A 72089-nucleotide genomic window follows, 5' to 3' on the forward strand; every position below is an offset into this window, starting at 1 on the left:
AGATTGGTTTTGCGGCCAGTTTAGGGGCATGGAACTCTGAAGATGATAGACATTTGACCATGTCGTTAATATATAGGTCAGGCATGTCTAACATGCGGCCCTCCAGATGTTTTGGACTACAATTCCCATCTTCCCCAACCACTGGTCCTGCTAGCTAGGGATCATGGGAGTTGTAGGCCAAAACATCTGGAGGGCTGCATGTTTGACATGCCTGGTATAGGTTAAATAAAGCTGGGGCTAGGATGCAACCTTGCTTTAACCGCCTTGGTGATTGGAACAGGTCCTATAAGTTGTCAATTTAGGGAGTATCTTACATGCAGCATGGTGTCTTTGTATAAACAGTTAATCAAAAGTAATAATCTTTTATCTTTACTTGATGTATTCAATTTGGCCCAAAGTCTTACTCGTGAAATTGAATCAAAGGCAGCCTTCAAATCAATGAAGGCTGCATACAGCACCCCACGGGGTTGCTTTGCATATTTGTCAATAAGATGTTCTAGGACAAAACCGTGATCTATGGTAGATCTTGCCTTGCCTGAATCCAGCTTGCTCCTTTGCCAAGATGGCCTCTGCGTCCATCCAGTTGGTTAATTTGATGTAGAGATGTTTTGCATATAATTTACTGGGTATGGGTAGAAGTGGGGCCCTTTTTGTAGATTGGAATAATTATCGCCTCGGCCCAGCCTGTCGGGAAGTAAACCCATTGAATCAATGCAAGAAAATATTGTCGCCAGCAGGGGGCCCCACCAACCAATGTTGGTCTTCAGAAGTTCTGCAGGGATGTAGTCTATGCCTGGGGCTTTGTTGTTCTTTAGCTATTAATTTCTCAACCTCCTCTGTGGCTACTAGGGACCAGTTCAGTAGGTCATCTGGTTGAACACTTGGGTTATTATGCTAAACTACCTTACCGTGAAACAGTGATTGAAAATATCATATCCACTCTCTGGGTTCAACGGTACAGATGAGTCCATTACGCTCCTGGTCCAATAACCCATCTTTCTCATGCGATGCCTTGACTGCACTATGCCAGGCAATTCTCTTGGCTTTTTGTTTTTTCTTCTTTAGTAGTTGTTTATAATTCCGTCTTATAGAGGCGTATGCGGTAAATAAAGGGAGTGCCCCAGTATTCCTGTAATTACGGTAAACTGTTCTCAAATGCTTCCTTGTTTGTCTGCACTCAAGAGTCATAGAATCATAGAGTTGGAAGAGACCACGAGGGCCATCCAGTCCAACCCCCTGCCAAGCAGGAAACTCCATCAAAGCATTCTTGACATGTGGCTGTCAAGCCTCTGCTTAAAGACCTCCAAAGAAGGAGACTCCACCACACTCCTTGGTAGCAAATTCCACTGCCGAACAGCTCTTACTGTCAGGAAGTTCTTCCTAATGTTTAGGTGGAATCTTCTTTCTTGAAGTTTTAATCCATTGCTCCGTGTCCGCTTCTCTGGAGCAACAGAAAACAATCCTTCGCCTTCCTCCATATGACATCCTTTCATATATTTGAACATGGCTATCATATCACCCCTTAACCTTCTCTTCTCCAGGCTAAACATACCCAGCTCCCTAAGCCGTTCCTCATAAGGCATCGTTTCCAGGCCTTTGACCATTTTGGTTGCCCTCTTCTGGACACGTTCCAGCTTGTCAGTATCCTCCTTGAACTGTGGTGCCCAGAACTGGACACAGTACTCCAGGTGAGGTCTGACCAGAGCAGAATACAGTGGTACTATTCCTTCCCTAGATCTAGATGCTATACTCCTATTGATGCAGCCCAGAATTGTCAAACCAGCTTGCTAATTCTGTTACCCTCTTAGTCGTGGTATTACGTATCGCAGATGTTAAGTGCATTTTCAGCCTTTCTTAAGGTGTCTTGAAAAGCTCCAAGGCCACAGCCTCGGAGTTAGCCAAGGTGATGGCAGAATGAATATTCTTTAGCTCCGCTGATTGAAGGAGGAGGGTTTGGTCTGCATTAAGTATGGGGGACTATTTAATTCTTTTGGGTGCAGGTATACCCAGATTTGTAGTGGGAATATATTGCAGATGCAGGCTATAGGTGTAGGCTAGGATACAGTTCCTGATAGGTACAGGGGTGTGTGTGTAGAAAATGTGCCAGGGGCAATAGGAGACAGGTAGACTACATGTTCCCCCCATTTCTCCTCGTTTACTTTGTGTTTCTTGGCACACTTTTACATCTGGGGATCTTGGATTCTGTTGGGTGGGCGGCATGGGGAGAGTCTCTGGCGAGTTCTCAGTCCGCCATTTCCCCCAGAAGTGGGTCCATAACTCAGCTCCCCTTTCCTGAACGGTCTGAATTCAACATACGAACCAGAACCCCTCCCTCCCTGACTGTTCGAGTGAATCTGGATATTATCAGGGTAGGTCGCAAGTGCTGGGATCTTTCCCCTCAAACTCCCACCCTCTACTGCCTGGACAATTTCTACAGATCTGCCCCTTACCTATAAGATACATATGTGATCCTCTTCTGATTGGTGGCTTTTTTGTAACATTTGCAAGGAAAACCCTGACTGGGTTTCAGGGACCAGGCCCGGCTCTAGGGGTATAGTCTTGGTGGCGTGGGGTGCCAGGCCGGCAGGGGGGCAGCCGGAGCGATCTCCGTGCCACGTCGCCCGGGCGCCCGACCTGCTTGAGACGGCCCTGTCGGGGACCACCCCCTAAGATGTGTTATGTCTGCTTGGATTTCTGCCTCAGCTAGCAGAATACCACTAGGCATCATTACTGGCCAGTTACGAATAACATACTCGCGGAGTGACCTGAGACCTCATGTTAGAAGAAGTTCCTTTAGCATTTTGACCCAGCCACCCATGAGATTAGCAGCACCATTATTAGCTGCAAAGTCCTCAGTCCAGCATTGAGGTGTGGACCCGACTGCCTCTGGACCACCAAGTGCCAATAGCTCCTAGTGCTTCCCGCTGCTGCAGGCAATTTACATGAAGACAGTTTTGTTTTCAATAAAAATGGTTATATGGAATGCTAGCTGTACTAAGCATATACTCGTTGAAATAAACGGAGACTACACACTAGGGTTCATGAATTTTAGTGGGTCTACTCTGAGTAGAACTTCATTGTGTGCAGAACAAAGCAATTTTTCAACGACTGCATGAAAAAGGTTTGGTAATAGTAACTTGCATGTATATTATCATTTATTTTTGTTATTCCAGAGCATCAAGAACAATCATTTTTCCATCAGTTTATGAGGTATGATTAGTTTGCATTCTCTTATAAGAGTTGTAACCAGATACCAAATCTTTAAAAACACACACACACAAAGGCATGGAGAATAGGACGATCAGTGGCTACTAGCTATGGTCCATGACGTTAATGTTTCTGAATACCAGTTGCTAGGAATCACAAGTGGAGAGAGTGCTGTTGCATTCTCGGGTCCTGCTTGAACAGAGAATAATGGCTAAATGGGAGAAGAAAGCATTCTGAATACATTCATTGACCACTGTCAACATGGATTACAGTTCTATAGCGGGGGCTTATATTGGTTGACTGTTTGCGAGTATTTTCTATTCAGCACAATTTCAATCTGTTAGTTTCCCTTCCTTAGGAAGATTCATGCTCCTTCATTGGATCCTCTGTCCACGGGGGAAAGGATGTGGCCAGCTCCTGAGTGAGATTATCCTCAAGTGGCCACCCCCAAGCTTTAAAGAAAGGACCCAGATTTTTGTTCACTTGTTGAGAGAAATGGCGTGCCCACAGGTTCATCTTGGAGCTGTTGTCAGTTGGGATGTGGGTCATTGCTTGGTACTCTGTGAAGATGTGGATGTAGGGATCCCAGCCAAAGGCCTCCTGCAACTGGAAAATAATAATTATTCAGTCCCTTTCCTAAGGACTTGAAAAATACATCACTGTTGCTTTTCCTTTCTCTCTGGGTGCATATTTATGCTATTGAAGCATTATCAGTTTTACACCATTTATGACTTACATGGCTCCGCACTCCCCAGCCCTTGAGAATTCTGGGAACAAATGAGAGCAGCAACAAAATGTTGCAGTATGAAGTGCTGCTCTTCAGGATTCCAGCTACTTCACTGCATGGCATTCCCCTTTGATCCTCCACTCCCCACCACTGACCATGCTTAGTCCTCCTTGGGCTGGTTTTAGAATAGGCCTCATAGACTTATTTCTGCGGCCTTTCGAATTTCCCCAGTCCTGCCATTTTCTCTGTTTCCCATCTATAAAGTCATTCCAGTAACAGAAGCAACACACACACTCGCAAAACTACAGTTCCCAGAAGTCCCTGGGAACAAGGAACATTCTGCATGCCTACTTGGTCCGAAGTTTTGTCATGTTCAATAAGACACCCTTCCTAGGGTTTGCAGCACCGCAGCGTAAACCAGTTTAATTCTGACAATTCAGACTGTCTTGGCATTGGATAGCCGAGTCACACCTGTTTGACATCCCATTTCTCTAAAGCACAGGCTTTTATAATGAAGGGGATATTTGTTAAGCAGTTTGTGATAAGTTGGAGGTGGAGAGAAGGGTCTGCATTGGAAAGGTGCGCAGACATCAAAACAATCCCCCTGGGTATTGCTCCTGAATGCCACCCCGGGATTTTTAGTTAGAAGTCCCAATCACACATTCAGTGGCAATGGCTGAATCCAAGGTTTAGGCCAGGCATCCCCAAACTTCGGCCCTCCAGATGTTTTGGACTACAATTCCCATCATCCCTGACCTCTGGTCCTCTTAGCTAGGGATCATGGGAGTTGTAGGACAAAACATCTGGAGGGCCGCAGTTTGGGGATGCCTGGTTTAGGCCTACAGAAGTTCAATGGATGGGGCGAAAGTCGATTGATTTCAATGACTCGACCCTGAATATTGCAGAGTTGAGATACAACCCATGAAGGAATGGAAGACCTGAGCAATTCATTCTCCCTGGCTTACAGCAATAGGGTCAGTAGGAGCAGCTTCTGCCACTGGCCAGTGAAGATACCATGGCTCTAAATGGTCCCGTAGTCTTGACTCCGCATAGAGAATCTTCTTTATGTACCTGCAAGTAAGGTTCCAGTGCAGTCCACTTTTTGAAGTCCTTCAGCTGAGCTCTTCCTTCAATATAGTTCTTCACCCTCTCCTTTCTGCTGTCTGGTTTAAGCTTTGGGTGGGCTCTTTCTCTGGGGATGTTCAGCACAGTTTCATTGACGTAAACAGACCAGATATTGCAGCTGGCCTCCGTGGTATGTGGGGGGAATCCCCACCCCTTCTTCTGCTGATTGTGACCCAGCTCATGGATCGCGCCCCAAGCGCCTTTGGTGTACATGTGTTGTACATCCGTGAGCGACACTGATGCCCCCATTTTAGCCATAATCGGGTAGCCAGAGTGCATCGAACCTAACAAGAGAGTTGGTACAGGGGAACTTGTAAGACAGGCACATGCTTCTCCATGAAAGCTGAATAAATCATTTGCAGATAAATCATTTGCATCTTTCCCCTCAGCTTTAAAATGAATCGGGTACTGTGGTTTGTGTATGTATTGTACTGTATTGTTATTTACCCCTAAAAAATTTTTTTATTGGAATTTTAACATACAGAAAACTCTTGATTTGCATGGGGGTTGCTTTCCGTGTCACTGTGTGTATAAGGCAGTGTTTTTGCATTCTAGTTTTCTGTACAATTCTACATTTATCTTTGATTTTTCTCCGAATTACCATCTATACCTTCATATCTCTCAATCTAAGCATAATAGCACAGCATCTTTTGAGCAATGTTTCACCATATATTCCTCGTAACATTTCCATTCATTTTTTTAATTTTTGATCATTGCTGCCGTTAATTTTGCCATTAACAAATACTAATCTAATTTACAAATCCTATTTTCCTTTGGTGGAACTTTTGATGCTTTCCACTTGGCTGCTATAACTACCCTGGCGGCTGTACTAGCATACAGAAAAACATTTCTTCCCACTAGGTATCTCTTCATCTAGTAATCCCAGCAGGTATGCCACAGGCTTTTTTGTTACTGATTTTTTCAACATTTTCCTCATTTCTCCGTGGACCATTATCCAAAACTTTTTAATTTCCTCACATAGCCACCACTAATTTCTTATTACTTTGAATCACTACATTATCAAATTTAGAATTTTCTTTTGAGAAACTTTTTCATCTGCCTTAAAACTGCTTATAAGCTGCATATATTACGATCAGTCTATTTCATATATTCTTATTTCTTCAAATGTATTTAATCTATATTCACCTTGCTGTTTTACTAACTGTCTATATGTTGGCCAATTTTTCCTTGTATTTAATTTCTTTGTGGCAAGGGCTTCTATCGGTGAGATCCACCATGGTGTTTGTGGTTCTGCATATCTTCTATATTTACTTCAAACTTTATATAGCGCTCCTCTTAAAATATGACTTGTAAATTCCTTATTTACTTTAACTTTATCATAATTAAGATACACATACCTTCCAAATCTACAATTGAAGCTTTCAAAATTTAAAATTCTAGTTTTTTTCCAACCTTGGCCAATCTCTCACCCAATTCAGGCATTCCGCCTCGTAATACAATTTTAAATTTGGTAGCGATAATCATCCCCTTTCCTTCCTATCTGTTAACAGCTTATATTTTATTTGAGGTTTCTTTCCGTGCCAAATAAATTTTGTAATATCTCTTCTCCATTCCTCAAAACAATTTTCTTTAATTATAATTGGTATAGTTTGAAATAGGTAAGGTATTTTTGGTAAAACATTCATTTTGACTACCAACACTCTCCCCCACAATTATAATTGTAATCTATTCCATCTTTCAAAATCCTTCTTTATATCTCTCCACTTTTTCTCATAATTATTCTTAAATATATTAATAACTTTCATGGTTATATCTATGCCCAAATATTTAGCTTTTTAAACAATTTGTAATCCCACTTTTTCTTCTAATTCTTTTTGTTTTATTTCCTGCATATTTTTTGTCAAGAGTTTAGTTTTTTCCATATTCAATTTAAATCCAGATACTCTCCCCAAATCCTTTATTAATTCTATTACTTTAGCAATGCTTGTCTGGTTTTTCTGTTGTTATTAATACATCGTCTGCAAAAGCTCAGACTTTAAATTTCTCCCTTCCTAATGTTATTCCTGTACAGTAGACACAGTGTTCCAACGATGCTGAAGTGGTTAATAAACTGTCATGATGTACAGTGTTTCCGGATATTGTCCACTGTTTCGTAATTACTTCTTAAGCACGGTAATGGGTAGTAGAAGTGTTTTCATAGACCCATCTATTATAAGGATAGATATAACACCAGGCCAACATATTCATGGAAGGGACGGGAAGTCTAATGTTCAGGAAGAAACTTATTGTTTGAAAGTTGTTATATTGTCATTTGTTGAGAGCTGGCTTGATGTGATGGATTTCAAATTTTCAAATACGTTTAAAATATGTTTGCATTGTTTTAAGGTCTCCCTTATCAAAGCAAAGGATTAAGGTGTTAGGAGAACCTTAGAATGTGAGGAAAAGTTATACCATACAATGTACTGTATCAAACTATTTTACATGAATAACGCAGGTATTCTCCCCCAAAAAAGGGCAACAACTCTGGGGAACCTTTCCTAAAAAAAGGTCAACCACTTTGGGGGTTCCCACCTCCTAAAAAAGGTTGACAACTCTGGGGAATGGGGGGGGGCAGAGGGATCTTTGCTTAAGACAGCCCTGGCCATAATAGTTTAAACCAATACAAGCTTTCAGCTCAGATGCATCTCTGAGGATATTTTTATAGATCCCGGTGGCTGCTTATTGAAAGACAGGAGGGTTGTGCAAAATGTTTTGGAGAATATACTGTTTTCACCCAACTGTATATGAACAAGTTTGTACTTACCGTGAGATATTTGGACATCTACTACTATCCTTTCTGGTCTGGGGAGACGAAGAGGGATGGCTGCTAACTTGGCCACTGCTCTCATCATCTGAGCCCAGGTGTTCAGAAGGATCTCTGGACTGTCCATTCCACGCACGTCACCTGAAGGCACTGTCAATATGATGTTTTCTGTTTCTAACTCAGCCCAGGGAGCAGGGTAGTAGCGGATAGTGTCCTTCCAGGCAGATAGGCAGGTTTCACCTAAATGCATTTATTTATTTTGTTGCAAAAAGAAGTAATAACAATTAACTGCATATTCTAGTGTGGAGAAAGGAAAAGAGAGGGAAAAAGGAATGGATGGGTTTTGGTCAGTGTATTTTCCCCCAATAAGAACGCTCTCTTGACGATATTGTTTGTGAGGAGCCTCAGGTTCGGATGATCCCTCCAGAGAAAGGGCAGATGGATTCAGGAAGAAGAAGAAGAGGAGGTTTGGATTTGATATCCCGCTTTATCACTACCCGAAGGAGTCTCAAAGTGGCTAACAATCTCCTTACCCTTCCTCCCCCACAACAGACACCCTGTGAGGTGAATGGGGCTGAGAGACTTCAGAGAAGTGTGACTAGCCCAAGGTCACCCAGCAGCTGCATGTGGAGGAGCAGAGACGCGAACCCGGTTCCCCAGATTACAAGTCTACCACTCTTAACCACTACACCACACTGGCTCTTAACCACTACACCACACTGGAAGGTTTGCCCTTGCTCTGAATGGGCTTTATTTTTCATTATATAGTTGCGTGTGATGCGGCATAATCTGGAAAATGCCTGAACCTCCAAGTGTCTGTTTTCCAAGGATGTCCCCAGATTTACAGAAGCCATCCTGGTTTCTGATTTGGTCACAGAAGGTCCTCCTTTTCCTTAGGACCATCCCTATTTCCATCAGAGAAATGTTGGAGGGTATGGAGTTACGTGACCCGCAAGTCAAGGAGATAAGCAACTATAAAACCTTAAGAAGACATCTGAAGGCAGCCCTGTTTAGCGAGAACATAATGAGGCACTTCTTAATTAAAATAGATTTCTGACCTCACGAAATATCTCCCCCGCTTCTTTCAAAGGGAGCCCCCTTACCAAGCTTGAAATAAGGAGCCAGGGAAGCCCCTTCGACAGTGACTGATACGGTGCCCACTGAAGATTTATTTGGCAGCACAATGTACAAGAGGCCGCCCCACAAGCTGGAGACTTCCATCCTCTGACTCGTAACTTTAAACCGCCTGATGGCTACCGGAGGACGCTGAAGCTCCTCAGCATTGCTCAGGTCATCGGAATGACAGCCAATCTGGACCTGGAGGAAAGGACGCTGGATTCAACAAGCAGGCGGTGCAAAATATTAACCCCAAGGAGCAGTTGATAAGGTCTCCTGTTGTTGAAGGCACAGGATACTTTTGAAGACTCAAGGAACAATTGCATGTCTTTTGACTCTTTATCTAAGCGACTCTGCATGATAGAATTCGGTTATAATCACACGCAATCTTCACAACAATATTGTGAGGTGGGATAAGGCCATAGGTGGCAGAGAAGATCTTTCTGTGAGTGAGGAAGTGGAGATTGGTTAGTTGGGGGGGGGACTGGCATATTGGGAGGTGCAGCCTGGTGCTCAAAGGTGTGAAAGAAAGGTAAAAGTTGTAGGTCCCATAACAAGTGGATAATAAAAACAATCCCGTCAAAATTAAATCAATCAATCAAGTTAAATCAATCAATAAAATACTAGGGTTGTGTTCAACTAACTTTTGCTCAGAGTAGCCACATTGAAATTAATGGAGCCTGGTGAGTTGGGAGGCAGAGACTAGCATGCTAGGAGGTGGAGCCTGGTGGTCAAAGGGGTTGACCTCGTAATGCCCTTCAGCTGGGCAATGGGGCCTGGATGTGCTACGCTTGGCTCCCAAACGTGCATTTTTCTGCACCTGTCCTTGTAAATCACCTCATCCTCTGCTGTATTATTCTTGTAAAATACAATGTTATAAAGCAGGCATCCCCAAACTGCGGCCCTCCAGATGTTTTGGCCTACAACTCCCATGATCCCTACCTAAGAGGACCAGAGGTCAGGGATGATGGGAATTGTAGCCCAAAACATCTGGAGGGCCGAAGTTTGGGGATGCCTGTTATAAAGGTTTGTATTCAACAAACGTTTCTTCAGATTAGCCCCATTGGAAATAATGAACCTCAGTCATGGCCATTGATTTCAGTGGCTATACCCTGAGTAGTAAGTGTTAGTGGAATATAACCCATCAATCACAAATACCGGCTAGGGGGGAGGGGAGGGGGTCAAGTCTCTCCCCAAGGGAGTGTTTCCAGGCACCTATTCTGATGGGGAAATCTACTGGGAGGAAGAAGGGTTACCAAGAAAACAGCACAGGGGGAAATCATCAGCCACCCTCATCCTCCCAGCAGCCTGGTCCCGATCCTCTTGACAGAGTTAAGGAGATGGAGGAGCTAATTGTTTCAACCCAGTTGTCCGGACCCTCAAGGCTGTAGTCACAGCCCTGACTGAGGTTTAAAGAGCATCACCTGCAGCTGAGCACCGACAGCGTTGGGCGGAAAGAGCAAAGTGACGGTCTTGGCCGGAGGAACATAAAGGCCGGTGCTTCTCCAAGCTTCGTTTCCTGCAAGGCCAAACCAAGACATGGAGGTGAATCGTAGGCTCTGCAGTGTATTGCTTTTATATCCCTTCATTGAAAAAAAACTTGAAATTACAATACATTTCTATAGAGGTCCCTGGTATTCAGAGGACTCACTTTGCTATCAGTTTCTATTTTATTCAATACATAACAATTAACTCATCCTCACCTGAACAACCTCCTAGTGGACTGTTTGGGTTAATGGTAAGCACCGAGTTCCATTTAATATTCCCTTTCAGAGGGTGAGGCTTTTTCAAATGTTGCCTACTGAAAAAAGGTTCTATAGCAGGCTTCCTCAACCTTGGCCCTCCAGATGTTTTTGGCCTACAACTCCCATGATCCCTAGCTAGCAGGACCAGTGGTCAGGGATGGTGGGAATTGTAGACTCAAAAAATCTGGAGGGCTGAGGTTGAGGAAGCCTGTCCTATAGAACTCTCTCACAGGTTTTTTCTTTAATATTTTCATTTATCTGGGTTAAATCATCGGGATTGCTTCTTGAGTGAATGCCCTGCATGCACACAATTCAGCCAAATGTGGGCACACATCCATGTTTGCCCAATGTGGCTTTGTGTCACAGCCAGGAACAGCCAATGTCAAGAGGCCCTGCCACATACCAGGCCTCCAAGCAGCAGGTTGGGGCTGTGCAGGCGCTCCAGTGTGGCCAACCCATTGCTCCTGCTGGTGTCGGAATGGTGTGAGGCAAGGACGGGGGGATGCATTCTATGGCAGACCAGCTTCTCTCTGATGGAGAGCTGGAGGGGGAAGAGTCACCCCCCCTTGTCCACAGCATGTTCAGAAGCAGAGAGAGAGAAGCTGAACGACTTAGGGAGGAGTTGCCCAGTTCCGAGATAATGACAAGAACCAGAAGGGAGGGGGCAGCTAGTTGAGATGTCTCTTGAGAGCATGGGGGACCGCCCTTCACCACGGACTTGGAGGCCCAAATGTATCGGAGAACAAAGGAGTCAGGGAGGGAGGGCCTTCCTGTTGGCACCCAAAATAAGTCGGGAAGTCGGATTAGACTAGCCAACTGCCCTCGTGCAGAGCTGTGTGATTGTGCTCGCAACGTGATGCTGCAATAAAAGGACTATAAATCTTACCAACTGCTTGTTAATTCTTACATGTGAAGTTACGGAAGGGGGGAAGGACTCTGCATGCCTGACAGCTGGTGAGCCCACACAGCCCCAGCCTCTCCCCACTACCTTGCCCCCTCCCACCTGGCAAGTGGAGATTCTGCTGCTGGGAGATGAGGAGGAGCAAGGTCGCCCCCTCTTCTTCACTGGCTGCTCCTGGGAATGGCAGGGCGGGGAGGACAATGTGTGCAACCCCCTCACTTTAAATGTGCAAGTAGCTCCTATGACACTCCTTGTTAACGCTGCAAAAACTCTTAACAAATGGGAGAGAGACTTTGGACTGCAACTTGGAACATGACCCGAAATGAGATCTGAACCAAGTTCGCAAAATGACCCATTTTCAGATAAGGAGGCAATCAGACACTCCGAAAGGAACAGATTCACCTGAGGGTAATAAACTGGTTTAAAGGAACAAAATCTCTCACCATCATTTGTTCCATAGATCCGAATGACTTGAGGAGGTGCTGTGGGATAGTTTGGAAGGTTTGGAATCAGAAGGGGCACTAGTTCTTGGAAATGTGGTAAATTGTTGTAGAGCAGAAATGTCATTTGAATTAAAATGGCTTCATCCGAGTTGCTTTTAATTGGGTCGCTTGCTCTGGCATCGGGAATCCCGCAGAGAAGTGCTATTTTTCTAGAAAAAGAGGTGCCGGAGCTCAACATGGATGCCTCCTCCGTTCTCCGAGTTCTGGTGCGTTCCGGCTGCAAAAACTTGAGCTCGATCAGCTGCAGCATATCCTCATGGACCGAGGAGAGAGGTGGAGAGTTGGTAGCTGAGATGCTCAGGAATGTGGCACAGTCTTTCCCCAGCTTCTTGAGCCATGAGGAGTATGGAGGCTGCAGGTCTTGCTTGCTCTGAATGTGTTCCTTGAATTGGAAGAGTGCTTTGCGGAAGTGATAGCTCGAAGCAACAGCGCTGGCTTGTCTCGCTGGGTAGCTTTCATCAGGTAGCTTGATACCCTCCCCAGTGATCCCAATTCCAAATTTCTTCAGTATCTTGTTTCCTGGATATTGCGTGATGGCACAGGCGGTGGGATTTTGATAAGTCCAGTACCAAGCTTGTCCACCGATTAGGAGACCACCTCCTTCAGAGACAAATTCGTGGATTCTTTCCTTCTCTGTGTCACTGTAAGTTGTGCAGCAGTATACGCTCAAGCCAGGCTTGAGATCGGTTAGCTCGCAAGGGATCCCAGCCTGATTTAGCATGGAGTAAAGCTCCTTCAAATGGTCTCCGACGCCAACCTTCCCTTCTTTTCCAGCAGCAACCCAGTTGATGGCATTGAGGAAGAATGTTTTCATGGATGGTTTGCTAAGAATTTTTTCGTGGGCAGAGACCACAACACGTCCTCTGCCGTAGTAGGCGGCTCCAACAAAGCACTGGAAAGAATCAGTTATGCCCACTGGAAATGCCAGATTCCCGTGGATAAGCAGGTCAGAAGGCATAATGCCCTTAAAACAGAAGGTCGTCACACCATTCAGAAGAGTCTTTAAGTCACCCTCAATGTCTAATCCATGCCTATATAAAAAAATAATAGTCCATCCTTAAAGCAAGGCTATAACTTCCTGTGGGATGATCTGAATCATTCTTGCCTAACTTGGTCCTTTCCAAATGTTCTGGATTCTCTCAAGGCCTCTCAGTTAAGCCAATGATCTGGGCTGAGGAGAGTTGGGAGTCCAACACTTGGAGGCTCATTGCATTGGAACCAAAGCCCTTCCTTTGGCAATTCCATGTGCGGCTAATAATAATAATTGTTTTTAGCCCCTGTCCATATGGCTCGGTTGCCCCAGCCACTCTGGGCTGCTTCCAAAACATACTAAAACATCAAACATAGATAGCAACAATCTGATTCAATATAAAAAAAGCACAATAACTTTGAAATAAATAATCAATAATCAATTAGGTCCAGTTGTGACCGACTGGGGTTGCGGTGCTCATCTCGCGTTATTGGCCGAGGGGGCCGGCGTACAGCTTCCAGGTCATGTGGCCAGCATGACTAAGCTGCTTTCTGGCAAACCAGAGCAGCACATGGATACGCCATTTACCTTCCCGCTAGAGCAGTACCTATTTATCTACAGTGGTACCTCTATTTACGAATTTAATGCGTTCCGAACACACATTTGTAAGTCAAAAAAAATTGTAAGTCGAATCCCATAGGAATGCATTGGGAGAAAAAATGCGCAAGTCGAAGCAACCCTATCTAAAATTTCGTAAGTAGAAAAAATCCTATCTAAGCCGCATCCAAGATGGCGGACGGAGCTCCGTTCGTAAGTAGAAACATTCGTAAGTGGAGTTATTCGTAAGTAGAGGTACCACTGTACTTGCACTTTGACGTGCTTTCAAACTGCTAGGTTGGCAGGAGGTGGGACCGAGCAATGGGAGCTCACCCCATCGCGGGGATTCAAACTGCCAACCTTCTGATTGGCAAGCCCTAGGCTCTGTGGTTTAACCCACAGCACCACCCGCGTCCCTAGAATCTAATAGTAAACAGTAAAATTAAGCATCTGCTCAGTGGGCTTTTGTTTTCCTACCCTTGTCTGCTAAGTTTTCTGAAGCCCTGGTCCTGAATGGGGTAACTGTGCCCCTGAAGGACCAGGTGCGCAGCCTGGGGGTTATTTTGGACTCACAGCTGTCCATGGAGGCGCAGGTCAATTCTGTGTCCAGGGCAGCTGTTTATCAGCTCCATCTGGTATGCAGGCTGAGACCCTACCTGCCCACGGACTGTCTCACCAGAGTAGTGCATGCTCTGGTTATCTCCCGCTTGGACTACTGTAATGCGCTCTACGTGGGGCTACCTTTGAAGGTGACCCGGAAACTGCAATTAATCCAGACTGGTGACCGGGAGTGGCCGCCGAGACCACATAACACCGGTCCTGAAAGACCTACATTGGCTCCCAGTATGTTTCCGAGCACAATTCAAAGTGTTGGTGCTGACCTTTAAAGCCCTAAACGGCCTCGGTCCAGTATACCTGAAGGAGCGTCTCCTCCCCCATCGTTCTGCCCGGATACTGAGATCCAGCGCCGAGGGCCTTCTGGCGGTTCCCTCACTACGAGAAGCCAAGTTACAGGGAACCAGGCAGAGGGCCTTCTCAGTAGTGGCGCCCACCCTGTGGAATGCCCTCCCACCAGAGGTCAAAGAGAATAACAATTACCAGACCTTTAGAAGGCATCTTAAGGCAGCCCTGTTTAGGGAAGCTTTTAATGTTTGATTGATTTCTGTATTTTAATATTTTGTTGGAAGCCGCCCAGAGTGGCTGGGGGAACCCGGCCAGATGGGCGGGGTATAAATAATATATTATTATTATTATTATTATTATTATTATTATTATTATTATTATTATTCCAGTGATCACTTCCGGCGATCCCACACACTTCTGAGGTCCAGTCGACCTTCACTAGTGTCTGAGCCTTTAAGGTGGCAGGCCCTGCCCTGTGGAACTCCCTGCCAGTAGACATTTAAAAGACCTCTGTAAACAGTTAAAATCATTGGCAGGGATATAATGACATTTGTAATGTGGAATTAACTATGGTAACTCTAGAGATATAATAGATGGATAAGGGTAAAAGATGCAGAATACAGTGGTACCTCGGGTTACAGACGCTTCAGGTTGCAGACTCCGCTAACACAGAAATAATACCTCGGGTTAAGAACTTTGCTTCAGGATGAGAACAGAAATCGCACAACACTGGCGCGGCAGCGGGAGGCCCCATTAGCTAAAGTGGTACCTCAGGTTAAGAACGGACTTCCAGAACGAATTAAGTTCTTAACCCGAGGTACCACTGTATGTTATTTTAAATATGGAACCGATGTAGGGAGGGAAGGAGGTCCGAAGGTTTGAATGAACCTTTTGTTTTAATGTTTGAAATGGTTAAAATGTGTAGAATTATATAAAACCGAGAAAAAAGTATGCATTAGACATAATGTAAATAAAACAGGCAATAAATAGTGTGCTTACTGGGTGATAAGGGGAACCGTGGGCATTTTATCTTGGACTGGGAAGATCCCATTCTCTCCCACGTTGCTAGTGAAGTATACCCCGGACACGCTGGTCACCTGGTTGCCAGGAAATTCAGCCAGCACTTTCTCCTTTCCGTGTTGACTTGACCAGTCCCAGGCCTGTCCTCCAATGAGCAGACCCCCGCCTCTCTTTACGAACTGCACAAGGCCATCAGCTTGCGTGGCATCGTAAGCATCGATGCAGTAGACCCCAAGAGTGTCTCCAGGCCTTGCATCTGGGTGCACCTTCTCACCGTTACCGAGGAGCAAATCGGAGAGGGCATTCAAACTTTTGTGGACGCCGATCTGCGCCGTCGAGGATGGCTTGAGCCACTCTAAGCTACTTCTAATGAATGGCAGGAACTGGGGCATTTGCAGCATGGCTTCGCGCGCCGTCACCACCATCCGGCCTGCCCCATACCAGGATGCGGCTATTAGTACTTGCCCGTTGGTACTGACAAGGACAGGGAAAGCTCGGTCTCCGGTGAGAAGCAGCTCGCAAGGATTTATCTCCCCAGTGATAGCCAAAGACTCAATACATTTCACCAAAAATTCGTAAGATTTTCCGGAGTCCCTCTGGACTGTTTGGAATGCTGGTCTACAGGTGTATCTGAGAGGACAAAAGAGCATTAGCGTTGCACCTGCAATATCCACCTGTAATTCCCCAAGAAACCTTCCTGAAAATGTACAAAGTATTAATCTTACCAGACTTCAGTCCCATTGGCTCTTCCCTGTACAGTCGCACCTTGGAAGTAAAACGGAATCTGTTCTGGAAGTCCGTTCAAGTTCCAAAGCATTTGAAAACCAAATCACTGCTTCTGATTGGCTGCAGGAAGCTCCTACAGCCAATCAGAAGCCGAGGAAGACCCGTCGGACTTTCAGGTTCCAAAAGAACCTTCGCAGACCGAAACAATCACTTCCGTGTTTGCAGCATTTGGGAGCCAAAACGTCCTGAGTTCCAGGGTGTTCAGGATCCAAGGTACAGTAGTATATACTTGTAAAGCTGTCCTACATTAATACCCAGGCAGCAGTTAGCTTGAGAAAAAATTCAATGGGTGTAAAACGTAGCTTGTCCAGCCCTTGGTCTTCGGACCATCCCTCCTGTCTCCTTTCTGCCCCCATAACAACTAATGGAGCTGCTCTGTCCTATTTGGTCTGTCCTTAATGGATTTGTCCTTTTTTTTTTTAACATACTTTTTATTAATTTTACAAAAAACAAAAAAAAACAAAAAAAACGGTACATACTTAAACCCCTTTTCCACCTCCTTCCTACCCACCCACATGGGTCCTCCCCTGCCACAGAAGTATCCCATGTATGTGAACAGTCAGAGATGGTCCATCTTATGCTTGGATTTCTGTCCTCCCCCCCCTCCCCTGACCCCAAAGCCCCCCCCTGCCACCAGGGAGCTCCAGCAAACCAGGGCAGTACGCAGGAGGACATCTATCCAACCATCTATTATCATACCAAAAAAGAGAGAAAAATAGATATAAGAAAAAAGGGAAAAAAGAAAGAGCGAAAAAAGAAAGAAAGAAAAAATACAAAACAGAAAAATTTTCTTGCATTCATAGTTGTAAAACCATATTTTGTGGGCTTCCCCTCCCCCCCCTTCCCCGGTTTTCATCCCTTTTTTATCATCTGCAACAGTTTCTTACTTTATAAAAATACACCTTTGTATCTTATACGACTTATAAATCAATTGTTAGCATTTTCATCTAATATTCAAATCACTGAAAAATCAAACTCCCATTTTCTCTTCCCGTGCCTAATTTTTTTTCCCTCCCTCTATAAGCCTCCATATTTTCACATTTTCCAAAATCCATTCACTTTTAAAACTATAACTATTCTCAATTTAACCTTACATCCCCGGTTACCGGCTCCACCCCCCCAATCCAGCAAATTCCAAAGTCAGCAGACCAGTTATAAACCTGTTAATCCATCCTTATAATCAACAACATCACTTTCCCTTCACCCCACCCCCTGTTTACAGTCTTTTGCCATCCAGGCCACCATACAGGACCCCTGGATTTCTTCTCTTCTCTGCATATTTTTTCCTTCTTCCCTGTGGGTGTTCTGGAATTCCAATAATACCAATCGTGCCCCCCTCAAAAGCAGGGCACTCCATCCAACTTTTTGTAGAGTAGAGTCATCATTTTTTCCGTGGTGTGCTTCATTTGGTGTTAAATCGTCACAGTCCTCATCCTCATCTTTTCCTTCTCCATCATTGTCATTCTCACATTCATCTTTTTCAGTGTCAAAAGCTTCATCTCCTAAAAAATCATATTCCGCCATCACCTCCTGGAATTTTTGCTGTAACACTTGCCGTCGTGTCTCCTCTTGACATAGCTCTATTCTTGTTTCCCACATTAAGGTCAAAACAGACCACTGGAACTCAGGGGAACACTTTTTTGTTGACATATTTCAGTCCTGCCAAGGTCAAAACTTGTCACGTGGGGTGGAATATGATCACAGTTTATTTTCTCGACTCCATTTTAACAAGCTGGCTGCATTCTTCAAGTCTTATTAACAATAAAGTTCGAACTCACATTTCACAAGCACTTAAGTCAAAAAAGAAATTCCACAAAGTCCAGAAATACAAAGTGAAGTAAAGATTGACTTATAAATCCTGATCAACTCACTGGGTTGTCTGGGCTGCCGGCTCCCAAGGGAAAGAGAGGTTTTTCTTAGGCTTACCTCTTGCTGCAGGGCAGTCATAAACCACAGTCTCTCTCCCCTTTTCACCCTGCATCAAAGGGGAGATTCTCTTTGATGCCTTTGAGGGATCCTTTTGAATTACAAATCTTCTGTTTATGGCTTCGGGTTTCTATTTACTGTCTCTTTATTACCGTGGGGGGGGGGGTGGCTTCCTCTTTTCTCCCCTCTCTCCCAGATCCAAATTGTGTTTTATAATCCAAATCGTGAGATTACTTACAGTCTTTTCTAATCGTTTTATTTTCGGAAGAATCCAGCGCTCTCCGCCTTCGGCTTGAAGCTTCTCCCTGCTAGAATAACGTTGCCGCTCAAAATGGCCCCCGCGACTTCTACCCTCCTCACTCCGGAGCTCTTATTAGAGCTAGCCGAAGAGTTGGGGAGTCCGGATTGGGTCTGTGCTGAGCAAATTGCCCTTGGGACGCCCTTCCCGAGGTTCTAAGGGGCGCAGCGTCGCTCTCGCTGCCCTCCCCACTCCTAGCAGAGACGGGCCGTCTCGGAGACGAGACGAAACCCCGCCGATCGACGCTGGCGCTGAACCCGGAAGCCCTTAATGGATTTGTCCTTAATGGGACTCAGGTGGCGCTGTGGTTAAACCACTGAGCCTAGGGCTTGCTGATCAGAAGGTCGGTGGTTTGAATCCCTGTGACGGGGTGAGCTCCCGTTGCTTGGTCCCAGCTCCTGCCAACCTAGCAGTTCGAAAGCACGTCAAAATGCAAGTAGATAAATAGGAACCGCTACAGCGGGAAGGTAAACCGCGTTTCCATGTGCTGCTCTGGTTCGCCAGAAGCGGCTTTGTCATGCTGGCCACATGACCTGGAAGCTATACACTGGCTCCCTCGGCCAATAATGCGAGATGAGCGCGCAACCCCAGAGTCGGTCACGACTGGACCTAATGGTCAGGGGTCCCTTTACCTTTACCTAATGGATTTGTAAGCCCACTGAGCGACCTGATTGATTAGGACAAAACCAGCATTCAAAATTCGCCAGGAGGCTGAGGATTGTCAGAATGCAAAGGCTTTGAGAAGTCTTGTCGCTATATATGGTGACTCAGACTAGAGAATAAAATTGGTGCTGAGGGCGCAGGGTAAGAAATGCCTCCTTGCCTGACTCCAGAGTAAGAAAGTGCCTCTTTTCTCACCTCAGCACGAGTCACCCTTGTAAGAAGGAGAAATGGTGGCTAGACTTTCCAGGAGCCATGTGACAAATAGCTTTTCTACCCTATTTTTTAACACTGGACAAAACACCTACTTTTTTGAAGGGCAGTCACTGCAGAGGAAGCTCAGGTTGAAATAACTTAGGTGATTTCTTAATCTATCCCAAGAGAACATCGGGATGCTCATCCTTCACTATTTCCCACAAAAACTTTGGAGTGAAACCTGTGTCTCTTAATAAGGGGAGCAAAAGCCTCAAAAACATCCTACTTATAGAGTTGTGATTTCTACTAGTGTTAAGAAGCCAATTTGATTTGGGGCATCGTCCTGACGGTCACTGCTGTTTCTCTATGCAAAGAGGGGCCGGAACTCATCATGAACGCCTCCCTTGTTCTCTTGTAATGGCAATGGAGCCCACCTGAGAGGTGCTGGAACTGAGTTCCGGTGAGTTCCGGCTGGGGAAAAACAAACAAAATTTTCACTCAAACCTCGTTTGTCAAACATAATCCATTCCGGAAGACTGTTCGACTTCCAAAACGTTCGACAACCGAAAGCTGAAAGCGGAAGTCTCAGTACAATAGGGAAACTCAAAACAGAAGCTGCGTAGCATGTTTGGCTTTTGAAAATCATTCAAAAACCGGAGAAGTTACTTCCGGGTTTTTGGTGTTTGGGAGCTGCAATGTTTGAAAACGTTTGAGAACCAAAGTTTGACTGTAGCATTGCTTCTTCTCCCAAGAATAAATGGAGATAAATTGGTATACTTACTCAGGGTTTGGGCAAACCTCTGGTATATCCTGTTGCACTGGGAAGACCCCTTTGTCTCCCGTAGCGGCGGCGAAGTACACTCCAGCCACGCCAGTCACCCGGTTGCCAGGAAATTCAGCCAGCACCTTCTCTTTTCCATGTTGATAGGACCAATGCCAGGTCTGCCCTCCAATGAGCAGACCCCCGCCTCTCTCTACAAACTGAACAAGGCTGCGAGCTTGTGTGTCGTCATAGGCATTGATACAGTAGACCCCAAAGGAGTCCCCAAGGATGGCATTCGGATGCACCTGAACAGAATTCCTGATGAGCAGATTAGAGAGAGTGGCCATGTTCCGATGGACGCCCACTTTTGCTGTTGGGGATGGCTTGAGCCACTCTAGGCTGTTTCTAATGAACGGCAGGAATTGGGGCATTTGCAGCATGGCTTCGTGTGCCGTCACCACCATCCGGCCTGCCCCGTACTGGGATGCGGCTATTAGTATTTTGCCATTTGTACTCACCAGCACAGGGAAAGCTCGGTCTCCCTTGACGAGAAGCTTGCAAGGGTTGAAGCCCCCGGTGACATCAAAATTCTTAATACCTTTCACTAGTGACGAATAAAAATTTCTGGAGTCCATCTGGGACATTGAGACTGCTTCACCTCTTACGGAACTGGAAGACCAAGACGAAGAAATAACACAACCACCCACCCAAAGAAAACCCGTTAACATTTTCCTGTCCATCTGCAAGGTCCATACATATTTCCCATGTGAAACCTGCATAAAGGACACAAGCTATCCATCTCTCGTTTTGTGTGTGATCATTCTCCTAAATATGTCGTTATTGTCACACATTTTTGCAAGACGCAACAATGTACAGTCGTACCTTGGATCCCGAATGCCTTGCAAGTTGAATGTTTTGGCTCCCTAACGCCGCAAACCTGGAAGTGACTGTTCTGGTTTGCAAACTATTTTTGGAAGCCAAACGTCCAATGGGGCTTCTGCGACTCCCGATGGGCTGCAGGAGCTTCCTGCAGCCCATCAGAAGCCGCGCTCTGGTTTCAGAACGTTTTGGAAGTCGGGCGGACTTCCAGAACAGATTCCGTTCAACTTCCAAGGTACAACTGTATATTGAATCACCTTACTCCACAAAAGCACATTTCTATTTAATTACACCTAACATTCCAATCAAAAGTATCATTCCACAAACTGCCATGCATTGTTGGAGGGCTGTCCCCATATTGCATTGCTGTAATGTGATGTCAGGTTGATTGTAAATTAGCGCTTTTCCTATCTGCTCAACTCTCTTGGGTTTGTCAGGGTTAATTCCCAGAGTTGTGAGATCCCAGTCTGAAACGGGCTTTTATTTAGAGCCTTGCAATGTTTTGCAATGGTAAGCCCTATTTACTTCCCTTTGGCTTGCCCCAGGCAGCAAACAAGTGGGGTGGTGGTGGTGCCCTAGCACCACTGGTGGAGGAAGGGAGTGTGGTGGGTGCAGCCTGTCCCAGCTGTCATCCCTGAGGCGGGGTGACATCACCGCACCGCCTCCTGGGCAGCTTGCCATGGGCAGTGCCCCCCTGGGACATTTACCCCGTCCCCTCGGGGCACTCACCATGCCCCTGTAGGTGGCCAGCCCCACCCCTATGGACAGATAGCCCCGCCCCTGGGTGCACAGCTTTTGCCACTCTGGGTGCCAGAGTAGCTAGCTCTGCCTGTGCCTAGCACACCTCTTAGGCTTCTGCCTTCCTTTCACATTCTCAGTTGGGTTTGGGCCGTGCCTTTGGACCCCTGGGTGGGTAAGGTGTCCAATCACAAGGCGGGCCGATCAGATTTGCTTTGTGACACAGCAGTGCTGTAGGAGGAGCTGGCTTCAGGCAGCAGGTTTTTTCAGCTTCGTATTAGAATCTGGGTCTCGTATGAGAATGAGTGGATTAATGGCGTACCACTTTCAGAAGATTCCTCAAAATTTGCAACTGGAAAGCAGTGGCGACAGAGCTTTTCCTCTTCCACTTTCACGGAGAGCTGAGTCGCTCCTTCAGATGGGCAGGTTGCTCAGAACTGCTTTGGATTATTGTAAGGTTTTTGCAGGAATCTGAAATGCAGAGTACAAGGACCTAGTACGGTCTGTTTGCCTACGTGACGGTAAAAAGTGAAAGATTAAACTGGTCAAAATTTGTACTTTGCATGTTAACCACCTGGAATGAGCAGAAGAAAGCACAGCACAAAGAAAAGTTTCATAGATTTCTTTCTCTTTTAATTAAAGATACCCCTTTTTCTAATTTGCAGATGAAACTCATCAACAGTTTATTAGTCACCTTCAGAATGTAAGAAAGGATTTCCACTCGTGCACGCTGGGAATGGCGGACAATAACATCTGCTCCGCCTGCTTCGGGAGTATGCAGCCTCCCCCACTCCTCCCGGGATGCTACGGAAGGGGGCCGCTGCCCGCAGATGCCCGTTAACCCACCCGGACCCGGTGGGGGGGCCTGGGCCGAGCACCTGTTGGAGTCGGCACTCCTGGAAGCCACCCAATGCATGCACTGGTCCCATAACTTGGAATTTTAATTAAGATAAAAGTTTTTGGCATGCCTCAGATGAAGGAGCAAAAAAATTATTGCCTGCGGACCCAGCCCTGAGCAGTAGAGAAAAAGACTTGATTTACGGCCACTGAGAGATAAGAGGTGGAAACATTGCAGAAAGGAAGATGGATTATCTGGAGAAACCGAGAAGCCTGACAGAGAAGTGAAACCCTCCCCCCCTTTTTTCTTCTTCTCTTAGATACTATACTAAACACCTTTTCTGGATGGGCTATCGGACTATCTAGAGCAGCGGGAAAATAGAAAATGCAAACTGTGTGGACACGGAAATATAAACAATATAAAAATGGAGGATTTATATATGCTTTGATAATCTTGTAAAAATTCCCTACTGATAGCTGGTACTTGTTGGGATTCGTCGTGGACTGACTAAGAAGATTTAAGACTTGTGTCACTGTTAGAAATGTTATAAATTAAGAAAGCACAAAATGGCGCCGAAACGGAGAGCAGCTAGAGGCGGGGAAGAAGCCATTGTTTGTTTTTAGAAGAGTGATAATATTTGACCTGGCTAACTCCTCGCTGGAAAAGCTGTAAATCTGTCTTCAGAGAAGCTATGGAGTAGAAATTTGGACATGATTTGTGATTTGTGTGCTTTGTTGGGCTTGAAAGACCAGCGATCAGAGGGAGACTAAAGCCACGCAATGACAGAAAACCTTTTGGTAAAACCTGGCTGGCAACACAACTCAGAGGCTTGGAGAAGATTGAAGGATGTCAACAAAGACTATTAGGAAAGGACTGTATTATTTTGGGACAATATGTGAAGGTTTACATCAGAGGCTGAATAACAAGGGAGAAATTATTAAAAGCAAATAGCAGTAAGAAATAGCTTAAAGCCGTCGTCTAATGAGAAAGTGTTACCTAAGGTTACCAGGAGTCCCCGGATTTACACAGAGGAGAGAATGGAAGGCATGGGAATGAAGGTGTGGATAAAAGGGGCATGAAAGAGCCTGCAGAATAGGAGGGTAGCCCCCCCCCCCATCGCTTAAACCCAACCAATTAACAAATGTCAGGATCTATATAATATTTGCATTATTGAAGGGAAGATTCCAGGTCAGTAGGAAAGTGCAGTCCAAGCTTCCTTTCCAAGCCAGGGCCTCACCTGGGATAGAGACGTTCAACATGACAAAAGTTGGAGATGACCCATATCAAAGAGGAATCCTCAGACCTGGAAGACAGGAGTTGCTCTGGGGAGGGGGGGTGGGACTAGGCCTGGGGTAGCAGGTGGAAGGGAAGGGATTGCTTGGCGCTGCCTGGAGGAGGCCATGCTGGGAGACTGGGGGCCATGCCTGACTGCTGCTTTGGCCCCAAACTTCTTGAAGCCATGATGGAGGTAATGAGAGTCACTCTTTGGATTGAGTGTTCTGCACCCCACCCCCTGGAAGACTTTAGGTGTCAATATGTGTAAAATAAGCCATATGTCTTAAAACACTATAGCCTCTGCCGCACCCTGAATTCACAATGGAAACACGACTGGCTGAGTCTTGCTGCTGCAACAACATTGCAATCTCATTTCACGGAACTGATGGAAAGGAACCCAAAGACTCTCAAATTGCTTGTATCTGTTAAACTTCTCGTTTTAGTAAGTTTCCACATCATGGGAACGTGTCATGTTTTACTAAGCCATTCTCGTTCAGTTGGAATTATATTGGTGTGCCATTTGGCTGCGATCAACATATTTGCTGTGGTTAACAAGACTCCCAGCTAAATCTTGATGTTCAGCTCATACCTTCCTCTTCAAGGTATCGTAAAAGAATATGCAAGGAGCTTGTGGACATGCGAAGACAGGTCATTTCCTGAATGTGTGTCATTCCTCCCCCACCAAGAAATATAAAAGATAAAAATGTCACTTTGACCTTGATGAGTTACCGTATTTTTCGCTCCATAGGACACACCTAGTTTCTAGGGGAGGAAAACAAGGAAAAAAATATTCTGAATCAATGCCACTGGCGGCGGCGGAGGGGGGAGCAACCCGCTTTCGGGCTTCTCGTCCCTTCCCTGCCCCACTGCCACTCCCCTGAATCAATTTTCCTTTTTCCTTTATTCTAAATGCACTGTCTGACCCTCTGATCTGAGTCACCTCAGTCACACAGGTAAAGGTAAAGGACCCTTCGACGGTTTAGTCCAGTCTTATTCGACTATGGGGTGTGGTGCTCCTCTAACTTTCAGGCCAAGGGAGCCAGCATTTGTCCACAGATAGCTTTCCAGGTCATGTGGCCAGCATAACTAAACTGCTTCTGGCACACAGAACACCGTGATGGAATGCAGAGCGCATGGAAATGCCGTTCACCTTCCCACTGGAGCAGTACCTACTTGCACTTTAATGTCCTTTCGAACTGCTAGGTTGGCAGGAGCTGGGACAGAGCAACGAGAGCTCACCCCGTCGCGGGGATTCGAACCGCCGACCTTCCGATCAGCAAGCCCAAGAGGCTCAGTGGTTTAGACCACAGCGCCACCCGCATCCTAGACGCACAATATCATGGCCAGCCCATTCTTCTCTGGGGTGGACGCAGTGACAGAAACACCACCATTTCCTTTCTTGTTCATATTCTTCACTTGAATATTCTGTCAATCGGCATTACTGCTTTTTGAAAACGTTGCATTTAGGTGAGACCAGCCTATCTGCCTGGAAGGACACTATCCGCCACTACCCTGCTCCCTGGGCTGAGTGAGAAACGGAGAACATCATCTTGACAGTGATCTCAGATGATGTGCATGGAATGGAGAATCCAGAGATCCTCCTGAACACCTGGGCTCAGGTGTTGAGAGCAGTGGCCAAGTTAGCAGCCATCCTTCCCCTTTTTCCCCAGACCAGAAAGAATAGTGGAAGATGTTCAAATATCTACTAGTAAGTACAAATTCATTAATATATGTATGGATGCAAACAGTAAAATACTGGTGATATATGCATTTTTACAACCCTCTCAGCATCTGGCTACTTTAACCACCATGGCTTCTGCAAAGACTAGTCTCTGCTTTGTGAAAAGGCAGGTAGATATCACACCCTCAACTGCAATTCCCATGTTTTGCGGCGGTGAAGGAATATCAATTAAATCACTCGGAAGCCTGCATAGCAGAAGTGCTGCAGCACAAAACTTACTCTGTTATTTTCCGTGCGGAACAAAGACCGTACAGTCAATTTCAGGGGTACCACTTGTAAGCTCTGTATCCCAGAACTGCATAGACAAGAAAACATGGAAATGAGCAGGAAAATACATTTTCAAAGTAATAATGCAGTTTTGGGTGTACTTTGTTTGTCTCCTTGTAACGGGTGGAATATGAATACTTTAAAATGCAATACACCCATAGCTCAGTCGGTAGAGCATGAAATTCCTGCATTGCAGGAGGTTTGGGCTAGACCAGGGGTCCAGAAATAAACCGTAAATGGCAAGAACTCAGGCCAGAAGAAAAAGGGATTTCAAATATATCTTCACAAGGTTTTATTTCTGTGATGAAGAGTTCAAATAGGAATCAATCCCAGTATAGTAAGCAAATAAAAAATAAATTCCAGTAAAAATCAGGACAAGGCCCTGTTTCGACAATTCTTCGTCAGCTGGAATATTGAGAAATTAGAAATGAATCTTAGAATAATTCTCCTTATAACAAAAATTCGTTCAGATCTCTAAACATAAAGTTTTATCATATGTAAAAGACAGAGAATATGTTTGAATGAACATTACAGGTATATCTATGAATAACTAACCTTACATCAAAATTATATTCTGTTTTCTAAATAAAGAGTTACATTGCCTATAATGTACAAAGATAGCTTGTCTATGTTTTAAATGATAAACCATCTTAAAATAATAATCCTTACAACAGGAATACATGTAATTTTCTAAAGACGAAGTTACATGACTTATAATAAACAGAGGTAGCTTACCAAAGATTCACAGGTCAGAGTGTACCAAGTCTGTTTGCCTTGCTAGCTCAGGTTGTTTGCAGCATTTAAATGAAACAGAAGGTGTGGTTGTGACAAAATTAAAGAGACAGTATTACATCTAAGTATACTGAGATGTTAAGACAATTTAAAGGCACAGGGCCATGGTCAAGTTCAATGTTGTTTCAAAATACAAAGACGATTATAGAAATGCTGTAAAGTCTAGACTGTTGTTCAAGCCCCATAGATGTAATGTGTTGAAGAGGTGGATAAATTTGGATTCTTGTTAGAGAAGGAGTCTGTCATTATTCATTCGGTGAAAGCGGATTTGCGGCAATGTCCAAATTACAAAGAATGAAAAGTCACCCTCTGTATGTTTAAATTGAGTGTAATGCTTGACTAGTGGCACCTCCAAGATGTGATTACGGATCCTGGAGCGATTATTCTGAGTTTGAAAGGCCCCTAGAGCATTTGCCAATGTACATTTTTTGGCATGGGCAAATCCATTTTTCTTCTGGCCTGAGTTCTTGCCATTTACTGTTTATTTCTGGACTTTACCAAGAACTCCAATTTCAGGGGTCAGCAAACTTTTTCAGCAGGGGGCCGGTCCACTGTCCCTCGGACCTTGTCGGGGGCCGGACTATATTTCGAAGGGGTGGTGGTGAACGAATTCCTATGCCCCACAAATAACCCCGAGATGCATTTTAAATTAAAGGACACATTCTACTTATGTAAAAACACGCTGATTCCTGGACCATCCACGGGCCAGATTTAGAAGGCGATTGGGCCAGATCTGGCCCCTGGGCCTTAGTTTGCCTTATAAGTCTCCCCTGCCCCAACTCTCACTGCAGGTTTGATGCACTCTCGTTACCCAGTCATAGCTAACGTGGCTGCAGCAGCATGGATCACGGATGTGCAACATATGGCCACCAAAGGCTCTTGGGGCGTGAACCACGAGCTGGGTCACAACCATCAGAAGCATGATTGGCGCTTCCCACTCCATACCGACCAAGCTACCTGCAATCTCTGGCCTGTTTACATCAGTGAGACGGTGCTGAACACCCCGAGAGAAAGAGCCCACCCAGAGCTAAAATCAAGCGGGAGAAAGAAGAGGTTGAAGAAATATATTCAAGGTGGAGCTCGGCTGAAGGACTTTACAAGGTGGACAGCACTGGAGTTGCATAAGGAAGCCGCCCTATACAGAGTCAGGCCACTGGGCCATTTAGTCCAGGGTTCTCTTCACTGAGATGTGGCAGAAACTGCCCACACTGGTCCTGTTGCCACAGCCAGCTGGAAATGTGATGGTCATATAATTGTGGAGTAACAAGGGACCCAACGTGTCGTCAAGCCCAAACCCCCTGCATTTGTAGGAATCCCTACAAATGAAATTGCTCTTGGGTTGCAATTTAATTTGCCTGTCAATCTTGCTGCATGTTCACACGTGGAGGTTCAGGTTTTCCATTGTTTCATGACTCGGCATTGCATTAAGCCAATGGACTTAAGTTTAGTCCTGCCCTTTGATATGAAGAGGCCTACACGAAGCATTATTGAGTTGGAGTCAACCCACACAGTTGAAAGTGTGAATTTGACTTCCAGTTAAAAAAGGCCTGGGGTGGCATTCAGAGAGCCAGTGGAGACTGGTGAAGTTCAAATAAATTGTGATCTGACTAGCGGAGTCCTTATTGTGTGCCTAGCCCAGGGGTCAGCAAGCTTTTTCACCAGGGGGCCAGTCCACTGTCCCTCAGACCTTGTGGGGAGCCGGACTATATATTTTTTATTTTTATTTTTAAAATGAACGAATTTCTATGCCCCAGAAATAACCCAGAGATGCATTTTAAATAAAAGCACACATTCTACTCATGTGAAAACACGCTGATTCCTGGACCATCTGCAGGCTGGATTTAGAAGGTTATTGGGCTGGATCCGGCCCCCGGGCCTTAGTTTGCCTACCCATGGCCTAGCCCTTTCTTTTGCATTTCACAACACAACCAGGGTTATGACTCAGCAGAGCTTGGGTTTCGCAGAATAGAAAGTCATGACAGGCAATACACAAATGGTTTTAAATTCCTTAGGGAAGGGGCTGGATAATTTTTTTTTCCAGTTTCAGGAGGCCTTTAGCTGGGAGCCTTACATCCACATCTTTGGCGAGTACCAAACGATGCCCAGTAAACGAAATGACAGCACCTCCGAGATGAACCTGTGGGCAGAGTGCTTCCCTGTGGAAGTGAAGAAGAATCTGGGGCCTTTCTTTAAAGCCTGGGGGTGGCCGATTGAGGATAATCTCACTCAGGAGCTGGCCAGATCCATTTCTACACGCAAATTGTCTTTGAATGGCTTGTTTATTGCAATATCAAGAGTCTGCAGATAAGCAGTCATTCCTGCAGGAATCGTTATTTGATCTATTCTTCTCTGTGCAAGGAACTTCTTCATGTCTTTAGCACGATGAGTGCTGGCTGAATCCCAGACTAGCAGACCTCTTTGTCCACCTCGCATAACAAGTGGCAGCATTGAATCAAGCCACCTCCTTATAACTGCTTGTGTGCACCAGGCTTTTTCGGATTCAAGAACATAAATGCCAGAAACATGTTCAATCTTATTTTTCTTGCCCTTACTGATGATAACAGGTGTGGCTTTCTGTCCATCCAGACAAATTGCCAAAACACAGGTAACGCATGTACTCTCGTGACCAGTGGAGGGAATGTAGATTGAGGAGGCACCCCTCTGTTCAATTGTCGTTTGGGCTCCGTGACCCATAAACACTGCAGTTTCATCCATAGCAATCATGTTGCAAAGTTGGTATTTAGAAAAGTCAATGCCATCAACAAAGGACTTGAATGCAAGTGCTCGCTTAACAACTTCAGCATCCTCCAACTTAAACAGTGTTGTTGATTTTCTGAGAGACATGTCGTATCGCTGAAGGAAGCCATCCAGCCAGCGATGTGATGCTTTGAATTCTGGGGACATTTCGAATTGTGGTGCAATTTCAAGGGCAAATGCTCGAATATCAGCCCTGCGCACAACCAAAGCCTTTGCTCTCCTGTCAGCGATCTACTCACCAGCTCAGGAAGTAAAGGTTGCCGACCAGAACCACACTTGCGCTTCTTTGAATTTTCCATGAACACCTGTAGACTGAGTTTATCATATTCTGCCCGCCATTTTTGGACCAGTCAGATATCCAACTTCTTCTCCTGGCAGAACGCCGTAAGATTCTTGCCCTGGGAGTCCTCCACAATTGTTTTCTTGTAATCAACAGAATAACTTTTTCCACTCATCTTGTCTGGGGGAGAGAGACAAACAGTGATGAGTAAAATGGCAGACACAAACATATGGGAAGCGGGGTGGGGAGGAATATGTTATCCAAACAAAGAATTTTGGGGGTACATGAGAGAGGTATATCAGTCTCGTGAAATAAAGAGATTTACTTCAAGCAGTATTGTGTCATTGGTGTCCTTACAGTAGAAGTGCACATTTTACAAGGATGACTTGCAAAAAAAACCTCTCAAGCTTCAAAGCTAAGGAATTAAAAAGCATACAGCGTCTAGCACACTGCAATATGATCACTGCGCCACGTAGAAAAATCATGTGGTCTGCCATGTTTTGGAACTCCATGGATTAAGAAATTCAAGAGTTTATGGTATGTTGGTTATGAATGCTGTTGATGGTAATAGGCGAGTTGATTCTTTAGAAATGTTTTGAATTACTTGGAATGGTTTCACAATAATCTGAAATTCCTTACCCAGTAAACTGGTCTGTTTGCCTAAGTGACCGCAAGAAAGGAGAAAAAAAGGAAGTGAAAGATTAAACTTAAATGAATTTGCACTTTCGCTGGCAAAAGGCGAAAGGACTTTCGAGCGGTGGCTTGATTGCTTCCAGGTTTTTGCTGGGGTGGTTGCCGCGGCGTACCCTAAGCGCGCCTTACATCTAATTGTCTATCAATCCATTGTGCGCTTGGCTTTCACGATGGCGGGGGACGCCGCGGCCATCACCTATGATAAGAAGTTCAGGACCAGGGCTAATAGGATTCAGTCCGCTAGATGAGACCGCAGGGACTTGGAGGTGTGGTCCACTTTCGTGGCCCCCCACATCCAGAAGACGCCCCTGGAACAACAACTGTCCAAGTTGCCAGTGTTTAAGGTCAGAAGTAGAGTCTGTTGCTGGGCTTTTAACAAGGGGACTTGCCAGCGTCCCGCCTGCAGATTTCCACACATCTGCGAAAAATGTGGCGTTGCTTCCTGCTTTCGTGTTGATCGGCCCTTTCGTGGGGGGAAAGTCCGCTAAGTCGCTCCCCTCCCAGCCAGCGGCCACTCCCTCCAAGTGATGCTGTCCTCGAGATGGCTTTTACCCCGGTTTGCCTGGCACCTCTTTTACACTGGCTTCAACTTTACCCCAATCGAGTGGCAGCTTCCTTTCTGCGGGAAGGTTTTTCCCATGGTTTCCGGATCCCGGTAGCCTCGACTCCCGTTGTCCAGAATTCTGCTAACCAAAAATCAGTGAGGGAATTGTTGGGTGTGGCCCAGAGAAAGATTGAGAAGGAGATTGCGCTAGGGCGCATAGCTGGCCCTTTCGCGACTCCTTCCATTTCTGGGTTGCACCTGTCGCCCCTTGGGATTGTTCCTAAGAAGGCCCCTGGGGAATTTCGTTTAATTCATAATTTGTCCCACCCCAAGGGTACACCAGTGAATGACATGATTCCTGAGGAGCTGTGTTCTGTCAAATACGCTTCCTTGGATCATGCCATAAAAATGGTACGGAGATTTGGTCAAGGGGCACTTTTGGCGAAATTCGATATTGAGTCTGCCTTTAGCTTATTGCCTATCCACCCTCAAGATTTCTGGCTTTTGGGTTTTAAATTCGAGGGTGCCTTTTATTTTGATGAGGCCATGCCCATGGGCTGCTCCGTGGCCTGTGCGGCCTTTGAGGCTTTTAGTACCTTTCTGGATTGGGCCCTGCGCTTTCAATCAGGTTTGGGCGGGGTCACGCATTATTTGGACAACTTTTTACTCGCCTTGGGGCCAGATACCGGGGATTGCGTGGCCCTTTTGGAAGCCTTTGCTACCCTTACCGCGGAACTAGATGTTCCGCTCGCAGCTAACAAGACAGAGGGCACGACCACTCAATTGGTTTATTTGGGTATCCTTTTGGACACCGTTGCACAGACTTCTAGTCTGCCGGCTGATAAAATTGTCAAGTTAAAACAGGTCATTGAGGAATTGCTTCCTCTGTCTAAGGTGACACTGCACCAATTGCAGTCTTTGTCGGGTCATTTAAATTTTGCCTGCAGAGTGGTTTCCCCAGGGAGACCATTTTGCTTGAGGGTGGCCAGGCTTATGGCCGGCCTTCATTCTCCCTATCATCATGTTTGCCTCCCTTGGGAGGTGAAGGGGGATCTCAGGAATTGGTTGATATTCCTGGGTGAATTCAACGGGGTGTCGTTGTGGCAGGACACTTTGAACCTTCACAATGATTTCCAGGTCCACTCCGACGCGGCAGGTTCCCTCGGTTTTGGTGTCTACTGGAAAGGCAGGTGGTGTGCCAGGCCTTGGCCAGCTGCCTGGCTAGGGGAGGCCATTACACAGGATTTGACTTTCCTTGAATTTTTTCCCATCGCTGTGGCCGTGCACCTGTGGGTCAATGAATTCAGGGATTGTCGGGTTTGTTTTTGGACCGATAACCAAACAGTCGTGAATGTGCTGGCCAAGCAGTCATCTCGTTCTCCTCGGGTATCGGCCCTGCTCAGGGCCTTTGGTACATTGTTTGCGTTTTAATATTATGTTTTCAGTCCGTTTCGTTCCAGAGATTTCGAACGATATTGCTGATGCTCTGTCCCGTTTTCAGATTGAACAGTTCAGATCCTTGGCTCCAGAGGCGCAAGAAGTGCCGGAATATTTCCCGGACCATCTCTGGAACCTTGGCAGCATTTAGTTCTGCAAGGAGTGGCTGCGTCCATAGCTCCTTCCACCCTCAGGTCTTATGGGAGGGCGTGGGATGACTTCAGGGCTTTTGGCAGACACAATCAGGCAGAAGGAACGGAATCGCCCCCTTCCACTGCGCACGTGCTACAATACCGTGTTTCTCATATTATAAGACACGTCTTATATTTATTTTTTCCTCAAGAAAACACACTATGGCTTATTTTCAAGGGATGTCTTATTTTTTTCCTCCTCCTCCTGCCACGGCCGGCATTGCTGCTGCGCCTATCACTATGCCTTATTTTCGGGGTATGGCTTATATTCCTTGAATGCTTAAAATTCCTATGGCTTATTTTATGGGTATGTCTTAAAATATGAGAAACGGTACCTGGCGCATCTCTTTGAACAGGGACACGCCCCTCGTACTCTGAGGTTGCACGCGGCCGCCATTTCTTTCTTTACGAAGTCCTTTTTCTCGACGGACCCTTGTTCTGAGTTTATTGTTCGGAAAGCCCTGGCGGGCTGGGCCAATTCGCAAGCTCGTCGTCCCATTACTTTCGACCTCTTATCTAGAATGTGCGCCCAATTGCGTCGCATTTGTTGGACTAAGTATGAGGCCAGGCTTTTCTCTGTGGCCTTTTCTGTGGCATTTTTTGGGGGCTCTAAGGGTGGGGGAACTGGTCTTGGAAACGTCTGGATCCGTTGGATCCAGGGGGTGGCTGTTGGAGGATGTGCCTGTGGCACCGTCAGAGGTGGTCCTCACGATCCGGAAGTCCAAAACGGATCAACTTGGGAAGGGTGCTTTTGTTCGGCTCCCTGCCACAAGAAACCCGGGTCCTTGCCCAGTAAAGGATGTTTCCAAGTACTTAGCGCTGAGATCGCCAGGTGCTGGCCCCTTTTTTGTTCATTCTGATGGCTCCCCGTTGGGAAGACATCAGTTTGCAAAAGTGATGTGCAAGGCTGTCGCAGCATGCGGTCACGTGGCCCTTAATTATGCCCCCCATTCTTTTCGTATAGGGGCCGCAACAACTGCTGCTCATTGGAGTCTCTCCGCTGAGAGAATTCAAAATCTGGGTCGATTGACATCGGCAGCGTATAAGGGTTATGTTAGGAAGTGAGGGGATCCGGTATTCATATTTTGTTTATTTCCTAGGTCTGACGCCCGTTCGTGTGTGGATTGTGGGGCACAGTATCGTGCATTGGGCCCGTTGCAGAGCTCAGGAGTCTGGCCTTGGTTCCAGTCTTGGACTCCCGCCGCACGTGCTTGTGTCATGGCTGGCCAAGAGAGGGATGTTGTGGGGGGAGCTTCTCCCACTACTTCGCCGACAGTTGCACGTGGATGGACCCTCCTCAGCAATTGTAGTGCAGTTGGGTGAAAATGATTTGCCTGCCACGGACTGTCACACGCTGCGTTATTCAATTTGTAGTGATGTGCGGGAATTGAGTACCCTGTCGCCAGCTACTGAGTTAATTTGGTCCCATCTGTTGCAGAGAAGGGAGTGGCGAGCAAGTGACTCCCCTGTCGCCACCGAACGGGGTGGAAAACTTGTGAATTGGGCTGTGGTCAAGTTGATCGAGCAATTGGGTGGGCTGACCGTTACTCATCCTGAAATTTCTTTTGCCGCTGTCTGGATGTATTGAGCCGATGGAGTTCATCTTTCCGCAGTGGGGAATGATATGTGGTTGGGGTCAATTCTGGGGTGTTTGAAGTCCTGGCTGGGTTTGTGAGTGGTTTTGGCGGCGAGCCTAGGGGCTCTAGTGGCGGTTAGGCATTGGTTATTGGTTGTATTTGGGGTCTGTTGACTTTGTTGGCCCCTTGTGTTAATGCCTGAGTTAGGGGAAAATCTGGTCAGGAATACAGGGGCTCTATGCAGTGTCCATATCTCTGGTAGGGGACCAGCAACACACATGAGCCCCTGGGAGCCTGAGGGGAGAGGGGAGAGCCTATTGGACCCGACTCCCTGTCTCTCCCTGTAGGGTTTCCCCTTGTTGACAAGGCGAGTTTATTCATGTCCTTAGGTGACAGTTGGAGAACCAATGCCTACACAACCACTCACTGGTTTGATTTGTATTCAATAAAAGATGTGACCAAATTCATGCCAAAAACCATTAAACTAAAATTCTGTCTATGGTGTGAGTTATTTGAGGGGTGGTTTTGGGGACCTCCACACGCAAATAGAATTAAAAAGCAGGACAAGATTAATGGCCCACCATTCCACATTTAGTCTCAGCCGTCCATACCCAGGGATTTTCCCTGTTTAAACGAAAGAATTATCCTTTTCATCTCCTCATCAGTAATTTGAAATTGTGTGGTTCTTGCCGCAGGAGATTAAAAAAATTATTTGTAAAAGCTTGATGATCATAAAAAACAGGTAAAGTACGTAATCCAAGCTTCATCCATTATATTGGGGAGATCAGTGGTAGTTTTTATTGAGAGAAGTGACCAGAAGGTTTTAGAATCTTTAATTTCTTTTTTTAAAAAAATTTTTAAAATAAATTTTATTGGTTTCAAAAATAAAAGTTATTTACAGATAAATAAAACAGATACAAATGAATACAAGTATTACATTGTCTTGATTTTCCCCGTTCCCTCCCACCTCTCCCACCATACCCTCCCTCACTGCCCTCCCTACTTCACGTCCTGTACTGAGCTCGTCTCTCTTACATGCATTAGTATTCTCCATTGTATTTTTATTTTACCAACATAGAATCGTTATCTTTCTGAGATAAGGTTTGGTTTTTCTATTTTATCTTTAATATACATGTTAAATGGTTTCCACAATCTAATTGCTTCTTCTAGACTTGTTCCTTTGACTTCTTCGTATCTAATTGCTAAATTATAATAATGGAATAACTTAATTTGCCAAACTTCTTTACTAGGGATTTCTGGGGTTTTCCAATTTTTGGCAACTAACAATCTGGCGGTCACTACAGCATAACTAGTTAAACCTCTGTCATTTGGTCCGACATCATTCCCAGCAAAAAAAGTTCTGGGTTTTTCTTAAAGGAATATTTCAGAATTTTCTTTAGCTCTTTATATATCATTTCCCCAAAACTCCTGATTACACTACAGTTCCACCACATGTGGATAAATGAACCAACTTCCTTTTGGCATCTCCAACACAGATTACTGACCCCTGGGTATATTTTAGACAATTTTAATGGTGTCAAATACCACCTATTTTGCATCTTTAAAACATTTTCTTTCAAATCATAATTCGTTGTAAAATTTGCGTCCCGTTTCCATAAATTTTCCCATTTTTGTACCGAAATTGGTTTTCCCAAGTCCTGGGACCATTTGATCATAAATTCTTTTGTCATCTCTTCCTCAGTTTTCCATTTTAGTATTGTTTGATATAAATTTTTTATATATTTGTTTTTGTTTACCAATAATATCTCCTCCAATTTTGATGATTCTCTTTCAAAGCCTATTTTTTTTTATCAATTTGAAATCTTTGGTTTCTTTGAAAATATTGTAGCCAGGTGGTCAAGTGATCTTTTATCTCTAAATAATCTTTCAATTTTAATGTACCCTCCTTTTCTTCCAATATCATTTTGTATGTGGGCCAGTTAGGTTCCATATTAGTCCTTTTTACTGCTACTAGCAGCAGTAGTAGTAGTAGTAGTAGTAGAATCTTTAATTTCTAATGCAGCCACAATTTTGGACCATTTGGCTTGTGCAAACATGAATTTTTTTCCAGGAGCATATTCTTAAAAGCATTTTTCATTTCAAAGTAGATCTTCGAAAGATCTTTGGAGTTGGTAACAGAAGCTTCTTTTAGACAAGTTCTAAGTTTTTTCTTATGGTTGATACAATCTTTATCAAACCAGCTATACTTGTTTGAAGGTTTGTTGCTGAGTTGGAGATTTAAAAAAGAAGAGAATAATTCCTGTATAGTATTATAATAGTAATCATTGTCTGCCAAAGGCATCAGATTTTGGTTGGCCAAAGGTTCAAGAATAACTGGGTTATTTTCAAATACTGCTAATAGATCCTCCCTATTTTTATCTCCTATATAAATTCTTTTCGCATAGATAGTCTTGTCGGCACTAATAGGAGGACAGGTATCATTGTTTCTGGGATTTCTGTACATCTCTAAAACAATTGGAAAGTGGTCACTCTCTGAACAGGTTACAACTGTAAAAGAGGAAACTTCATCTAACATTTCAACAGAAACTAGAGAATAATCGATTATACTCCTGCCCCTTTTGGAGCAGAAGGTAAATTCTCCTGGGATATCAGGCCATATTGAACCGTTCAAAAATGTAAGATTAAATTCCAAAACCAATTGTAAAAGTTTCCCTCCCGCTTTATTAATAATATTATATTTCGAATTTCTCCCTAATCTCAGTGGAAGTGGAGAATCTTCGGCTAGAGTTGAGACATAGCGTTTATAGAGAGCTGTATTGTCTGATCCAATTCAAGCATTGGTGTCTCCCATTACAATCAGGGGGGCATTTGGGAATTTACTGCGTATTAAAAGCTCTTCAGAGACTATATTCCAACCAAAATCTGGTTTAGTTTTAAGGTTAGAAGACGGTTTAATACCACAAATGAGACCGGCTTTGGGGCGTCCATTCCTTGAGATTTTGGTAGCAAGTAAATTATAAGCGGTATAATTCGGAATTTCTAAAGGTTTAAGAGACCAAGTTTTCTGCAAAAGGATTATATCATGAAGATCAAGAAAATTTATAAAATCAGAATCAGCTAGTTTACACGAAAGTTCGGCTACATTCCAAGACATAATTGAAAAAGTTTGGAGAGATCTTTGATTTGGGGATACTAATGGTCATTCCGATAGGGGGAGCACATTTCCATTAGATTTGTTTACATCGCCAGAAGGATTACCTATCGGGTCTTCAGCAATAATATCTAAGGACATATTCAGCTTACTCACATTAGAAGAGAATGGATTAATACAATTGGATACCCGCATGTCCGTGCTAGGCACTTAATATGAGGTACCCAGTTCGGACTCATTAAGTTCCCTCATTTTATCCCAGGCTAATGAAGTAGCTATATTTGCCTTGGAGGGAAGTTGTATGGAAGTTGAGGCTGGGGGAGAGCTTTTCACCTCCGGCTTGTTGGAAAGTGGATTCATCTCTGCAACTACCTGCCGGCAGAGAGGGGCAGATGGTTTTCCAACACACAAATCTAGCTCGTGATGGTATAGATGAGAAGCAGATTTTGAAACACAGTCAGGAAAGTTTTGCTTAAGTGGAGTATTTCGTTCTGGGCTTCTTGAGGGAGAACTTGGTAGGAGTATAATAAGTTGTTTTCAAAACTATCAAGGTCGTTTCCTTCATTCGTTGCATGCATAGGGTCATAGGAGTCCATCTTTTGGTGTTCTTTGATAGTCAAGTTGGTCGGGTGATTAGAGTTTCCATCTGAAGTATTTATATCAATTAGGGCAGGTTGGTCAATCTTATATTGAGGGATTTTTAAAGAAGTTACAAGATAGGGAAAAAGAGGTGTTGGAGATGCCTCATTTTTAAAATATCTTGATATTCTTGCGCCACTTATCTTCAGACGGGGTCTGCATTTGTACACTGTTTTTGCCAATCTCTGGTCTCGAAAGGAGGCCACCACCCTAGCATGAAAGCCGTCAAAATACAAATATTCGATGTGAGCTAGGTCAGTAGGATTGCTAAGAATACCTGGCATATATGCCTTTAAAAGGTTCCATAGGTGGGCTCGTTCTCGCCTTCATTGTTCTATATCTCCGTCCTGATGGCAGGAGCTCAAAGAAGCGATGACCAGGATGCGATGGATCTCTTGATATATCTAATGCCTTCCTGTGACACCTGATGCTTTAGATATATTCTAAGGTAGAGAGTGAACAACCAATAATACTCTCTGATGCTTTAACAATTCTACACAACACTATCCTTTCCCACGAAGAACAGCTTCCGTACCACACACATAAACCATAAGTGAGCACGCTCTCGATGGCACAGCGATAGAAGGCAAGCTGCAACTTTTGCAAAAGATGATTTTTCCTTAAAATTCTCAAAAAGTACAATGTGTGCTGCGCCTTCTTTACAATTCCTCTTATGTTGACATTCCAGGACAGGTCCTCCTGTAACTCAATGCCCAGGAATCTGAACGTTGTCACCCTCTCCACACAAGTTCCATCTATGGGGGACAGAACAGAACCCTGAAGGCTCCCACAGGACCTCAGTCAAGGCATAAGAGTCCCCCAGCACCACTTCTAGGTTTTCCCCTCCTGGAAGGAACAGAACCACTGTAAAACAGTGTCCATCCCAGCAAGGAGGCTCGGATGAAGGATACCATGGGCAATGGTATCCAAACACACTGTAAGGCCCAGGAGAACCAACAGGGACCCATTCCCACTGTCCAGTTCACAGCATAAGTCATTCACCAAGGCATTCAAAGCTGCCTCTGCCCCATAAACAGGCCTGAAACCAGATTGAAATTAAAGAGGTTTTCTGCACTGGTCCAGTAAAAACGCTTTTGCTGCGCTATACAGACCAGAAACAGTTCTCTTTGCAGAGCATTAAGCACAGCGGCTGGATTCTCCTTGTTGTAGAATTCTTGTAGCTTTGCAGCAGAAAACGACTCACCAAAGCTCAACTTTTGAAGACAGCTTTATTGCAGAAAAATAACAGAAACACCTCCAGAGCTTTCAGACATGACTGCTCCACACCCCACAGGCAATTCTTCACAAAATTCTTCATGACGCTGAAACCCAAGCGGTTTTGTAAATCCATCAGCTAAATTTTCATGACTTGGACAGTAACTTAATTTAACAATTCCCGCTCTCACTGTTTGACAAACATTTTGAAATCTGATATCCAAATGTTTTGTACGACCTTTAAACTGACCATTCTGTGCTAATTTAAGACATGGCTGATTATCACCCCATATAGTGATGGGCGTGATGGACTTTTCACACATCTCTTGTGCCAGACATTTGTAAAATTCTAGATCTCTACATAATTCAGATAAGGCACAGAATTCGGCTTCTGTTGACGATAAAGTAATCAGGTTTTGCTTCTTCGAACGCCATCCAACCAGAGAGTTTCCAAATTTTACTACACAGCCAGACACTGATTTTCTATCCCTTAAATTTGCCCAATCGCTATCTGCCCAGCAAGTAAGCTGTGCTTGCCCTTCAGAAGACAATTCAAGGCAAAAATCTTTGGTGTATTGTAAATATCTTAAGACTCTTTGAATTCCTTTCCATGCATTTACACTAGGTTTTGAAGCTTCCCTGCTGAGTAAGTTAACAGCGGAAGCAATGTCTGGCCTACTCCATTGCGAAAGGTACAATAAGCTTCCCAGAGCTGATTGAAAGATTTCAGGACGTTTGAACTCAGCACTATCCTTGAATTCACTTTCTTTTACAAAACCCATTTCCATAGGTGTTCTAACACCTGCACACTCTGCCATGCCAAACTTTCCCAACATTTGCAATATTTTGCCTTTTTGATTCAGCAAGAAACTGCCATTTTTGGTCCTATCAATCTGAACACCAAGATAGACCTTTACAGCACCAAGATTCTTAATTTTGAAGTGTTTACTTAACTCCTTGGCCAGCTTTGCCACCTGCTTTTGTGTCTTTGAAGTATAAATCAGGTCATCTACATAAACAAGCAAAGATTCTTGAGTGTCTCCTGAACCTCTGAAATATAAGCAGTTGTCAGCTTTACTCCTGCTAAAGCCAATGCTTACCAAAACATCATTTAGAAATTCATTCCAATTATGAGCTGACTGTTTGAGTCCATAAATAGACTTGTGTAACTTCCAAACTTGATTTGACCTATCACCTTTGAATCCTGGCGGTAGCTCCATATAAAGTTCTTCAGCTAGACCTGAATGAAGATAAGCAGTTGAGACATCAAAGTGATTCACGCTGAATCCTCTCTGAGCAGCAACCGCTAGGAGTACACGTAGAGTTTCGCTCCTTGAAGTGGGCGCATAAATTTCGGAGTAGTGTACCCCTTTACTTTGTGAAAAACCCCGAGCTACAAGCCTCGCTTTGTACTCTGGTTTCCCTGTTACTGTTGTCTTTATTCTATACACCCACCAGCAACTTATTGCCTTGGTACCTTCTGGCAGTTTGGAGATGGAAAATACACCAAGCTCCTTCATAGAATTCAACTCTTTCTGCATGGCCTCATGCCACCTACTGGCCTCCTCCTTGGGTAATTGCTCTACCTCCTCAAAACTTTCAGGTTCGCAATTCGCCAATCCTACCCAAACACTAATGGCTTGATACCTTTCTGGAGGTTTTCCTTTGTTGGTACGCTTGGAACGCCTTGGCAGCTCCTGCGATGCTCCATCAGTTGCCCCTTCTGACCCAGAATCACTGGTTGTCACCTGGTTGTCACTAGCAGTTGAAGGACTTTCTGATTCTGACTTTACTCGTCTCCCTTGCTGTACAGGTAAACCTACTGGGCTAGACGATTCTGACTTTTCAAACTTGTGTGAACTAGAAGGTTTCTCACCCTCACCCTCAGACTCAGATTCCTCAGCCTGTTTTGGAACTAATTCTCGCCTTGGGACCTGTGTCTGATCTTTTTCATTTGACACATCAAATAGTATGTCAGAATTACCATGGATTCTATTCCAACCATCTTGTTCACAAAATTCAGCACTTCTGCTGATTGTGATTTTTGTTTGATTACCTCCTACATTTACAAATCTCCAACCTTTTGTGTTTGCTTGATAACCACAGAAAATCATTTCTTTAGATCTGGGATCACCTTTTTTGCGTTGTGCCCTAGGCACCAGCACATAAGCACGACATCCAAAAACTCTTAGATGGTCGATTTTTGGTTTCTTACCAAACAACATGAAGTAAGGAGTGTTGCCTACTGTGCTGTTGTACACTCTATTAAAGGAATAATTCGCATACAGCGCAGCCTCTGCCCAAAAACGCTGTGGTAATCCAGAATCAAACAGTAAAGCAGAAATGGCTTCTTGCAATGTTCGGAATTTTCTTTCCACAACTGAGTTCTCCTGTGGTGAATAGGGATTGGTAAGTCTATGGACTATACCTTTCCGTTTTAACCATGTCGCTAGCGTGTGGTTCACATACTCCCCACCACGATCAGATTGTATCTTGCGCACCCTAGTGTCAAATTTACACTCTACTTCTTCAATCCAATCCATCAGAATTGATGCTGCTTGCGATTTTTCTTTCAGAAAGAAAACCCAACTGGCCCTTGAAAAATCATCCACCAAAATTTGCATAAATCTCGCACCTCCAAGGGACTTGACCGGAAAGGGGCCACACACATCTGTGTGTATTAGCTCAAAGGGTTTCTTGCTTACTCTATCAGATCTAGGGTAGTTACATGTCTTAACCTTAGAGTGTTTACAAGCACAACAATCCAAAAAATTCGAACAGGGTTTAAGGTTACACCCCTCAGCTAAATCTGGCATCTTGCTTACATACTTAAAGCATATATGAGCTAACCTTCTATGTAGTAAATGTGCACAACCTGTATGAGGAGCCTTATTTACACATTTAGCTTGTGCTTCACCTGTTGAACAGCTGCCTGCTGCCAACTGCTCTTGTGCTTCACTTGTTGAACAGCTGCCTGCTGCCAACTGCTCTTCATCCAAAACAAAAAGCCCTTCCTCACAGGGAATTTTAACTAGCTCCTTCCCCTGTTTTGAAATAGTGCACACATCTTTTTCAAACTCAACCTTAAAACCACTTTTTACCAGGCATGACACACTCAAAAGTCCATTCTTCATTCCTGGAAGAACAAAAACAGGAAGGTTAGTTTGCAAACAATTAACATAAATGGTGCCTTTAAGGTTCATTTCTCGTTTGCTATTGTCTGCTATAGTCACAGTTTTTGCAACTGGTAAAGTCTTGCAGTTCCTAAGACTGCCACAAGATGTCGCCGGTATTAAACTGTGCGAAGCCCCACTGTCAATTACCCATTTCAAGGTTTGTGGGTTCCTTTTAGAGTTCTGTTGTGCTACCATTGCAAACAGTCCCTTATTAGCACATTTCCCCCCTCTGGTTCGTTGACTCTTGTAGTTCTCACGTCGTTTTCCTCTGTAGCTCTGGAAACTGGCCTTGGGCTGCTGAAATTCCTGTTGCTTTTCTGGGCACTTTGCTATTAGATGAAATCTGCTGCCACATCGAAAACACGACTTGCTGGCCATAGCAGACACTTGTGAGACTTCCTTACAGCTCTGCCTGCCAGTTCTCCCACACTGGGAATTCACCTTCTCTCTGGGCGTGGCTCTATGGTGAATACGCTTAAGGGCTTCCCAAATTTCAAATGCAGACCTTAAGCCTTCCACATGGGGCAGTTGAGAGTCATCTATCGATACCATTAACATGCATCTAGCTTTAGTATCCATTTTATCATGTTCTCTATTCTGAGCATGTGCAGCAGCCTGTTGCTCTGCTGTGGCATCTGCTGCAACAGCCACAATTGGCTTTCGCCTCTGGACATAGTCCGCCCAAACTTCTTTGGCTTCCAACCAGACTTGAGCCCTCTTAGACCACTGCACATAATTAGCAGAGTTCAGCTTTGGAAAGGGAACCTGGAAATTTTCTGCTGCCATTATTGGGGTCTATTGCCACCCCCTCTGAGTGCCCTTGCTTCTCTTCCCCCTTGGGATTTGCTTTACTCACTTTTCAGACACTTCAAGCCTTCTCTGAAACCTTTTAAACTTTTTCCCTCCGTGTCTTCACTAGCAATCTACCACCGTCTTGTGTTTATTGGCAAAAAAAAAACACAACGGGAGATCAAACTAGCCTTTTGCAGTTAATTAAAGCTGTAAGCCTTCACTTACACAGCTCTCTCGGTTCCTCCCTTGTTTTATGGCTTGATTTACGACCAAGCAGGTCTTCTCACATCCAAAGCCACTTTCACTGCCTCTGCACACGATACAGCAATCAGCACATGAGAGTCCACAGCATTAGAATCCAAAACATAACTCAGTCCATAACCTAAAGAGGTTTTCTGCACTGGTCCAGTAAAAACGCTTTTGCTGCGCTATACAGACCAGAAACAGTTCTCTTTGCAGAGCATTAAGCACAGCGGCTGGATTCTCCTTGTTGTAGAATTCTTGTAGCTTTGCAGCAGAAAACGACTCACCAAAGCTCAACTTTCGAAGACAGCTTTATTGCAGAAAAATAACAGAAACACCTCCAGAGCTTTCAGACATGACTGCTCCACACCCCACAGGCAAACAAAACAAACGCTCTATATATACTGAGCATCTTAACAACTTAACAACTTAAATCACATGACCTTGCTAATTTGCCAGCGTCTCAGGTTTAAAGTCCTAACAGAAATGGGTCTGAATAATCCACCTAGAGGGGGGGGCACGCCACACTCCCCAGTACCTTGCCCAGGAACAGGATATTGGAAATGGACCTGTAATGATACAATGTGGTGGTGTTCAGGGAGAGCTTTGTCAGTAGAGGTCTTGCAACTGCCTCATTGAGGCATGTTGGAACCCTGCTTTGTTGTAAGGAGGCATTGACCATTGCTCATAAAATTGTAGAGTTGGAAGAGATCCCCTAGGATCATCTAGTCCAGGCATCCCCAAACTGCGGCCCTCCAGATGTTTTGGCCTACAACTCCCATGATCCCTAGCTAACAGGACCAGTGGCCAGGGATGATGGGAATTCTAGTCCAAAACATCTGGAGGGCCGAAGTTTGGGGATGCCTGATCTAGTCCAACCCCCTGCAATACAGGAATCTCAGCTCTCTTGAGTTCATTCAGTTTTCAATTTCGGATTCTTGCGAAAGCCACCCAATGTTTTGAAACAATTCTGAAGAATCTGCTTTTCCCCGCCCATCATGCAAATGGCATATAAGTGGATAGTGTTATGATCTGGTATAATGTTCAAGGATTATTTGAGGGCCTGTAATCAGTTTGGCAGAAGCTATTTTGAATACGGTAAGGCATTAATTCTTTCATCTTTCAACTGTAAAGTTTTTTAATTGACCTGTCGATCCAGATCCTTAGGCGTGAAGCTAAACAGCAACAACCATTAATACTTCACAATGGATACCTTATAAGATTGTGGTCATTGTCTGAAATATGATGGGTAGGGATGGAGTAGAAATTTTGTTGGCTTGGGTTTTGAAGGGGGATTTACATAATTTGCCCTCTCCAAATCAATGCAGCTATCTTACAAAAGTCACACTTCTCCAACGTCTGTGTTACTGTGACGTAAGTAAAACTGCATGTAATAACAGAAATACGGAATACTGAACTTGGGAGGAGAAATGGCGAGGAGCCTGTTTGATTCATCCATCCCTAACAGCAGGGCCGGCCAGACAAACCCATGAGGTGAAATGAGGTGGAAGTTTCTTTCTTTCTTTCTTTCTTTCTTTTTAAATTTTAAAATAGCTTTATTAAAGTTCAAGTCAGTATAATAAAAATTGACAAATCATAAATTTACAAATAAAAAATCACATAAATAAACATAACATACAAAACTTACAAACGAAACAAGCAAATTTATTCTCTCCCTCCATACGACTTCCACTTATATTCATCTCAGGTTAGTTAAACTAAACTAATTACTGCTTCCATTATCATAATAAACTTCTCTATACACATAATTTAGAAACAGTACAGAATATTAGAAATAGATCCAGGTTCTTAATGTAGGCCAATCTCCAAACTTCTCCCAACACTGATAAATTTTTTGTTTACTACACCCTCTGATTGAATTTGTTAATTTCGCTAGGTCTAAAGAGCTAAATAGTTTCTCCTGCCACTCGCTAATTGTTGGTGTTTCCTGTTTCCCCCCCCCCCCCCCAGTACGTGGCAATCTTTATTCTTGCAGCTGCTACTGCGTAAAGAAATATTTTTTCATCCTTTTCATTGATACCTTTGTCTAACATTCCTAATAGAAAATATTCGGGATTCTTCTTTATATTATACTTAAATTTTTTTTGACCTCTTCAAAAACCTGATTCCAATAATTCTTAATTTTGACACATTGCCACCACATATGAATAGAGGTCCCTGTTTCTTTTTGGCACCTCCAGCATAAATTGTATTTTGTTTTATACATTTTGTATATTTTTACAGGTGTCAAGTACCATTTATAAAACATTTTTATCATGGTTTCCTTTATTCCTTCAGAGGCTGTAAACTTCCATGAAACATTCCATAATTTTTCCCATTGTTCTATCTGAATTGTTTTCCCCAAATCTGCTGCCCATTTAACCATTGTCTCCTTTGTTAATCTTTAATTTCCCATTCGAGTAGGACATTATACATTTTAGATATGATCTTTTTGGTTTTTTGTAGTAAAACCAGCAGCGAAGGTCTCTCCAGAAATCCTCTTTGTGATTTATCCTTATTGAATTTACTATTTATCTGGTGCAGGGGTCTGCAACCTTTAAGACAAAAAGAGCCACTTGGACCCGTTTCCGAAGAAAAAAAATAAACTGGGAGCCGAAAAACAGGGACGTAATTAGAAATCAGAGGGCCCCATAGCAAAATTTGCTATGCCCAATAATCAATGCCCCAAAATGCCATAGAAAATTAATCAGGGCCCCAGTGTACCATAAATCATAATCAGTGCCTGATGAAAATAATAATTAATAATGAGGGCCCAATGTCATCCTCGTTATTATAAAAATAACTTTGAGTTTGGGCTGCCTTGATTACTGGGAACATAGCTGCCAAGTTCTCCCTTTTTTTAAGGGAAATTCCCTTATGCTGAATAGGCTTCCTCGTGAGAAAAGGGAAAACTTGGCAGCTATGACTGGGAATGGGCACCAGCAACCACTGCCTTATGAGTTTGGGCTGCCTTGATTACTGGGAATGGGCAAAACTCTGACTCTCTTATTAGGACACCTGTATGGTTTCATGTGTGTTGCTCCCATCAAGTGAACTTATAAAATTTCCTCATATTGAATCAACCCATTGATTAATACATCTACCTCAATCTCCTGACCAGGCCGGCAGGAGGCCACAGGCAGGCTGCAGGCAGCAGCAGCAGCAGCAAACACGCGCTCTGAGCCCGCAAGCCTTTTCTGCTGCTGGGCGGGAAGAAGCGCACCCGTTTAAAAAAATAAATAACTCCCCCCCCCCCGTGAGCCTATTGGCTGCAGAAATGCGGCAGGGAGGGGCTGATGCAGGGAGGGGGCCGATCACGCTCCCCGGGCTGCTAACATCACCTTGTGTCCTTTTTGCACAGCGCACGCGCACAGCAGAGTTGTGGACTCCGGCGGGCGCCATGCGGGGTGCACAGCGCGCCGCCGCAGCTGTGTGCTCCGGCAGCGGTGGGCACTGCGTGAGTGTCTGGCGGGCGTGACATGCGCCGCCACATGGCTCAGGCGGCGCATGGCTCGGACGCCTCCTCCCCTCGTATCCGCTCCGGAGCCACAGCAAAGGTGTAAAAGAGCCACATGCGGCTCCGGAGCCGCAGGTTGCAGACCCCTGATCTGGTGGAATTGAATCCATCCCGTCAGGAGATGTTTTATTTCCTCATATTATTTTAGTTTGAGCTTCCCTTCCTTTTCCTCTATTAGATCTTTATACTTTATACTTTCCCCACTTCCCATCCGAGTTCCCCACTTCCCATCCGAAGAAGATGAGGTGGCAGTTTCCACCCAGTGCAGCAGATCCCAGTGTCAGTACAGTGGGACCTCAGAAGTCGAACGGAATCCGTTCCAGAAGTCTGTTGGACTTCCAAAACGTTCAGAAACCAAGGCATGGCTTCCAATTGGCTGCAAGAAGCTCCTGCAGCCAATAGGAAGCCACGGAAGCCCTTCGGACGTTTGGGTTCCAAATAACATTCGCAAACCAGAACACTCACTTCCAGGTTTGCGGCTTTCGGAAGGCAAACTTTCGACTCGCAAGGCTTTCAGGATCCAAGGTACGACTGTATTTCTTATCCTCTGCAAACCCTTGTTGCTTATGTAGCTCTTCCCTGACCCACTTCTTCCCTGCCAATGCCAAAATACCCAGGGTCCTCTTCCCCAGGTGTGTGTTTGTGTAGACCAAGAGAGGAAGCAAATCCATTTTAAAAACAAGTCTAAAATATATGTGAGGTTTGTAAAAATGATACGAGAGACATTGCATATATTTTTGTAAAACGGGAGCTCACCCCATTGCGGGGATTCAAACTGCCGACCTTCCGATCGGCAAGCCCTAGGCTCAGTGGTTTAGACCACAGTGCCACCCGCGTCCCTGATAGCAGAAGTTGTTGTTGTTTAGTCGTTTAGTCGTGTCCGACTCTTTGTGACCCCATGGACCAGAGCACGCCAGGCACTCCTGTCTTCCACTGCCTCCCGCAGTTTGCTCAGACTCATGTTCGTAGCTTCGAGAACACGGTCCAACCTTGAGCACAAAACTTACCCCTTTATTTTCAGTGGAAAACAAGATCTTACTATCTTATTTCAGGGGTTGCTAATAAGTCCTTGTAAGCTTGTTATCCTGAAACTGCAGAAACCTTGCCTAAAAAAAGGGGGGGGGTATTGTCGCAACTTGCAGTTATTTTCAAAGTAATGATACCTTTCGGGTTCTATTGTACCTTACTGTTTCGTTGTGAGACCCTTTAAGGTGGAATATAAATATGTTAAAATACAATGCGTACATAAACCACGATGATACAATCTATTTTAAAGTCTTTGGGGTGCACGTATGTGATTTTTCCACAATGAATTTCATCTTCTGTGGGGAAGAACGAGTTTGTCTTATGAGTCGCCAAATCTCCCAGCAGGTGGGATGCATGCTGGCTATCCGATCATGTCTGATGTGACCATGTCAGTGAAGATCACAGATAGGCAAATGTACACTGAGGGGGCCTGGGATGCTCTCCGGGAGCTGGGTCACAACCAGCAGAGGAGTGGGTGGGACTTCCCACCCCATACCACGGATGCCACCTGCTATCTCTGGTCCATCTATGTCAATGAAACTGTGCTGGGCATCCCAAGAGAGAAGGCCCACCCGGATCTTGACCCCAATGTGAGGAAGAAGAGGGTGAAGGACTATATTCAAGGTGGAGCTCAGCTGAAGGACTTCACAGCGTGGACTGCGCTGGAACCCTATTTACAGGTAAATAAGCGGCTGCCCTAGACCTTGGATCCTTTAGCCCAGTGCAGCCTTCGCCAACCAGCGGCAGAAGCTGCTCCGACCGGCCCTGTTGTTGTAGCCAGGTGGAAATGGGATTCCCCCTGCGCACACATGCGATTGCTCAGATCTTTCTTTCCTTTCCTCCATGGCATGGTGTCAGGTGCGCTGGCAGGCAAGGGAGTTCCCCCCCCCCTCCAGTAGCTTCCGATAAGAAGTAACAAGCCTCTGGCAGGTTCATAGTTCGTTTTATTTACAACAGCATACTGAGAGCATCATCAGGCTGGATGGCAGTTGCTCACTCTGAATCCCCTTCCACAGCAAGAAGCGTGCCACCAGGGTGCCACCAGCCACCTGTCCCTCCCCAGCGCTTCCGTTGTTCCCAGACCCTTTCAGTCCTTCGAGTTCGGGGGGAGGGAGGGACTTCCCCACCACTCTCAATTGAATAATCTCCTAAACGCTCCCTCCCTCCTGGTTGCCTAGCTACTATCTCAAAGCTTTCCAACTCTTCCCCTGTCTGTGCAGTCTCTGAATCTGCTGGTCTCTTTGCTTCTGGGGACATGTAAAGTGGGGTGTGTGTGAATCCTCCCCCGCCTCCTCTGTTAGAGACTGCTCTTGTCTGTGCCTGCATTCCCCCATCTTTGGAGTTAGACCGGTCTCTGGCATCCGATTCAGACCAGCCCCCGACACACAGGCTCATATCCAACTCTGCAATACTCAGGGCATGATATCTTGTCACCTGTCGATTTAAGCGTGACATCCCAGAATTATGGACGCCATCAAGGGTGTACCCAGCGTGTGGCAGGGAGGGGCCGCTGCCCCTCCCTAGAGGGGGGCCGCGTGCCCCCAGAAGCAAAAAATAAGCGTGGCAAAAGCGGCTCCCCATCCTCCTCCCCGCTCCGTCCCTGGCTGTCTCTCCAGCAAAGCCTCTCAAAGGGGAGGAGTTGTGAGCGGGAGCCGGTTCCCTGCGTCGGCAAGGGGGCTATTGGCTCCTTGCCTTAGCCATCCCAGCTGCCACGCCCTGCCTACTGCACCCAGCCAATAGGGCTGGCTCGGGGGCGGGGGCTAGTTGTTTTCAAACAGCCGCGGCAGCCCTGAGCCATCCTTCCTTATTGCCTCCAGTCCTCATTCGCTCAGCTGACTACCTTGGGCTTTGAGCAGGCAGCACCTCGCCGCTCGCCCCTTTCGGCTTTTCCTGGCTTGTCCACAGAAGCGGAATAGGTTCCTTCTCCCTGGGACTGGTAACGTTCGGGGGGGGGGGTCTTGTTTCGGAGGCTTTTTTCTTTGCTGATTACTTCCTAATTGGGCATGTTCTGCCTTTTAACTGCTTTACAGTTTAGCAAAGGCTTTTGGTGGGGAGGGGTGCATCTGGGAGCGTGGCTGAGCATTTTTCCCTTCCTGCATCTGGGAGTGTTTTTCCCCTTCCTGCTGCTGCTTGGCTTCTCCCCCCTTATTCCTCACTCCCCGTCTTTGCCTCTGTTGGGATTAATAACATATCTTTGTGGGGCATGCGTGTGGCTGAGGGAAGCGTGTCCCGGCTGCACGGCTGTTTTATTTTATTTTATTTTATTTGTCTTTGTGGGAGTGGAGCTTCCCCCCCCCCCCATCTTCGGCCAGTGAAGGTCAGCCTAGCTCGTTGGGGCAAGTACAGTAGTTAGCTTTATTGTGACTTTATCTTGCCTGCTCTGTTGTCCTTTTGCCCAGCCACCTAAATTGCTCTTAATAGTTATCATTGTCTGAGCCTGCAGCGTCAATTGCCTGTCAATTGCCTATCGTTCTCGTCGCCTAGCAACCAGGGTTTCAGAGGGATTTCTTCATCTGAAGAAAACTCATACCAAAATAAAAACTTAGTTGGTCTTTAAGAACAAAAACTTCTGCAGTGTAGCCAAAGACAATTAAACTGCTTTTTAACGTATCTTAAGTTCTATCTTAAATGGTGTGACTCACCCTGGGGACTGTTCCAGGAGTTTAAAAACTGCACAGGCTACTGGCTAGTCAACATTCCTTATGCACTAGCCCACATTCCTTATGCACTAAGCAAAAAAAAAAAAAAAGGAACAATAAAATTGGGTCCCTTTTCACTAGATCACCATAAATTCAAACCTTGAGGAAAAAGAAAAGAAAAAAGACACAAGGTGCAAAATTGCTTATGAGGGAGAGAAAGGGACTCTGCTGCACCAAGTGTCAGGCCTTTGTGGTCTTGGTGTGTGTGTGATGATTTCAGACCTAATTTGTGCATTCTGCTAACACAAAAGTTCTTGCAGCTCCTAAGTGATCTTTCAATGCAGAAGGAACACGCTCATTAGGTTTTTTCACCTGCCTTCATTAAGGCATACCCTTTACGATCCCAATTGAACAGCAGGGGACATTATGAGCTAACTGAGAAGTGTCCCCCCCCCTTTGTTAACATGTGTTTCTCCCCTCCATCACTGAGCACCAGAGAAGAGTGCTGCATGTAGATCATCTTTTCAACAAATTTGTACAGCAAAAACCAGTTGCTGTTTTTGAATGCTTTAAGAATAAATAAACAAAGCCCTGGAAAACTAAAGTAAGAAGATAGAGAAATTGGATAACAAATCCCCCTCCCCCAGAATGTATATAAACTGCGCCTCGTGATTACATAAACATCAATATCAAGAAATTTCCCAAATGGGTTTAGGGAGCTGTTAATTCTTAATTTTCTGAAGCAAACTTAAGACATGTTTATCAATTCAAAGGTATGGATATAGATCACTCAAAACCACAAAAGGGGGGGTGTATCCTGCAACTAAAACAACAATTCTAATGCAGATTTATTTTGTTATAAAAATGCACACACCATGGTTTTGTTTCTGTTGGTTATTCTTCACATTTGCCTCAATACCAACTTTTCAGATGGAAATAATATGTATCTGTCTCTCTTCTGCACACCTTTGCTGAGTATTTTAATCATAGTATCACAGAACTGGATGGGAAGGGACCCCCAAGGGTCCTCTAGACCAACCCCCTCCACTGCAGGAATCACACCACAAGCATCTCTCACAAAACAAGTTTGCTCCATCTTCCCTGTGAACGGGCCTTCAGATACAACAGAATAACAGAACCATTCACAGAATTGGAAGGGAACCACCAGGGTCATCTAGTCCAACCCCCTCCAATGCAGGAATCTTTTGCCCAACATGGGGCTTGGAACCACAACCCTGAGATTGAGTGTAAGCGTGGTGTCAGCTCCCTTAAAAAAGGTCAACAACTCTGGGAAAGGGTGGGCGCCGGAGGGATCGCCAGATATGCTTAAGACGGCCCTGGGTGCCAATGCGGGGAGGGCGCTGCAAGAAGGGGGCTCTGCCGCCACCTAGGTGGAAAGTTCACCACTGCATCAGGCCAATGGGGAACTGACTTGCAGCAGCCAGCCTCCTGAACCATGGCTTGCCCCCCCCCCTAGTTTTGATCTTGGGTATGCCCCTGGACGCCATCCTGGCTTCTGATTGGATCCCAGAATGTCCCGTTTTTTGGTCTGGCACTCTGGCATGTGTCAGCTGGCTCCCACTTAATTATAAAAGGGAGGCAGGATGCCAGCAGGGCTGTGCTTTGAGAAACAGGGCTTTGAAGGCCCCTCAGGTATGTCTCACATACCCAAGCGCCAAAGGCACAGCTTGGGTTTAAAACCCAGAAGTCAGAATTGAACTGGCTCAGGCTGCTGTGCTGCAAACCCTAACTTGGAAGTTGCATCTGATCGAACTGGATGGGATTCAGGTCTGAGTAGGCCTGCAGAACGTTCCACATTCCCAGGGACTTCTGGGAAATGTAGTTCAGTGAGAACTTTGGAGTATTGTTGCTTCTGGTGCCAGAATGGCATTGTGCCTTGAAACGGGGAGAAAATTGCAAGCTCAAGGTGGACTGACCATACGGAAGGGCTCATCCACAATTATCCTACACTTTTGTCCCACACTGTCAATAATAATAATAATAATAATAATAATAATAATAAAATGTTAATACTCTGCCCATTTGGCTGGGTTTTCCTAGCCACTATGCATAGGCCTACACTTTTGGTTCATGTCCACTTTTTCTTTCCCCAGGAAAACCTGTTTTTAAATGCTGAATCGGAACAAATAGTAATTTGGGTGTAGCCGGGGGGGGGGGACAGGAGGGGCAACAAAAGGTCTGCCCCCCCCCAACAGAAATCCTGGTTCCTCCCAAGCTTCATTCTGAACTGTTTTGTTGCTAGTCTCATTTGTTCTCAACAGTAGGAGTGGGGAGAAGCCATGGGAACGATCTAAATGGTGAAAACAGCTACTCTTTTCGGTAGCATGATTATAAGCCTGCAGAGAGACAGGGGATGCAGCATGGAAATTGTCCTGAAGTCCTTAGGAAAGGGACTGAATATATATATTTCTTCAGTTGCAGGAGGCCTTTGGCTGGGACCCCTACATTCACATATTCGCAAGGTACCAAAAGGTAATCGACATCATAAATGACAACAAGTTCAAGATGAACCAGTGGGCAATACGCTTCTCTGCGGAAGTGAAGAAAAACCTGGGCCCTTTCTTTAAAGCCTGGGGGTGGCCAATTGAGGATGAGACCAGTCAGGAGCTGGCCAGATCCTTCAGTCCCTGGGCAAAGGATCCAATGAAGGAGTACGAATAGTCCCGAGGAAGCGCAAGTGAAGCTAACAGAGGTCAAAATTGACTAAACACAACAAGCTTGCACAAAATTGACCCCTTGCAACATGAATTCCTTTGCAGTGATTCACTTGTTAGCTGATGATGATACGGAGCAGTTTATTTGGCTGCTGCTGCCTTAAAAAAAATCTATCTCCTCTTGTTGTGTTGCCATTTAGTGTTGTGCCCGAAGGAGCCTGGTTTATGGGCATCTCCAGACTGGTGTTTTACCGCTGGTGTATTCTGCAGCCATGGTGAAGCACGTTTAGCAAAGCTAAGCAGGGTCTGGTGTGGTTTCAAGCTGGATGGGAGACTTGCGTGTTGAGATTTCTGCATGCAAGGGGGTTGGACATGATGACCCTTGGGGTCCCTTCCAACTCTACAATTCAATGATTTTATGACACAATAATAGTGCATTGGGTTTTTTCTTCTGCTGCTTTATTGCTTTACTTTTTGAATATTTTTAATTGGGTTTGAAATGTGTTCATACAAACCTACAGAGGAGAAACTCTCGCTAACAAAAGAAGAATCTTTGGGGTACGTAAGACAGACATATGAGCCTCATGAAATGAAGAGATTTGCATCAAAAAAAAGTGCTGTGTCATTGGTGTCCTTATAGTATTTAAGAACACATTTTACCAGGGAAAGCTAAAAAGCTGAAATCTGCATATAACCTCTCTATAATGTCACCAGGGTCACATATATATCAAAGTCCCTTTCCTATTTAGGTATAACAGGAAAGTCTCCCTTATACTTTCAAATTGCTCTTTCTTAGCAGTTTTCCTAAACACACAGTAAAGGTAAAGGTAAAGGGACCCCTGACCGTAAGGTCCAGTCGTGACCGACTGGGGTTGCGGCACTCATCTCACATTATTGGCCGAGGGAGCCGGCATACAGCTTTCGGGTCATGTGGCCAGCATGACAAAGCCGCTTCTGGTGAACTAGAGCAGCGCACGGAAACGCCATTTACCTTCCCCCTGGAGCAGTACCTATTTATCTACTTGCACTTTGACGTGCTTTTGAACTGCTAGGTTGGCAGGAGCCGGGACCAAACAACGGGAGCTCACCCCGTCGCAGGGATTCAAACTGCCGACCTTCTGATCGGCAAGCCCTAGGCTCTGTGGTTTAACCCACAGCGCCACCCGCGCCCCCACACAGCACACAGTACTGACAAACTAAATGTTCAGAAAAAGCCATGTCCCAGATTCTTTGTCTAAGCAAGCATTCTTGCTGAATACTGATGTTTTCCAATGGCTAGTCAAGTAAATCCCATCAAAACAGCAGTTTCTTCTGAGAAACCAACAATAGGATTGTGCTGCAAGATGGCCAGAATTTATAGAGCGCAATGTTGATAACAACAATAAAACGGCTACCACCTAGAAACACGTCATATGTTTCATTTTATTTAACAAGATTTGTGTACAGCTTTTTTTAAAAAGAGATATCTTTTTTTTTTAAAGGACATCTTCTCAATTCACCACCAATTTCTTTTCACAACCTGTGAATTGGCAGTGAGAGGACTTTGTGAGCATCTCTGGCTGGGAGATGATTTTATACATCCTTCCTCTAACTTGGGGATAAAACCAGCTCTCCCCACAACCAGCTGCACACTAGTTACAGGAACCATTGAAAAGATCCACTTTCTTCTTCCCATAAAGCTCAGCTAGGATTTTCTGTAGGGTCTCCAAACTGTATCCCTTTACTTCATTCTCACTGTTTTTCGCAAGGGCAGCCCAGGATTTTCTGTGCTGGTTATCAAGCACACAGCAAGCTGCCGACCAGATGTGGCTAGGCTTATTGACCCTGAGGTCCGAGATATACTCATCCCCGGGCACAGCTCCCACGAGGACGTACATATCACGGCAAGCCTGGGCTTCTTTCTTGATGAGACTCTCGTGGTCGGCCCAGGCGTCTTCGTTGAGCTTGCTAAACTGGGGCACAATATTGGTCAAAGTGGAAGTGGCCGCTCTGCTGTCTTCGTCCGGTTGATGGCTCACTGGGTTCAAGTGCCCCTTTTCAATGCTCAAGGCCTGCGCATAATCGTCGAAAGTGGCTTGGCTCTTCTTGATCCCTGCGGCAGCAACGTTGGTTTCACGCTCGTCTTCCATTCCCTTCCCCAAAGTGGGATCTACGAGCTGAAAAACAGCAAGGGAAATATGTCAACTGTTCCCTGCTCAGACATGCAGTGGAACCAAACCTTTGAGACTGAGGCTACATCCATGCCACAAAGCACTATTGTGTACTTTGACAGTCTATATTTCCCGCAAAGGTTTCTGGGAACCGTAGTTTGTTAAAGATGCTGAGAGTTGTTAGGATACCCCCCCTATATCCCCCTCCCATAACTACAATTCCCAGAGCCCACTGGGAAGAGGGATTGATTGCTAAGCCACTCTGAGAATTGTGCAGAAAGCAGTGATAATAGGTTTGCACATTAACTTTTACTCAGAGTAGACCTATTGAAATCAATGACCATGAATAATATCAATAATTTTATTATTTGTACCCCAGCCATCTGACTGGGTTGCCCCAGCCACTCTGGGCAGCTTACAGCATATATAAAACATAGTAAAATATCAAACTTCCTGATACAGGGGCTGCCTTCAGATACCTTCTAAAAGTTATGTTGTTCTTTATCTCCTTGACATCCGATGGGAGGGCGTTCCACAGGGAGTGCGCCACTACCGAGAAGGCCCTCTGTCTGGTTCCCTGTAACTCTGCTTCTCAGAATTATTAAGGAAGGTTCGTTCATTTTAATGGGTCTACTCTTTGAGTAAAAGCTAGTTGGGCACAACCTAATGAGCACAAATGTATTTGTTTATAAAAATGGTTGTATACCACAATTTCATACAGTGTATCAAATACAGTAAGTCTATAACAATTATATACGGACATAATAAAATCACATAAAGAATTGGAACAGATTCCCAGCTACCGTAATTATTACAGAAAATGTTTATCTTTGTTTGTTGTCCACTCAAGCCTGGCGGCAAAGAAACATTTTAAGCAGATGTTTAAAAGTTAATCATGAAGACTCACGAAGAGTCGGACATGACTAAACGACTAAACAACAACAACAAAAGTTAATCTATAGAAGACGCCTGCTGAATCTTGCAGGAACAGTGAACCGGGGGGGGGGGGGTTCTACCTAGTGTTGCTAAACTACAACTCCCATCGGCCCCCACAAGCAAGAATGATGGGAGTTGTAGTTCAGCCACTGGTGACACCGGTTCCCTGGCATTCCACAGGGATGGGACGACGGCACTCAAGACTTAAGTTTTGTGTTATTGTCAGCTGAGCCTCACCAAATATGGTGCAGAAAAACAGGTGGCAAACCTGAAGGTCCATTTGGATTGGGCAGGTGAGAAGTCTCCTTACCTGTGGCTCTATCATCCACCCTTGATATCTGTGTCCCTTCCCAGGTTGACACTTGTAAGCCGAGTAGATGGGAATCCGCTTCTCCCGGTCGTACATCGTGGCAAAGCGATAGGCATTCTTGTAGAATTGACAGATTTTGGCTTCCCTGGGCGGCGTCAGAGACTCTCCGGGGGGCATCTTGTCCAAGAAGAACTCGAGGCAGTTTTTGAAATCCTGGACCACCTCTCCCTTTGCGCCTGCGAGAAAATGTGCAGCCCCGTAGAGGAGGAAAGGCAGCAACATTGCTAAGCTGTTTTTTTACCGTCCTATAGGCACCATCCAAAACCTAGAGCTATCAGAAGCTATGCTAGAGATGGTGAATCGATGGTCACTGTCAGGATCTTATAAAGAAGAGGTCAGCAAGAATTTGTCCCCAGGGATTTTGTGTGTGTGAAAATGTCAGATGTGGCAGAGAAACGGGGGGTGGGTTGGTGCAGGGATATAAAAAATGCAAAGGCAGCCTTGAGTCTGATAAGGAATATCAGTCTCACTCCCTCTCTGAGCTTACCCACAATTTGCAATTCAAGCCGGAGGAACTGTGGGAATACAAATCCCTGTTTGAATTTGCACACCAGAGGTATTGATAAGGCACAGGAGGGGAGGAAGATATGTAATGTGTTTGTTGTCTGCTTCTGCTGAATTTTGAAGTCACTATAGCAGACACCACGGAGTTTTCTTGGCAGGGGTACTGGAGTGGCTTGCCAGTTCCTCCTGCTGCTTGCTGGAGGCAAGATCCTGCAGCTGAGGCTCCAATACTTTGGCCACCTCATGAGAAGAGAAGACTCCCTGGAAAGACCCCGATGTTGGGAAAGATGGAGGGCACTAGGAGAAAGGGACGACAGAGGACGAGATGGTTGGACAATGTTCTCGAAGCTACGAACATGAGTCTGACCAAACTGTGGGAATAAAAAAAATTCCTTCAGTAGCACCTTAAAGACCAACTAAGTTTTTATTTTGGTATGAGCTTTCGTGTGCATGCACACTTCTTCAGATACAGTGAAATGGAAGTTTCCAGGCACTTATGTAGAGAAGGGGTGGGGAGGGGTGGGGATGGGGAGGGGGCATCACTCAGAAGGGTGGTGGAAATGGGTGATTGACTGACTGATAGCTGTTGATGACTGCAAACGACTGCAAATGGTTTTGCATGAAAAAGCAAGGGTTGAGATGGCTGAAGATCGCTTATCATGTATAATGAGATAAGAATCCGATATCTCTGTTCAAACCAGGTCCCTCCATGGTTTTGAGCTTGGTGATAAGTTGCAATTCAGCAACTTCTCTTTCCAGTCTATTTCTGAAATTCTTTTGTAGTAAGACAGCTACTTTGAGATCTTGTATAGAATGTCCTGGGAGATTGAAGTGTTCTCCTACTGGTTTTTCTGTCTTCTGGTTCCTGATGTCAGATTTATGTCCATTTATCCTTTGGCGTAGGGTTTGGCCTGTTTGTCCAATATAGAGAGCTGAAGGGCACTGTTGGCATTTGATGGCATACACAATGTTAGAGGATGAGCAATTAAATAGTCCTGAGATGGTATGTTGGATGTTGTTGGGGCCAGTAATGGTGTTGTCTGGGTGTATGTGGCAGCAAAGTTGGCATCTGGGTTTATTGCAGGCTCTGGTACCAGTGTCCATGTTAAGTCTGGTGGTTGTATTATTGTGGGTGAGGAGTTGTGGGAGACAGTGGAAGACAGGAGTGCCTGGCGTGCTCTGGTCCATGGGGCCCAAAGAGTTGGACATGACTAAATGACTAAACAACAACTAATAGGAGACACCAGAAAGAACTTCCCAATGTTTAGTTGGAATCTCCTGTCTTGTAATTTGAATTTTTTGGCTTGGGTCCTCCTCTCTGGAGCAGCAGAAAACCAGCTTGCTCCATCCCACATGGGGCAGCCCTTCAGCTATTTGGAGATGGCTGTCATATCACCTCTGTCTTCTCTTCTCCAGGCTAAACACGGCCAATAAAATTATTTTGAGTTTCTTTAGCTGACCTGCCAATAAGACATCTCCTTCTTCAGTAGATATGTGTTCAGACAGCTGCTAACAGCAGCAGTTCTTTGACACAGAGCAGCAGCCTGTCCTGATTTTGATGTTTATCTGTCACATCAACCGAGTGGTTTTACTTTTTGCTTGCGGTGAACTTCAAAGCAGTGGGCGGGTGGGACGCCTCTGGGGTAGAGATGCCTGCCTCTAGCATGCCCCCAAGCAGAAAGGAAGGGGCTTGGCTCAGCGGAGGTACATTGGTTTTGCATGAAGTTCCAGGTATATCAGTTGCTGCCTCGGAGGTTCACTGGAGCAGATTTTCTGGTCGCAGTCTGTTTCCCCTCCCACTGCATCCAGTCCCATTTCCAGCCTTTTTAAAAATTGAGAATAGTTTAATTTAGGCACGGCCAAACTTGACCCTCCAGCTGTTTTGGGACTACAATTCCCATCATCCCTGACCTGTTAGCTAGGGATGATGGGAGTTTCATAGGTATGAGCTTTCGTGTGCATGCACACTTCTTCAGATACACATGAAAGCTCATACCTATGACAAACTTAGTTGGTCTCTAAGGTGCTACTGGAAGGATTTTTTAATTTTGTTTTGACTGCGTCAGACCAACACGGCTACCTACCTGTAATGTAATTATTATCATCCAAATACATATATGTTTATAACTTATTGTATTTTTTATAAACATGCTCCAAATGTCATTATACTTGTCCAGAAAAAGTCTACACCTGTAAGTGATCTGTCCATAAGTTGAGAGTGTTGTCATATCTCAACATCCATTGACCAAAAAGGAGCCATAGATTTCTTTCCAATGCATCAGTCTCTGTCTTTGGGCTGCAGTCAGAGCATGAAGAATCAATTTACATTGCCCAGTTGTACAATACAATAGGTATGGAATTCCAAATAATATTTTCCTCTTTCCTCTGGCCTATTTCCAGTCTTGTGTATGTGTGTGAATGTTAAATACTTTGGGGGGATTTGTAGGAGAGAATCTGGAGGCTCAACAATTCTCCCCTGCATATGCATCCTTTTGTTGCCACAATTATATTACAAAAAAACCTTGAGAGTCAAGAGCCTGGCATTTTGTCTTCAAATATGCAATCCCATTGAGTTTATTTGACCCATTGGCGTGATGTTTTTCTCCAGGCGAAACTAGACCTTTCCGGTTCTCTTATACGGTATCTAATTCAGGGATGGAGAATCAGTAGTCCTGCTAATGTTCTTGAACTCCCATCATCCCTGAGTATTGGCCATCATGGCCAAGGCTATTGGCCGTTTGTAGCCCAACATCTGAAGAACCACTGGTTCCCTCTCCCTGAGCTAATAAAAGGTTAAGAAAAAGGCAAAGGACCCCTGGCCGGTTAAGTCCAGTCAAAGGCAACTATGGGGTGTGGCACTCATCTTGTTTTCAGGCCGAGGGAGCCGGCATTTGTCCACAGACAGTTTTCCGGGTCATGTGGCCAGCAGGACTAAACCACTTCTGGCGCACGGAGGACCGTGACGGAAACCAGAGTGCACAGAAACACCATTTACATTCCCGCCACAGCGGTACCTATTTATCTACTTGCACTGGCGTGCTTTTGAACTGCTAGGTTGGCAGGAGCTGGGACAGAGCAACGGGAGCTCACCCCGTTGCGGGGATTCGAACTGCTGACCTTCAGATTGGTAAGCTCAGTGGTTTTGACCACAGCACCACTCGCTCCCATGCCCCTGAACTAATGCATCAATTCAGCATGGAAAGGGAACGTTGATCATCTTTAAAATGGTCTCGTCAACTTTTGCCATGTGCAAAGGAGAAAAAATCCTTTCTCCTTGGCTTGGAATCATCTTCCCTTAGTTTTCTGCTTTTCATAGACTGAAGGTGTACACTGAAGGTGTACACTGAGTTTGTATGGCCCCGGGGAACTCTGCTTATTTGGATACAAAAAATAAAATAAAATAAATTCCGACTGACTTGAAAATTGAGAACTTTACTAGCACATATTCCATACTTTTAATGTTCTCGTAATGAGGGGTCGGATAGCACTACAGATACGTGCTTTTGTATCATTTTAGTGTGGGCATGTGCATTCCACGACTGGAGATCTTGTAAGCTGTTTTTTCAGCCGCCCCCCCCCCCCAGCTTGATTGCTTCCAGGCCCATCCAGTATGAGCATACTGGGTGCAGCTGATGGGAACTGGAGATCCAAAACACTGGAGATATTTGGGGTGGTTGCTTGGGATGCCTCTCTAACCCCTTACAATGGCATCAACCTTTTGTGGCATGGCATGGCTAACCAATTAAGAGGTTTTTGAGGCTGCAATACCCTTGACCACCTGGCCTGGCAGTAAGTCCCATTTAACTCAATGGTGTGTCTCCTGAATAAGGCAGGCATGGAAAGGTCTGTGCCAAGTTCCCCTGCTGAAGACAGCACTGGGACCCCGGTTCCTTGCTTAGCCTCAATGCAAATGATTTAACATTTTGAAAGCTCTCTAATCCTGAGTCAGATCACTATTCCTGCTAGCTCAGGGCCAAATGTGATTCTGATGTCCCTTTGAAATTACAACACAGGCTTATTTTCTTTTTTAATGCAAAGTATGTCAACTGCAGAGCTGATAAGGATCTACTCTCTCTGTAGTTTCCCCTCCCCTTTCTTTTCTTCTTTCTTTATTGTATTTATTTCCCAATTTTTCTTCCCAGGATCTCAGGTTCTCCCTTTCTTGTTTTGCTTTGAATTTATGTAGTTAAACCTAGAATGGTGGTTCCGCCCTCCCCCTCTCCAATATTGAATTTAGTATTATGTGTTTGTAAAATTTCTGATTTTTGAATGTAGTGGCCTGCTGTGTATTTTGTATATTTGTATTTGGACATCTTGAAATTTTGCAGTAAGCTGCTTTGGGTACAGCTCTTTGTGGGAAAGTGGTATATAAGTAAACTCAAAAAGTCAAGCAATCTCCACAACAGGCCTGTGAAGTAGGTTTGGCTGAGAGGTCAGCCAGAGAGCTTCATGGATGAGTGAGGAGTCGAACCCAGTTTCCCAAGTCCTAGTTCAGCAATCTAACCACAGCAGCATTATTAGCTCTCATTGCTATTCTTCTTCTTCTTTGGCGATCACTCATAAGATTGTCTTCCATGAACACAGGGGGTCAGCAAACTTTTTCAGCAGGGGGCCGGTCCACTGTCCCTCAGACCTTGTGGTGGGCCAGACTATATTTTTGGGGGAAAAATACGAATGAATTCCTATGCCCCACAAATAACCCAGAAATGCATTTTAGATAAAAGGACACATTCTCCTCATATAAAAACACTAGGCAGGCCCCACAAATAACCTGGAGATGCATTTTAAATAAAAGAACACATTATACTCATGTAAAAACATGAGGATTCCTGGACCGTCCGCAGGCCAGATTTAGAAGGTGATTGGGCCGCATCCAGCCCCCGGGCCTTAGTTTGGGGGACCCCTGGTCTTAACGGTGATTCTGTGACTGTGGAGGCCAATTCTGGATCCACACGTCCTTCTACAGTGGGGACAGGGTTTCCGGGCGGGAGTTGATCAAGGTGAGGGTTTCCCAAGCGTGCCTTCCTCTTAGCACATTTCTCCCTTGCATCCTGAGTTTGAGCATCTTCAAAGCCTATGACACCTTTGGTAAAGACTGTGCTCCAACTGGAGCGCTCGCAGGCCAGTGTTTCCCAGTTGCCAGTGTTTATACTACATTTTAAAGATTTGCCTTGAGGCAGTCTTTAAACCTCTTTTGTTGACCACCAGCATTACGCTTTCCATTTTTAAGTTCAGAATAGAGTAGTTGCTTTGGAATACGATCATCAGGCATCCGCACAACATGACCAGTCCAACGAAGTTGATGTTGAAGAATCATTGCTTCAACACTGGTGATCTTTGCTTCTTCCAGTACACTGGTATTAGTTCACCTGTCTTCCCAAGTGATGTGTCAATTTTTTCGGAGACACCGTTGATGGATTCTTTCGAGGAGTTGGAGATGGTGTTTATAAGTGGTCCATGTTTCACGAGCATGCAGTAAGGTTGGTAGTATAATAGCTTTGACTCTGGAAATTGTAGCTCTCTGAAGCACCCTAACCACTCCCAGTGCCCTTAACAAACTACATCTCCCAGGATTCTTTGCGGGAACCCACGACTGCTTAAAGTGGTATCTTAGTGCTTTGAATGTATGGGATGAATGCAACCAGAATTATATTTTCCTGGGAAAAGGGAATATTTCTTTAACTCAGTTTAAACCTGACACAGAAATGCATGGACTCAGGTGGACAGACCAATAGCAGGCAAGCACCTATTTGTGATTCACTCAAAAATATCAGTAACATCTGCTCCCAGCATTCACTCATAAGGGCACTTGGCTTTTGCTTTGTCAGGTGGAGGAGGATTAAGGCAAAAGCACCAAAAATAAATCCTCAGCTTGTTCAAACAGTATACTGTAATTCCAAATCTTTTTATTTACGGAGCTCGAGCGCCCTCTTGTGCTCAAAGGCTGTTGCTTACCCACAACAACAACACAGCAATTGACAGCATGTCAGGTTGCTGCTTTTAAATGGAAACAGCACTGTTGTTATTTTGTGCAAGGTACATTTTGTCTGTTTTGCTTGCCATGCTTCTGGAAACAGTTGGTTCCTTCTGCCAGAAGCAGCAGAGCCTAGGGAAGACGAATGTGCTTGTAGGAGGAATGTGCCGAGACAGAAGATGCGCTCTGCGTTTAATGAGCCGAGGGCCAGACAGGGAGAGCTGGGGAGAGCTGGGGAGCACACACTGGAAGAAGCTTCTCCACCCCCATTGTTCAGCCTGGACACTGAGGTCCAGCGCTGAGGGCCTTCTGGTGGTTCACTCAATGAGAAGTGAGGTTACAGGGAACCAAGCAGAGGGCCTTCTCTGTAGTGGCGCCCGCCCTGTGGAACACCCTCCCGTCAGATGTCAAGGAAATAACTATCTGACTTTTGGAAGACATCTGAAGGCAGCCCTCTTTAGGGAAGTTTTTAATGTTTTATCACTTTATTATTATTATTATTAATTCTGTTGGGAGCCACCCAGAGTGGCTGGGGAAACCCAGCCAGATGGGTGGGGAATTAAAACAACAACAAAAACAACCACCACCACCTGAGATTTCCCTTGGGAGGTTTCCCTCCTTCATTGGAAGTTTTTAAGCAGACGTTTGATGGCCATCTGTAACGGATGCTTTAGCTGAGATTCCTGCATCACGGGGTTGGACTAGATGACCCTTGGGTCCCTTCTAAATCTACAATTCCATGTCTACCTAAGACCCGCAGACAGTACAGATCTCTATCTATATTTCTGTTTCATTTGTATCCCACCTTTTTGTCCATGGTACTCAAGGTGAGGCAGCGAGGCAGTCACTGGCCCAAGGTCGCACTCCGTGAGCTTCCTGGCCGAGTGGGATTCAAACCCTTGTCTCCCCAAAGTCCCAGTCAAGCACTCTTAACCTCTACACCACGCTGGCTTCGTATTACAAAACCAATCAAATGTTTCACATGGATGTGACAGTGGTTTTAGGGGGGGGGGCATTTAGGAGCATAACGCAACAGCAAGTCCGCTAGTTGGGAACTGTAGATAATTGCCCTAAACTGGCGCGGGTATTTGTATCCATGCTTATCTTTTGTTGGAACGATGGGGTGGAGACACTGGCGGAATATGGACCCTTCTTAAAGACTTGGATGCTGCATGAAAAAGCAGCACCAGAGGGCAGCACACCCTAAAAGATTTTAGCTGCATGTGCGCATGTTGGGGTGAGTACATAGCTCAGCGGCAGAGCACATTTTTTGCGCATTAATTCCTTGGTAGCACCCGCTCAAAGGATCTTCTAGTAGCAGGGGCAGCAGTCCAAAATCCTCTGGGACGTGTGCAGAGAAGGGCAAACAAGACGATCCAGAACCTGGAAACCAAGCCTGATGAGGAACGGTTGAAGGAGCTGGGCATATTTAGCCTGGAGGAGACTGAGAGGAGATATGATAGCCATCTTCAGATCTCGAGGGCTGTCACATGGAACAAGCTTGTTTTCTTCTGCTCCTGGAAGGTAGGACTCGAACCCATGGCTTCAAGTTACAAGAAAGCAGATTCCAACTAAACATCAGGAATAACTTTCTGGCAGCAAGAAGAGCTGTGGGACAGTGGGAGAGACTCGTGTGGAAGGTTGGGTTCTCTAGTCAGTGGTTCCTTAGTTGAGATTCCTGCATTGCAGGGGGTTGGACTAGATGGCCCTTGGTGTACCCTGTAACTCTACGATTCTATTATTCTAGGCAGGTTCTTGCAAAGAATGGGGCCAGTGCTGGGAAACACTTTGTGAGGTGGGGAAGAGCCTTGCAGTGATCGGCACCTCACACGATATTTTGATTGTCCGGTGATTGCAAGTCAAAGTTCTTCCTTGACATTATGATGGATGCCCTTCATGTAACGATGATTCTGCACATGCATGGAACTTTCGAAAGGGAAAATAATGGGAGGTACAATTCATGCTGTGGTTGATTTGCAAACTGCACTGCAATCTTTATTGCACTGGTCCCCCACAACAGCCTTGTGAGGTAGGCTTCTCCTATCCCCCCCACCTTACAGATGAGAAGTGACATATCCCAGTTTCAGCCGCTGTCTCTTGACCTTGACGAATCTGCTGCAGAAGCAGAGCTTCAAACCCCCAGGTTCTTGCAGTTCCAGCTCTCCAACCAACTGAAGCACACAATTTATTTGAAATGCAGTTGCAACTTTGGATCGGCTTACACGGTGCTCTTCCCCAATCACTATAACCGATTTCAAATGGTGCTAGAAAGAGGAATAGACTCTGAACACCAGAAGAAATCAGTCATCCTCTAAAGGGGTCACTGGAACCTGTAGATGTTGATGCTAATGTAATATGCGCTGGGAATATTGAAAGTATATATATGTTAAAACAACAACAACACAGTATATGTTCAGTTCAGATGCTGAACGAGCAAAAATTCCATTTTGTAAGTCTAATTGAACACTTTCACATCTTAATATGATATTGGATATGACTGACAAAGCTATGGCAGGAGTCCTTTACACAAGCCAATTCAATTTCCTTTGAATTGTTACAGCACATCCCAAGTTATCTGTAGCCATTCTGAAAACTACCTCTCTTCTGCTTATTACACATGCTTTGTTGAATTATTGTTCCAATTCGTCTCTTGCTGTGCTTTTACTTGCAAACAAAAAAATTAAAATAAAATTAAGACTCTTACTAATGCACATAAGATCTGCCTTGTTTTACTCTTTTTGCAAACCGCTTTAAGGTTTCTGCTTTTGCAATCAAGCAGTATGTGAATTTTGTTAAATAATTCAAGATAACACCCCAGAGAAAAGGCCCACACAGAAATGGGACTCTAAATGGGCTCTAAACTCTGAGTGTCTGACAACCCACTTAATTCCTCACCAAGCAAACCTTGCTCTGTTCTCCTCCCCTCCCCTCACAACTTTACTAAACAAGGATTTGCAATAATCCGAGCATCTCAATCTCTCTCCTGTTAACCAGTTCCCTAGGAAGACACCATTTGGATGGGTTGTGCTAAAAACAACAACACCATGGTCGGATGGTCATCTGTCAGAGATCCTTCAGCCATGATTCCTGCATTGCAGGCAGCTAGACTAGAGGACCTTTGGAATCCCCCGTCCAACTCTACGGCCTTTGCTCAACATTGCTACCATGCAGTGTGAGTCGGTGCAGGCGATAAATCCTTTTCTGACGTGGTTTGTCCCAGAAGGATTCATCGGGAGGCGTTGCCCTTCCTTTGCCTCCAAACCAGTCGCTTCCCGTCCGGCGAATGCGCAGCCAACCTTCCCCCAAAAACACTGATTTCAAATGGTGCTAGACATCGTGTAGTTAAATCTAAACCACCATATGAAACCAGCTTCCTGAGGGAGCTCCAGATAGACTTCCTCCGACGGCAGAAGAGGCTGCAGCCTGACCTAGAAAGAGAGATGTGAGCTGGGCATTTTCTTTTATCTAAATAATAATAATTAAATAGGCCCCACTGGCAATCAGGACGGGGGAACTACTAAGGACCCCCCACCCCAGCAAAACTGAAAGTCTCTTCTGTTCCCTCCTCCGGCAGCGGCAATGAAGGGTTTGTGCGAAGGCGGAAGGGAGAAATAAAAGTCTGCCGGAGGGATCCAAGAGTCAGAGGTGGAGCAAAATCAGCTGAGATGGAGCGGTTCAGTGATGGCCAGAGAAAAGTGATTGGAGAAAGGCTTCTCTCTCGTGCTCCTAAAACTCGTGGACATCCAACGAAGCTGAACTCTGGAAGATTTGGGACAGATAATATAAACTTCTTCATGTGGTGCCCAGTGGGTGGAGTGTATCTTTGTGGTGCCTGGGGGAGCTGTGTCTGGGCGACACAAGGAGGGCAGGCATGCACCCTTAAAGCAGTCTGACTAGGCTCATTGTAAGGGCGCGTGCCTGTTGCATCCCCTCGATGCCCTGCCAGCCCCACGCTGCTTTGCTGGGATGCGCGATTGGACTCACAAAGCAGTGCGCGGCTGGCAGGGACGGCGTGAGGAACAAAATGCTCCCCGGGGGGGGGGGGAATGCACCCTGGGCAACACCCGCCCTCGCCCCCCGCCTCTGTGCTATGCGTAGCTAGCTTGTGGAACTTGCTCCCCTGGGAGGTAAGGATGCGCACCAACTTGGATGGCTTTAAAAGAGGATTCGTGCTCTCCCTCCGCAGCCGAGGCAACAATGCTTCTGAATACCAGCTGGAGGAGGGGAGAGGGCTCTTTGTGCTCCAATCCTGCTTACCCGAAGGCATCTGGTCGGCCACTTAGAGGCTGCTGGACTGGATGAGCCACTGGCCTGGTGCTTCACATTAGTGAGGGACCATTCGATGTTTTCCTGCTCATTTGATGACACAGAAACGCAACAGAACGCCTTTCTTCTGAGTCAGACCTCTCAAGGTTTCCTATTCTTGACTGGCAGCAGCTCTTCCGGGGAGGGGGGGGCTGAGGCTGGGGGTGTCCCCAGCCCCACCTGGAGAGGCCACTGGGGACTCAACCTGGGTCCTTCTGCATGCAAAGCAGATGTCCTGCCACTATGGCCCTTTCTGCAGCAACTAACTTGAGTGGAAGAAAGTGGGATGACAGCAGAGGGAGACAAACAGTGCAGCCGAAGGATGTGACAGGGGTAACCTCAAGGCTGGATAGGGTCCAAAGCGATCATCGGCCTAACTCAGTGGCTTATGCGCTGTGGCTGGTCAAGCAGCCGAGAGATGTTCACAAGCAGAGCACAATGGTAGAATTTGCTTACCTAGAGCTAACATTTCATAGCATCTAGTGGCCAATGACATCTTGTCTTTGCAACCTGTGCATTTGCTTATGTGCCAATGATGTGATGTTAGCTGTGAGATTATCCATCGTTAGTTGGGGGGGTGAGGGGAGAGAAACATGATTCACTTTGCATTCAAAGGGCAAAACCACCCAAACCAGACTTCCGTAAATGATGATGTGAACCAAAACATTTGAAACGTTTGAACTTCCCCGAGTTCTGAAATACAGTTCTCCCAGCCAAGTAACATGTACAAAAAATGCACACACTTGGGCAAAGTATATATCAGTGAAAACTGCGCATGTGCGCGCGCACATACACACAAATGCATTGCATTATGGGAAAGCGCATTTTCAAAAGGTGCGTATTATAAATTGGGTGGCACATTTTCACGAGGTTGTCCGACGTGGAAGGGCGGAGAGCTAAACCGAAGGCTGGAAAAATGAGAAAGGGGGGGGGAACACTGGAATGGACCGATTTGCCCATCCCGACAACTGTATGTGACAAATAAAGTTCACACTAGAAAACCCTTCTTGGGTGTGAAAGCTATGACAGCAGACCTTTGGGGAAGGAGGAAGTCAGATCTGCAAGCTCCAGGATAGGCTAACAGCCCTTAACTATCAAGGTGGAAAACTTTCAGCTCTGTGTTTTGTAGTCAACAGGTGAAGGGAAGGCATCACCTTGACCCGGCCAAAACTCCTTCCAGCATCAAAACAACCCAGGTCTGGCATCTTCTGGGTATTGGTTTGCACATGTCGCCACGGCCCTGACTCCCATGTTGGCTCCTTATCTCCCAAGACGTAAAGGGCAGCAGAGGAAATTCAAAACCTCCTCTCCACGGCTGGCCATTTCTCCTTCCTCCTCGAGAAAACCGAATTCCTGCGGTTGGAAGTTCTAAACGAGAAGCAATCCATCATCTCACTCTGGCTGTTGAAAAGGATAACTGTGTGTGCATATTCTGGAAGCATGACTCCGGGATTAATCACAAAGGATCCGAATTGGCAGCCTCTCGGAGAGCTTTCTCGAAGGGGAAGAAGTGCTTCTGGAGGGAGGCATTCCAAAAATATGAGCGTAGTTCCTTTCCTTCCCCCCTCTGCTTCCCCCCCCCCCGGGCTGGTGCATGTGCAAATGTGGTCTGCAGATTGCCGGGCGGTCTCCGGCAACATCTGTGCAACCTCTCTCCCTTCCCGTCAACACTGGGGAAGGGAGAAGCCTTTGACTCTCCAGATGTTGACAGACTTATTAGCATCCATCTGTCCTGAGAGGCAATGGAGTCAATCTCGGGGGGGGGGGAGCCAAACCACTGCATTAGCCGCACCGAAGTGACCTTCCCGGGGTGCCAACCTGGGCTATCCAGACAGCAAGAAGCCCCCCCCCCTGCCTCGCTAATGTGGTCCAAAGGAAAGCAGAGCAAGACGTTTAGCACCAGCTTGGCTGCAGGAGTTGCCGGAAAGAGGCGTACAAGGCGCCATCCAACCGTCTTAGGGATTCCACTCTAGATTTGTGTAGGGTCCCCCCCCCCCTTAGCCTTGTCTTCTCCCAAAGATACCCCACAAAGCAGCAGATGTTTAGGGTCAGAGTTTTCCTTCTCCTGGATGGGCTACTTTCCCAGGTCGACGAGCCACAATTGCCCCTCGATGGACTATAATGCCTGTGATCTCCAGCTTTTTAAGTGGAGATTCTTACCTCCGTCTTGTTTCTATACTGGCTCCGAAACTGTTTTCAAATACGTTAAAATTGTTAAAATAGCTTTGGGGTGGTTCAACCGAAGCAATTCTTACATGAAAACAAACGAGCAGATCAGATTTCTAAACAGAGGTTTTGAATGGCCACCTGTCATGGATTCTTTAGTTGTGATTCCTGCACTGCAGGTGGGAGGGGGTTAGACTAGATGACTCTACAGTTCTATGAGTCTATGAAGAAGTCATCCTTCTAAATGGGCCACGTTACCAAGTCACTTTCTCGCCTCAAGAGAAGCCTCCGAGTTAAGTTCTCATTCTTCTTCTGAGGCCAAATCCTTGGGGTATCAGTCTGCCATTTCCTGGTCCTCAGCCAAGTGCCCCTGAACCACAGTCTACATCCTCCCTCTCCCCCCAATGCTCACACCCAAATTCAGGGTCTCTTCAACACCCTAATAACACAGCTCTGACCAACCTGCCTTCCCGGCTGGGGCTGACGTAAACTGGAGCCCAAACATCTGGAGCGCGTCCGCTTGGCAAAGGCTGCTGTGACCAGTGAACCACCGCTGCCTCCTGAAACGAATCCCATACAGAAGATCCCCAAGAAAGGGGGGGAACCCCCACATATTTCTCGGTAGCAGCTGGCTCCTTAGCAGCATTGCTTCTTTTGGCACACGGCATCCTCACGAGGCGAACATCTGCACCTTAAAATAAAAAGGGATTACTGTTAGTATTAAAACGATGCCAGTAACATTCCAGCCCCCAGCGTTCATTGCTTTTAATTCATCCTCATTTTTTAATTCAACCGAGAAAAGAGGGATGGAATGAACAGCAAGGGGGGGGGGAGAAATCAGGCTCTTTAAGAAGAGGATTGGACAAAGGAGAGGGCTATCGATGGCTCCTAGCCACAAGGACTGCGCTCTGCCTCCACATTCAGAGGCAGAAATGCTTCTGAACGCCAGTTGCTGGAAACTGCAGGAGGGGAGAGGGCTCTTGTGTTCGAATCCTGGTTGCGGGTTCCCCACAGGCATTTGGTTGGCCACTGTGAGAACAGGATGCTGGACTAGATGGGCCACTGGCCTGATCCTGCAGGCTCCTCTTGTTTCCTTACGACGGCTGGCAATTCTGTTTCCAAAGGCCAAAAACAGCTTCCTTCCTTTGGACCTCCGGACGCCCTTACATAATTCCCAAAGCAGCAGGAATGTCTCAGCTGAGACTCTCTCCAGCTGATCTGTTTCCCGATATGTGGCTTTCCAAAAGGGAAAGAAGAAAATTCCAGTGTTCTCTGGGGATCCATCACGCCCTCGTATCTTAGAGTTGGAAGGGATCCCGAGGGGCATCTAGACCAGGCATGCCCAATCTTCCGCCCTCCAGATGTTTTGGACTACAATTCCCATCATCCCTGACCACTGGTCCTTTTAGCTAGGGATCATGGGAGTTGTAGGCCAAAACATCTGGAGGGCCACAGATTGGGGATACCTGGTGTAGACCAACCCTCTGCAATGCCAGAATCTCAGCTAGATCATACATGACGAATGGCCATTTGACACCGGCTTAAATACCTCCAAGGAAGGAGAACCCGCCATCTCCCAAGTCCACCTAGTTGTCTTGCTGGTGCTTAGAATCATAGAGTTGGAAGAGACCACAAGGGCCACCCAGTCCAACCCCCTGCCAAGCAGGAAACACCATCAAAGTATTCTTGACATATGCCTGTCAAGCCTCTGTTTAAAGACCTCCAAAGAAGGAGACTCCACCACACTCCTTGGTAGCAAATTCCACTGCCGAACAGCTCTTACTGTCAGGAAGTTCTTCCTAATGTTTAGGTGGAATCTTCTTTCTTGAAGTTTGAATCCATTGCTCTGTGTCCGCTTCTCTGGAGCAGCAGAAAACAACCTTTCTCCCTCCTCTATATGACATCCTTTTATATATTTGAACATGACTATCATATCACCCCTTACCCTTCTCTTCTCCAGGCTAAACATACCCAGCTCCCTAAGCCGTTCCTCATAAGGCATTGTTTCCAGGCCTTTGACCATTTTGCTAAGCTGGAAGCTGCAATACTACCCTCCGGCCACCATAGGATGCTGAGGTGCAGGGGAGATGGCCAGCAGTGCCCTCTGGTGGCAAATTAGAGGAGCAACATAAATAGCAATGCCCCTGAGTCTGGCTGGCAGAATCCCTAGTTTGGAGTCCTGCGCCTTACGAACCTCTCCAAAATGACTTCCCTGAACATCTGGTAAAGTTATAATGTCAGGGTGGGATCAAATTTCAGTGCCAAGGTGTTATAGGGACATCAGCAAAGAGTTGCCAGTTGTTTAGTCATTTGCCTTTAAGCTGGCTGGGTGAACGTAAATGAAAAACCTCCATATAGGTGAGTTTTTGAGATACCGCAGGAAGCTTAATTTACCGTTTTTAACAAGCAAAAGCTGCTCCTCCTCCTAGGAAGGA

The 72089-nt window shown here is 45.5% G+C and overlaps 1 protein-coding gene across 1 annotated transcript; it reads right to left on the minus strand.

Annotated features, from left to right (window-relative positions):
* Positions 1–3128: 3128 nt before the first annotated feature.
* LOC118091526 (TRPM8 channel-associated factor homolog) lies at positions 3129–27136 on the minus strand. Its single transcript, XM_060279219.2, has 11 exons — positions 26680–27136; positions 25897–25972; positions 22146–22294; positions 20225–20875; positions 15558–16208; positions 12029–13119; positions 10364–10458; positions 8927–9140; positions 7824–8063; positions 5006–5343; positions 3129–3813 (listed from the first exon to the last, which is right to left on the minus strand). Exons 4-11 carry the CDS (start codon positions 20848–20850, stop codon positions 3562–3564), a joined length of 3507 nt encoding a protein of 1168 aa, XP_060135202.2. The 5' UTR covers positions 20851–20875; positions 22146–22294; positions 25897–25972; positions 26680–27136; the 3' UTR covers positions 3129–3561.
* Positions 27137–72089: the final 44953 nt, after the last annotated feature.

This window comes from Zootoca vivipara, chromosome 9 (genome assembly GCF_965207765.1).
Source record: "Zootoca vivipara chromosome 9, rZooViv2.hap1.1, whole genome shotgun sequence".
NCBI lineage: Eukaryota > Metazoa > Chordata > Lepidosauria > Squamata > Lacertidae > Zootoca > Zootoca vivipara.

Bases quoted from the DNA above. Each gene is read 5' to 3' on its own strand.
- LOC118091526 (XM_060279219.2), bottom strand. From the start codon at position 20,850: ATGTCCCAGATGGACTCCAGAAATTTTTATTCGTCACTAGTGAAAGGT. The intron at 8,064-8,926 runs GTAAGGGGGCTC...AAATGCATTTAG, and splicing joins GGCTCCTTATTTCAAGCTTG to GTGAAACCTGCCTATCTGCC. The intron at 3,814-5,005 runs GTACATAAAGAA...ATTATTTTCCAG, and splicing joins CACTGGAACCTTACTTGCAG to TTGCAGGAGGCCTTTGGCTG.